This window comes from Leucopleurus acutus (assembly GCF_964270905.1).
Source record: "Leucopleurus acutus genome assembly, chromosome: 21".
In the NCBI taxonomy this organism is placed as follows: Eukaryota; Metazoa; Chordata; class Mammalia; order Artiodactyla; family Delphinidae; genus Leucopleurus; species Leucopleurus acutus.
In genome coordinates this window covers 6,279,110-6,340,057 of record NC_139163.1, presented here as the reverse complement: position 1 = coordinate 6,340,057, position 60,948 = coordinate 6,279,110, and the positions used below count along the sequence as shown (strand labels likewise).

At 48.9% G+C, this 60,948-nt stretch overlaps 1 protein-coding gene across 1 annotated transcript; it reads right to left on the bottom strand.

Annotated features, from left to right (window-relative positions):
* Positions 1–1,766: 1,766 nt before the first annotated feature.
* Positions 1,767–38,038, bottom strand: XKR5 (XK related 5; the record flags this gene model as incomplete). Its single annotated transcript, XM_082863621.1, has 10 exons — positions 1,767–1,909; positions 2,423–2,545; positions 2,763–2,889; positions 16,521–17,533; positions 21,047–21,158; positions 25,381–25,550; positions 27,754–27,963; positions 28,740–28,924; positions 35,933–36,116; positions 37,981–38,038. 10 exons carry the CDS (start codon positions 38,036–38,038, stop codon positions 1,767–1,769), a joined length of 2,325 nt encoding a protein of 774 aa, XP_082719747.1.
* Positions 38,039–60,948: the final 22,910 nt, after the last annotated feature.

Here is a 60,948-nt window from a genome sequence, read left to right as displayed (position 1 = left end):
TGGTGTGTACATTTTCAGATAAAAATAGAATCTTTCGGGGAGATGGCCAAAGCATGATGAGAAGTATCTTGAAAATTGCCAAGTGTTACAAAGAAGGTATTTTAAACAACCTCATTACACATTTCTGCACAAAGTGTTATTGTTTCTATTATTAGGGTGCAGTGGACAAGTCCTAGAATTCTTCTTTCTTTTTTTTTTCAGCAGGACTGTCTTGGGGATATGTGGGGAGGGAAAGAAAAAAAAAAAAAAACATTTCCCTGATTAGCTCTCTAAACAGAGGATGTCTAAGTCTTATGCAGCAGGTACAGTGGTACTGCATCCAGCATATCTTCTACTGGACAAACGTACGGTGGTGCTTTAACTCAGGACTTGAGACAGATGCGAAAAGAATTTGTTGAGGATGTAAATCTGCCCTCTGGAAAGGGAACTATGTTCTGTTTAAAGGAAATTATGAAAATATTCACACTTAACAAACTGATCATTGGATAGTAAATTATTTTAAAATGTCTTTTGCCTCAACCCTTTTCCCCACTGTCCAAGGAACACGGGCTCTGTCTGTGTACACTGTCTTCATCATTATTGCAGAAACGCAATGAGATGGGAGAGACACCCCACCTCAAGAGCAGAGCCTGGAGAAGGAAATGCAGAGAATTGGTTCCCTGTGTTAAATCACAGGAGGAGAGGAGTGCTGGCATCAGGATGAAGTGTAGGGTTGGAAGGGCTGGCTAAGGGGGAGCTAGGGGGTTAGGGAACAGTTAGTGTCCAGATGGCAGCATCTGTGGGCCAGTGGGGGAGGGGCAGGCGGGGGAGGGAACCAGCCCAAGCAGGAGCCTTCGGAGAGGCAGAAAGAGAAGCCGGTGAGCTGTGGAGTGGGAAGTCTGCTGTGCTGAAATGTGCGCGGTCCCGGGATGCCGAGCTGAGTGAGAGTGGAGAGCGCTCCGAACGGAAAAGGGGAGGTCAGGGTCCGGATCCTGAGTCCACCCTAACTCCTGCGACTCTGGGCCAGTAATGTCACCTCTGTTGTCTTTCAGCCTTGAAAGGAGAGGGTCAGGTTCGATGGCCCCTGAGGCTTCTTCGAGACCAAATACATTCTCTGTGTCAGCTGGAGGCCATGCATCGGGTTAGGGTTAGGGTTAGAGTTAGCCTCAGGGAGATCCCGAGGATGGGGGCTAGGGTTAGTGTTAGGGTTAGGGTTAGGTTTAGAGTTAGGGTTAGGGTTAGGGTTAGGTTTAGAGTTAGGGTTAGGGTTAGGGTTAGGGTTAGGGTTAGAGTTAGGGTTAGCCTCAGGGAGAGCCCGAGGATGGAGGCAGCCTCAGGGGCTGGGCTGGACTTGGAGACGCAGCAGGGAAGGGAGAGAATGTGGCCTGAGGAGGCGGCAGGGCCAGGGAAGGGTTAGAAGCAATATTTCTTTGTGTGGACACTCAGGTGTGTTTTGAGTCTTAGCAGAAGCATGTAGAGAGAGAGGTGGTGAGGATAACTCATGGAGGGAGGTCGGGGGAAGCAGGAAGGGATGGAGGTGGCAGGGTGGGAGACGGGATCCTATAAGGAAGAGGACAGGAGATAGAAGAGAGGGTGCGTGAAACTCCCAACCGCTTTCCAGGGGAAAATATGGGAAGTTAAGAGGCTCCCCTGATGGGGTCCATCTTCCCAGTTCGGTTAGATTGAGGCACAGGGGAGGGTGTCAGTGTCAGTGCCGTGGGTGACATCGCAGGGGAGAAGGGGAGGTGGGTCACGCATTTCCGAAGAAGAAGCACAAAGAGCCCCCCTCAGAGTGAAGAGGGGGGATTTACAGTGAAGCTGGTTTCCTGCTTTGCGGGTTTCCTCCCAGAGCCTGGGTAACGGCTATCAGTGTTGGAGGGTGAGTTAAAGTTGCCATCAAACCTCTCGAACTTCTGGGCGACGGTCTGGCCTGTGGGGACCAAGGGGAGGTGGGGAGGGGCTTGGGGCCCTCAGCAGCTGCACACGCATCCTCTGGAGAGGGGAGCACAGGGGCCCCTCAACAGCTGCTGATGAGGGCCTTGTCTCCTCAGGCTCTGGAGATGCCCCTCACTCCAGACTCACCACGCCAAAGGGTCTCCTTGCTATTTCACTGCACAAAGACATCGAAAAGTCATTTATTCAATAAATGCATATTGAGTACTTAAGGTATTAGAACCAGGCAGGGTCCTAAGCCCCGGGGTGCAGTGCGGGGCGAAGCCACCCCGGGCCCACGTCTGCTGGGAGCGATCAGAGGCCACGGTCACCACCTGTGCAGGGAAACAGCTCACAGGAAGGAGAAGCTCCAGCGGATCTCCTTCACCCGCCGCGCCCCCCAGCCCTGCACGGAGAGCTGGTTACCGTTCCGTGTGCAGGAGGAACAGATTCCAGGAGGCCAGCAGGTCCCTCGCTCCGCAGCTGGGCTCTGGCCAGGCTCTGCTCTCACCCCAGGCGAAGCTGTTTTCCGGCGGGTGGGGCTCCCGAACGTGCAGGTGCAGCGGCTTTGCCCTGCGTCCTGCTTTGAGCTCAGCCTTGTAGGTGAGGACGACAGGCAGGTGGTGGGTCACAGCTGTTGGAACAGACACGCCACCGGGGGTGTCCACGCCTTCCCTTGAAGAAAGGGGACCATTGCCCGGCCTCAGTGCCTTTGCTTCCGGCACAGAGCCTCTCCAAATGTTGGGGAACTCTCTGGAGGAGGAAAGAAAGGAAGACACCGGGCACCCTCATCACCCTAACCCCTGATGGGGCAATTGGTTAAAAGCAGGAGACAGTGGACAGGGGGTCACCTTCCCGCCCAGACTGGAGCAGGGCCTTGGGGACGGGCCGCAGAGAGAGCCCCAGTGGAAGCCGGTTTGGAATCTCAACTGTGATGCCCGAGACCCCTTTGTCTGGGCAGCAGCAGTACCATCCAAGCTGGGGGCGGGGACACGGGGTAGGCTGCCGCCCCAGCCGGGGCCACTTGGACTTATCTAGTTTTCCTCTAACCCCGCTGTGGTCCCCACCCCCGGAAGCCTCTAATCTGGAGGCTGTGCTCTCTGGAGCAGCTCCCAGGAGACCGAGCTTTCTCCCAGGGCTGGAAGACTTTCCTCTGTGTGTGATGCTGGAAACATCCCAACTGAGGCGGGAGGAGTCCCCCCCCCAGGGCCCGTTTGTCCTTCCTTGCAGACCCGTGGAGAGTGTGGTCCCTCGATACCTGCCACCCAGGCCCTCAGGCCTCTGAGGAAGGAGGGAGGAGAGACCATCTGCAGTGCTGGCTGAGAACAAAGCGTTTCCTGTGCACTTTGCTGGGCATGTTCTGTGAGACTGGTTTGTATTCAGTGGGTATTTTCCTTGGCTCGTCTCCAAAACACAGCTTGCCTGGAGGTGGAAGAAACCAATTTGTTAACAATTCTCAGAAAAAAAGAGGCCAGGGCAGATAGCAGAGGAATCTCGAGGCAAAATCCCAGGGCAAAGACCACAGCCAGATGAGCGAGAGGCCCTGGTCCAGGCCCGGCTCTTGCCTCCTATCCAGCCATGGGCCCTCACGCCCTGCAAGGCCTCCTCCACCAGGAAGGCTTCCTGCCTGTCTCCATCTTGTGACCAACACTCTGTGCCCTGCAGGATGCATCCTCCACAGCAATGAGCCGGATTGCTCATTTTGATGTACTTTGATGCTTGTTAAGATGGTGAAACCCTGCTTCAGGGTGCCTGCTCTCAGGCCACTGGGGTCACCGTTCCCTGAGTCCAGGGCACCTTTGATCATTTGTTTTCTTTTTCTTCATAGTCTTTATTTTTTGAGAGCAGTTTTAAGTTCACAGCAAAATTGAGTGGAAGGTGCAGAGATTCCCCCCAGATCCCCTGCCCCATCCACACACAGCCTTCCTCACCAGCTACACCCTGAGCCACGTGCTACCCTTGTTTCAATCAATGAGCCTCCACTGACGGATAGATCACCATGACCCAGAGTCCGTAGTTTACATTAGGCTTCACTCTTGGGGTTGTACATCCTATAGGTTCGGACAAATAGATTACGCTGCGTATCCACCACTATCGCATCCTACAGAGTATTTTCATCACCCTAAAAACCCTCTATGTTTCACCCCTTCATCCTTTCCAACCCCCAACCTGTGAGGATCTTTACCATCTCTGTAGTTTGGCCTTTTCCAGAATGTCATAGAGGTGGAACCAGACAGTATGAACCCTTTTCAGATTGGCTTCTTTCACTTTGTCCTGTGCACTTAAGGTTCCCCATGCCTTTTCATGGCTTGACAGCTCATTTCTTTTTATCACTAAATAACATCCCGTTGTCTGGGTGGACCACGGTTTATGTATCCATTCACCTACTGAGAGACATCTCGGTTGCTTCCAAGTTTGGGCAACTATGAATAAGCTGATATAAACGTCTACGTGCAGATTTTTGGGTGGATGTAAGTTTTCAACTCCTTTGGGTAGATACCAAGGAGTGTGACTGCTGGATCACAAGGTAAGAGTGTGTTTAATTTGTAAGAAAGAAATGTTGCATTCCCACCGGCAATGAATGAGAGTTCCTGCCGCTTCGCGTCCCCATCAGCATCCCCATCAGACACTTCGCATCCCCATCAGACACTGATGTCAGTGTCTGGATCCGGCCATTTTCATAGGTGTGTGGGGTCTCTCGCTGCTGTTTTAACTTGCACTTCCCATATGATGTGCAGAGCATGTTCTTTCATGTGCTTATTTGCCATCAGAGCTTCGTTTCTCCCACACAATGACAGCATCGTACTGGGCAGTCACTGGGATCTGAGCACTGGCCTTGGTCTCACGTTCCTTATTCCTGAAATTAGGAAGAGAGCTGACTGAGGGCAGAGTCTACGTCTCCTAGGTCGGAGCTTGGTCCCGAAGAGTCTGGGCACCTCAGGGCAAGTAAGAGCATGTCTGCTTGTGTGATCACGGAGAAGCCACTTCACCCACCTGAGCCTGGGAGAAGCCTAGGACCTTCTTTTTTTTTCCTTTTTTTTGCTGCGCGTGGGCTTTCTCTAGTTGCCCAGTAGTAGTGAGTAGTGAGCAGTGAGTAGTGAGTGGGGGCTACTCTTCGTTGCGGTGCGTGGGCTTCTCATTGCAGCGGCTTCTCTTGTTGCAGAGCATGGGCTCTGGGCACACGGGCTTCAGTAGTTGTGGCTCGCGCACTCTAGAGCGCAAGCTCAGTAGTTGTGGCGCATGGGCTTAGTTGCTCCACGTCGGATATTCCCAGACCAGGGCTCGAACCTGTGCCCCCTGCATTGGCAGGCGGATTCTTAACCACTGCGCCACCAGGGAAACCCCTAGCACCTTCTTTAGAGGGTTGTTTCCAGTGGTAAACCTGCTGATGTATATAGCGTAGCTCAGAGCCTGGCACATGGGCGACCCTAGGAAAGATTAGTGGACGGTGATGAGGATTGTTCAGTTTGCATTTTGGAGGAATGACCGGATTCCATTAGTCCAAATAATAGCTGAGCTGTGATAAGGGAGCTGAAATCATTTTCCAGGAAATCTGAAGCCAGAAACCAGGGTGTCTTCTTGTGTTGTTTCATTATGAATATTTTGTTCTAAAATGGGTGCCTAGGAGTTTGGAGGTGATGAGTAGATAGAAAAGGTTAAGACGAAGCATAGTTATGCCGTGGCCACAGCTCAGTAAACTCCAACTCCTGAAGCACATATTTGGATGGAAAAACACAGTTAGGACTTGAGAATGAAATCTAGAGATTAAGAGAAAATACCTATTGGGGACTTCACCCAGGAGTCAAGCTCAGATATCAGTAAAGGGGCTAATAGAAGGGGTTAATAGCTGGTTAATAGAAGACTAGTTCCCGCATCCCTCGCTCACTTTCTCGACTCCAGCCAAGGCCAGTCCTGGCCTGGCGTCTTTCCTCACACCATCAACACACAATTAATGAAATGCTGGAACAGGCCCAGACAAAAACTTGTTTAGAACACTTCCTCCCCACTTCACCAGTACAAACATCTATTCTGGGTATGGGCTATTTTCCAAGTTAGGTTACATGATAATAAACAAGTTTTTTTTTTTTTTTTTTTTTTTTTTTTTTGGTGAGTGAAACTTTAACTGGGTACTTTGCAAAACACAATTTAAAAAATTATTTGGAGAAACTATGAAGTGGAAAAGTTCGAGACGTAAAGAATTGCAAGCAGTTATAAAAATGTTTTTCTCTAAGCTCTGTTTATTTCTTGGCGTCTGGAAAGACCTGCTTGGACATACTTCTGACCAGGAATATGTGTTTCCCATAGATGCTGGGACTTTCTTATATAGGCTATCAATAATTACCTATCTCATTTTAAGGATAAAAATGGGAATTGAAAAGTTCAAGAAATCAACCAGCTGGCTGAAAGTCGCTGAAAAGTTCAGAATTCATGACTGAAATTTACAAAGTAAATCAACACACTGCAAAGAAGTAAATTAACCCAGAATGACAAAATGAAAGGATGGTTCCCATGTAACCTCATAAATTCCCTGCCTGATGCATTTCAAGTCTCTGATTTCTAATAAAATTCTCATGAGAACATAGTATCGCTCCATAAAAACTCCTGAACTCTCCCCATGAGAACCGGCTGGTTTATAAGGGCACATGGGTTCAAGCCTGTGGTTTATTTATTAAAAATTTCTCAGTAAATATATCATGGTCCACTGGAGAGCACACCACGGTTATGGGGTGGCCGTGTGTCATTTCTGCTGTCCCCAAGTATGAAGAAAAACAAGAAGAAGCACGTCAAAAACTCTGAACCAGGAAAAAATTGTAATCCTTCTTTTCCCCCTAAAGAAAGTTCTATGTGAGCTACTCCTGGCCTTTATCTTTGGCCCAAAAGACCTTGTAGGAGTTTCACCTTGGCCTTATGGGAGTCTGAATGGTTGACAGCGAGCCCGCAAGGCACAGGGTGGAGTCTTGGTGTCCTTTCCCTACCATGGGGCATCCCTCGTGGGCCACCCATCCTGGGGCCTCCCTCCTGGGTCACCTCTCCTGGGGCTTCCTTCCTGGGGCATCCCTCCAGAGCACCCCTCCTGGGAGCACACGGCAGACAAAGTCTGCCAAGTGGGTATTGCACATTTCTAGGGATTTCAAACGTCTCAGAGAAAAGATGTAGTTTTAAATGTAGGCAAGAAAATAATGAGTTCGTGGCTTACTCAGCTCTCCCCACATGCCTACCACCTGGGAAAGTAATCTTTAATAACCTTGTGTTTTTCATCTGTGCCAAATACTTGGCCAGAAGCTTGACGGGTCTTACCCCACCCGATTCTACACACGATCCTTTAACACGGGCTGTTACTATCACCCTTGTTTCAGAGCGAGGGAACGTCACACAGAAAGGTTACGTTGCAGGGATCACACGCTCTCTGGGATGGAGCAGAGACTAGAACCCAGCTAGGCTGACTGCAACGCTGACCGCTAACCACCAGACTGGACTTGGCGGGGAGGCCCACCAAGGAGATGGCATGACTCCTGGGACACTTTCCAGGTTTTATCCTGCTTGCCCCAAGGTCCTCTTTAAACAAACTGGCAGGTTTTCAGATCTAACATTTGCAAAGCATCTGTAATCGGTTAAAAATGTTGCTGACCTATCCACGGGTGGGCTGCGTCCGATGCTCACAGCCTGCAAAGGAGACAAGCCCTCCGCCTTTTTGGTGACCCTCTTCGCCTGACTCCAGTACTCGAGCACTTGGTGGAGGGCCTGGCACATACAGGTACTTGAGGAAACGTTCGGAGAGATAAAAATAGGTTCTGCTTCATGGCTGAGAAGAGAGAATAATTAAGAATTTTTAAAATATAGACTTGGAGAGATGGACTGGGAGTTTGGGGTCAGCAGATGTGAGCTTTTATATATGGAATGGATAAACGACAAGGTCCTACTGTAGAGCACAGGGCACTATATTCAATATCCTGTGATAAACCATCATGGAAAAGAATGTAAAGAAAGAATGTCTATGTATGTATAACTGAATCACTTTGCTGTACAGTACAAATTAATGCAACATTGTAAATCAACTTTTGTAGATAAAAAGTATTAAAACTGAAAAAGATAGACTTCTTTTAAAGAGCAGTTTTAGATTCACAACGAAACTGAGAAGAAGGTATAGAGAGTTTCTATTTAACTCCGGCCCCCACCCATGTACAGCCCCCCGTGTTATCAACATCCCCACCAGATGATACGTTTGTTACAACTGATGAACCTACGCGGGCACGTTATAATCAGTCAAAGTCTATAGTTTCCATTAGGGTTCACTCTTGGTCTTGCACATTCTATGGGTTTGGACAAATGTCTAGTGACGTGTATCCATCATCATGATATCATGCAGAATAGTTTCACTGCCCTAAAAATCCTCTGCGCTCCACCTATCCATCCCTCCCTCTGCCCCCCGCCCTTGGCAACCACTGATCTCCATAGTTTTACTGTCTCCGTAGTTTTGCCTTTTCAAGAATGTCACGTAGTTGGAATCACACAGTATGTACCCTTTTCAGGCTGGCTTCTTTCACTTAGTCATCCGCATTTAAGGTTCCTCCGTGTCTTTTCATGGCTTGATAGCTCATTTCTTTTTAGTGCTGAACAGTATTCCATTGCCTGTGAAAAGCATACTTTTCACTGCATAGAAATGAAAGGTCCTTTCTAGGTCCATGGGATTCAGCCTGAACCTGGGAGCTGGGGACACCACAGAACCGATGGCACGCCACAGAACTCACTGTCCCTGAAGAGACACAGAAATGACTTCTTTTTCCTTAATGACCGTAGCAATGGGAGCCTGACTCATGGGTCCCCATGATAAAAAAACCACCCCTTTGGCCCTGTTATACGAAATGCGGGTGAGGAATTGTGTACGTCTGTCCCATGAATGAACTCCGTGAATAAGTCATTTCGTAAGTGCTGACTTCTAAGTTAAGACCACTTGCTATTGACAATGGACATTTATTGTACTCCTTCTATGGGAAATGGCTCTGCCCTTAACACTCAATTATCTCAATAAACCCTCAAGCCTACAACTTACAAGGGCAGGGCCTCAGCCGGCTGGGAAATGCAAAGGTCCCGCATAGCCTTTCAGAGCTGCTGGTACCATCCAGGCGGGGCGTTTGTGTGCCTGACTGAAAGCAATGGATTAAAAAATCAACCAACTAAACTTATCCTTAAGGGATGAAAGGTGGAGCATTAAACAGAACAGGGTCTCCAGGCCAGGATGCGGGCTGATGGAGGGGCAAGGGCGCCACCTACTGAGCCCACGTTGCCCTGCAGGTGCGGGGAGCCAGCCTGCAGCTGCAGTTAACATGTCCTCTGTCCGCTGCCCCTTCTACCCAGCGTTGAGGACCATGTGAGATTACAAGAGCGTTCACTCTTAAAACAGAGCATGGATGTACAGTATGCTTAAATTCATAACATATACCTATTGAAACAGCCCGGCACAGCACGCGTTCATTGCGAAAGTCAGTAAGATCTATGGCCGCTTAATGCATTAACATGTCATGGGATGTTGATCTCTGCATAGAACGGGCTGCTTGCAACTTAGAATTATGGCTAAGCCTTGTCGTGAATTAAGTGAGAGAAGAAGGCAGTTGGCCATTTATTTCAAACCCAAATCAAAACTAAGCCAAATTAAGCCTTTTAGCTGATAGTTATTTAAAATAAATGACCCAAATCCTGAAAGTTTTTATAACCTTACAAAATGCAACTTGGACCTCTGTCCACCTCACTCCGTTACTCAGATTAATCACATTGCTTCCTGACTGCTGGGAAAAAAAATATCGACCTCCAAATTCTTCAGACGTTTGAGAAAGGAAGGTAGGGTCTGAATATCTAAGGAAAACTTTATCATTCACTTTGCCATGGCTGTGATTTAAAGCAAACACAGGATTGGAAGCCAGAATCAATCTCTTTCCCTCCAGTATCCCTAGAAGTTCTGGGGTTATAAGAGGGGAAGGCTGGGACCTAACATTTTGGGAATTCCTGTTTTGTTTGTTAGTCGTTTCCTAAGGGCCATTTTATCATTGGTCCTGACGATAACCCTATGAGCCTACAAGGCCTGAGAAGGGTCTCGGCCCCCAACCAGCAGGACTCTGTGGAGGAAATTTTTGCCCCTTGTGCCTTGCAAGGTCACAGAACCGTGGCAAGATGCCCCGAGATGAGTTTATGGCTTTGGGGCAAGTACTGCAAAACTTTTTAGTAAAAACAAGTTTAAGCCTCCATCAGGATCCAGGATGCATTGGCTCTGGGGTAACACAGTATCCCAGGGGTGGTGGTGTCTCCCTCCTTCCACGGTCTGAGGGACAGAGGACCTCCACCCACACAGGGTGACTCAGGCTCCACTCTCTCTGGAGGGTGGCTGGGACACTCGGCTTGGGAAATGGGACAAGCAAACAGAAGGACCCTGTCCCTTGGGTAAGAGAGTTCATCTCCCATTGGCTTTGAGGCCATCCACAAGAACTCTGTAAGTTAGCCAGACCAACAGACAGTATCCCCAATTTACAGAAGAGGAACCCAAGCCTCAGAATGATGAATTGATTTCCGTACAGTCAGAGAGTTAGCTGGAAAGAGAGCCAGGTCTCATGTCCCCACCACCATCTCCCCAGCTCAATGCTTCCCTCAAAGGCACAGTCGGCCAAAGCTTGTCTCTTCAGCGACTGACCAAACTTCAGGTATAAGAAAAAAAAAAAGCAAATCTCTATTCTCTTATCGAATGCTCCATCTTCTAAGGTGAACTAAAGACAAAATGTCACCTTGAAATCCAGAATTTTCAGATGACCTCCTCAGTTGACACTGGGTGGTTATTTTCTTGTTGGTCTCTGTTCTCCTAGTTTCAGCTGAAAGGACACACTAAAAACACAAATCCATGTTGCTTATTCTCTTCCTCTCTCTCCCTTCCCCCATCCCCAGCCAATTTGTAAACAAATCAGAAAAATCCCCAATGGGCTGGAAACCTGTCCACGGTTTGCTCCAGCTAGAATGCTTTGCGTTCCACCAAGATTTAGACCCCATTTATAATGGAAACCCCGATGGGCAGTGTCGTAAGTATAGTCTTGCCATAATGAAGTGGTCAAAGTCAATGGATTTTTCCATAGTATTTTTCCACTGGAGATTTCCTTCCTGAGAGATGTTAAATTAAAATCTGGATTAGAGCTTTGACTTCAGAGCAGGACGTCTCCTGGCATTGGTAGAGATTAAAGTTGACCATTATGTTGGCTTTGATACTCATGATGAGCAAGGGGGACAGTAGTCAAATTGATTTTTGCAAGATTGATGGGGGTGTGGGTTAGGGGTTTAGTGCTGGAGGACCTTATTTCGGCAAACTTGCATTGTCGCCCAGATTTTTCACCAGGGAATGTTTTCTCTGCTCTCTGAGTGGCTACATAAAATAGAAAAAGTGACTAGGGTGAACAGATATCAGGGTGACCAGCCATCCTGATCAGCCTGGGACTATCGGGTTTTAGCCCTAAAATCTCAGATCCCAGGAAACTCCCTGTCTTAGGGAAACAAGGATGGTTGGTCATCTTAAAAAGTATGGAAAATTGAATCAAACTCTGGAGGACAGAAAAGTTAACAGCCTGTTTTGTTTTTTAACTTTTTTATTCTTTAGCCACGCCGCGCAGCATGTGGGACCTTCGTCCTCCAACCAAGGAACGAGCCCGCACCCCTGCAGCGGAAGGGTGGAGTTTTAACCACGGGACAACCAGGGAAGTCCCTATAGTCTATTTTAAAGAGAACAACCAGACTGAGTTTTCAAGTAAAGTCCTTTCTTGGTGCTTAAAATAACTTAACCACCTAGAGGGGTGGGATTGGGAGGGTGGGAGGGAGATGCAAGAGGGAGGGGATATGGGGATATATGTATACGTATAGCTGATTCACTTTGTTATACAGCAGAAACTAACACACCATTGCAAAGCAATTAGACTCCAATCAAGATGTTTTAAAAAACAAAAGTATAAACCATAAAAAAAAGAAAAAACTTCAGTGTCATCAGCCTTTAGCTTGAGAACTGATTCAGGGCAGTCTCAGAAGGAATGTAGAAATCTCACGCTTGGCATAGCAGAATATAATATGAAAAACCAAAGACACTGCTGCTCTGCCTAGCAATGTCTTACGCTAGTCTATCCTCAGGTCTCTTGAGGCGTGAACAGAACAAGGTAGTTCCTGGTGTGCAGGCTTCCCCAGGAGCTGCTGCCGGGGCCCCACTCCTCCAAGCCTGTCCTGCAGGCCCTCGACTGCTAGGCAAACACCCTTCTCTCTGCTGGAAGACAAAAAGGATGCAGGAGAGGAGCACAGGGGCCGAGATGTGAGCTGGGGTGACAGTGCCCTGCCCCAGAGGGTGGCTTTCTAGGTCTTCTATTTGGTCACTCTGATGGCCATCAGAGTGGAAACCTCCGACTTTCAGGAACTGGTAGGCTGACTGCGGTAGGAAGAAAGGAATGAGTATGGAATCAAAACTAAGGCAAAAATGGCCAACACAAAACCCCCAAACTTTAGACACTTCTGCACAGGGGTGAGGGGAAATGTGCATCAAAGTTCTTTTTGGACTTGTAAAAACAGATGTCTCGGGGCACGAATATTAAATCCATCTTTGGAGTTATAAGTGCCGAGACTTCTATGAATAGAAGCTGTTTCTGGATTTATAATTTCAGAGCCTTTGGTAGGTGTGTGTTAACTCTTTCTGCTGTTACAGATTCTGTAGCTATGAGGTCCAGGATCGTGAGACGGAGAAACGGGACAGGAGTGTAGGGAGGATTTTGACCTACTGGGGAGATGGCTACTCAACGCTCGCCCCACAGAACTTGGGTTTGGCCGTGTGGCCTGTGGAGGCCCTGCCCCTCTGGGAGTTCCTGGCCGGTGTGCCCACTGCCCCTCAACCCCAGGATGTGGAGCACACGTGACCTTGACCTGCAGCCTGAAGGGGGGACCCATAGATGACCCACAGACCTGAGTGACAGATAAGTGCTTGTTGTTTTATGCCACTGAGATGTGATGCTGTTTGCTTTGCATCCAGAGCTGACGAATACACCTGCTTTTAAAGAAGGTGTTGCCTCATTACGTCACGTCTGATTCTCTTCCCCTCGGACCAGCCCGTGTGTGTCAGGTCTTCAAAGCTGTCTTCATTCTAGGGTCTCTTCTAATGTCAGAGGTGGCAGGAGATGTAAAGCTTCCATTCTTATTTATCTGCTTCTGTTTTTTTATTGAGGTATAACTGACATATAACGTTATATTAGTTTCAGGTGTACGACATCACGATTCGCTATTTGTACATATTGCCAGCTGACCACCACAGTGACAGCCCCCGTCACCACACACAGTTCCACATTTTTCTCTTGCTTTTCCTACTTATTAACAGAAGAACTTGCAATGAACTTTGTCACTGTGGCTGCAAAGGCCATAGAAAGATATTAACCAGCGATCCAGAGTCCAAGTAAACTAGACATAGAAAAATAAATTGTTTTATTTTCTTTTGCATGAGGAGTGAGGAAAACAGCGAAAAGCGGACGCACATTTAAAATGGCCACGTCACAGCTCGGGGGTGCTGGGTTTAGAGGCAGCTGCTCTACAGCTTGTGAAAGAAGCTGAGGGCATCGCTGTGGGCAACCGGGCGGTTATGGTCGGTCCCCCCCAAGGCTGGCCTCCCTCGCTGCCGGGCTAGGGGCGCCCACTTTTAGAGACTGCACGGAGAGTCCGAGTCCGCTGCCTGCCCGGTGGGGCCGGCTCTGGCAGTGCCAGTGGAGAGTGGGGACGGGGCCTTCGTCCCTTGGGCCTCCTCCTGCCCGGTCACTGCGCGTTGGCATCGGTCCTCACCCACAGCACAGCAGACCCAGGACCCCACTGCGGCTACAGGTCCCCCCTGGATCTGGTGGCAGCGACAGCAAGCTGGGGCGCCCTGCAACCCCTCCTTGGTTCCTGGACCTCCACCCACGATGCTGCCAACAGTCTCCTTGTCACTGTCAATCACCCTGTGAGCGGGACACAGAGGCGCGCAGGTGCTGGGATCTCAGAGACCTCTGCTGAAAAGGCGGGCATGCGCAATTGCCTCACAAAGACCCACTCCCCAAACGGTTATTAAGATGCTCTGCTCATGAGAGGTGAAACCCCTAGTCATTCAGAAACACCCAGAATTGCAATTCCACCCACGCGTCTCCACTGAGAGTCTGCTGTGAGCTGCCCGTCAGCCGGGCCTCGCCAGGCAAACAGCTGAAGAAAATGGGCTGCCGCAAGGGGCGAAAAATCATGATAGAAACGTTCATGGAAACCGACCCTAATGTCCTGCCGGCGCTGGCCAGGCGGCTTGCCCTCTTTTGTGTCAATGGTCTGGAGGTGACGTGCAGACAGTCTGTAGCACTGAAGGATACCAGGAGTCCTTTTGTTGCCTCCTATGTAGCTTCATGGGAGAAGAAGGGAGTGAGGTAGCCGTAAAAAAAAATGAAGAAAAGCAGGTGTGACAGCAAATATAAGATAAACGCCCTTAGAGTAAGTACCATGGGGGTAGCAGACACTTTTGAAGTTCTGGGTGAAGGCCACTTACTGAAGCAGTAACATCAATAGGATAGATCTGACATAATGACACTTAGCCTAACAGACAGCTATTCAGCTACTACTAATATCGAGGGAGGAAAGAGCAGCCCCTGACATCTGGGAACTCATCTGATGCTCGCAGCCAGGCCATGTGTTCTGTTGGACACAGAGGCTCTCGCAGAAGATCCTCAGAAGGGGCCACGTGGAGATGGTGACAAAGACAAAAGCAAGGTCGCCTCGCATCCCACCCCCGCTTCTACCCAAAGGGCAATGGCTGCTGTTAGCAAACGGGGCTTCCTTCTCGCTCTGGGCCGCCCTCTCTGCTGGTGAGAACGACTGTGAGGCTGAGGTCACAGAACTGCACCCAATCCAGAGCGAGCCCCGGCTGCCCGAGGTCCTCTCCAATTCCCCCCCCACTGTCTCCGTCCCCGGTCCTTCCTCACAGCCTCGTCCTGAGACGCCCCTGGGTGCATTCTCCCTCGCTGTGATGTCATAAACCCAACTGGTTCAAGTTCAGGGGGTTCCCCGTGGTCACTGGCACTGTCATCTCCAAATGTCACCCTTGTGCTCCGAGGGTCCCGGCCATGGGGATTCAGACAAGGAGTAATGTGGATGCTTCATCCCATAACCATTTTCTCAAGGTTGCAGTGAGCGTGCAGTTCCTGGTGAGCCTTTGGCGTGGAGGGGAAAGGCCAGACGTCCTGGTCAGACAAGGCTCTTCTCCTGTCCTGGTCAGAGCCACCGATGCCGTTCTCCACGTCCTCCTGACAGAGTCTCTCCTCGACCAAACCCTGCTCAGGCTCCCTTGAACTTTTCAACCAAGTCTACTTCCACGTTCCTCCCTGCATTGTCCAACTTTAGCAGGAATCCTGTTAAGTCAGTTTTAACCAGAAACCCTCACCCTCCACATCTGATTACCTTCCACATCTGATCAGGTTCCTCACCCCTTTCCAGCCCGCAGGTGATGTCTGACCTCCCTGGCCTGCCTTCAGAGAGAATCTGTTAGGTCAGTTTAGCCAGAATCCGCCTTTACCCCGATGCTTCTTCTTAGTAATTTCTATCCACTGAGCTCCACCAGCTCCTTGGCTATAAACCCCCACTTGTCCACGATGAGTTCAGAGTTGTGCTGGCTTTATACTGAGGTCTCTTTCTCTATTGCAATAGTTCCTGAATAAAATCTGTTTTCACCACTTTAACTCTGTCCAGCTCTGGTTTTTCTCTGGCTCTCCTTCCACTGGGCAGAGGCCTGAGATGTCCTGAAGTTTACCAAGGAATTTCATAAAATAATGCAGTTAAAATACATTTTAAAGAACTGGATTAATAACCAGTGTCAGGAGCTTGGTGTATCATGAAAACCCAGAACAAAATAGGACTCTGGGTTTTACCTTTGAGTTTCCTAGGAACCACAGTGGGAGACACAAAAGGATCATAGAGTTTGTAAATGGAAGCAGTCACATTTTTTTTTCCGTTTTTTTTTTTTTTTTTTTTGCCGTACGCAGGCCTCTCGCTGTTGTGGCCTCTCCCGTTGCGGAGCACAGGCTCCGGACGCGCAGGCTCAGCGGCCATGGCTCACGGGCCCAGCCGCTCCGCGGTATGTGGGATCTTCCCGGACCGGGACACGAACCCGTGTCCCCTGCATCGGCAGGCGAACTCTCAACCACTGCGCCACCAGGGAAGCCCAGCAGTCAATTTTGATTGGAAGCTTTATCTCTACCACCTTCTACACTGTGCTAGAGAATGACTCCTGTGTATATGTGTGGCATGTGGTGTTTGCAGGGGATCTTATCTAATCTAATCTGGTTCTCTCATTCTCTAGCTGTGTGGACAGAAGTCCAGAGGGGATGTGATGTATGCAAGGGTGTAGGTGTCAGAAGTGGGATTCCACCTATCCCGACGCCAATGACCAGCTTGATTAGCTGGTCTGTTGCTTTATCTCACAGTGACTGTGGTCAGATGAAGAAACTTGTCTCGGTCTTCAGCCTTTCCCTCCAGCTGCTGTCCCTGTGGGTGGACTCAGACTTGGGGGTGGATGTGAGGCAGGGCTCCACAGCGGGCCTTGGGCTCACCTTCGGCCATGGCATCTGTGTGCCAGCAGTGGCAGGATGGTTCTGGTCCCTCGTGGATTCCTGCTGACCCCCATGCCCTGAGCCACCCTGGGCTCTGCCACTAGGATGGAAGCTTCTACCTGGGCCGGTGCCTAAGATCGGGCTGATGTTGGCCATGGTGGCAGGAAAGGGCTTGGTGGCCGGCAGAGGTGAGGCAGGCCGGGCAGGGCTGCCCTCCCCCAATCTCCTCCCAGAGACGGACATCGTCAGAGTTGCCCTCCCACCGTCTTGGTGTGAGGACATGGCCCCTTCAGTGGTGGCACTGAAGTAGAGTGTGGAGCTCTCCTGTCCTTCCCCTCCACCCAGCCACCCCCCTGCACCCCTCCCCTGCACCCCAGAAGCAGCCCCGTCTCCTTCCTTCGGGCTGCCCTCCTGCTGCATAGCTGACGGCTTCTGGGCAGGAGTTTTGTCATGATCATCGCTGGCAAAAGAGACGTAATTTGAAGTTTCATCAGCCTCTGCTCTGGGGACAACTCGAAGCTCAGAGCCTTCCTCTGAGGTTAGGGGTTTGTGGGGTGACAATGGGGGCTCTTGCTGGGAGGATGGGGGCTTCCTCTCCTGGTTGCAGTGTTGGCTCAACCCCCATGGAGGGGAACAAAAGAAGCCAGGATTGTCTTCTCCAAAGAGTGTGTTGATCTTTGACACATTTCCCGTTTTCAGGGCAAGTTTCACCAATAGCCAGTGGTGATGGCTGAGGAAAGAGGCCTCCCCAGCCATCTGGCTTTCCACCCCAGCCTGTGGGGGACCCCACTGTGGGCTGGGGGGCTTCCCCAGGCTTGTTAGCACATCACTTTCCTCTTGGCAGGTCCCCAGGCTCTCCGGCCCCTCCCCAGCTGGCCCCGAGGCCCGGGGAGGAGAGTCTCCCTCTGCTTTATCACCCCCTGCAACGCCACAGGACTTCCTTACAAAGCCCTGCCAGATGTCTGTGGATTTAGGATGCAGCAGGCTGTAATAAATGACCAGCGCGACGCTGCCTGAAAAAGAAGAAAAAGAGCACAAGGTTATCTTCTTTGAAGTCCTGCGTCCTCGCTGTGGTTTGTAGAATTCCAGGTTCTGCAATTTTGAGTGGAGTCATACAACTTGGGATCCAAAACAGGACTCGTTGGAGCACCAGAACTGGATATTTGGGGGGAATTTAAGTCTTCTCCAGCTCCCATAAGCTGCAACTGCGTCTACACCTGAAAATCTAAGAACAAAGTCTAAGTCCTGTGGATTCTATAGCTTCGTCCTTGAGTCATGCTCCAACTGAGTCCTCTAGATGTGTGTGTGAGAGAGAGAGAGACAGAGAGAGGTTTGGTAGAAATGATCATTTTACTCTCAGAAAACTGGGTCAGATACTCAGAATTCGACCATCTACTCACCGGTTGATGGATTCCAAAGCGAGGGGAGGGGGAAGGTAAGGAATCATGTCAAAAACAAGACCCAAGCAGAGGTTAAACATACGCATCAAAAACCTCGTATCAAGGAATTTCCATGAACAGCAACAATACTTCCTTTGTGCATAAACATCTTAATCACATTGTTGTCAGGTTCATTTATTTTGATCAGAAGTGTTGGCTACGGCAATAATTCATTTAACAGAGCTTTCCAGTAATCCTCCCACGTTATTTCCAGCTTCCTGTTGTACTGGACCAGGCGCCTGGTTTCAGGGCGCTCGGTATAAACAGCGTGAAACCTGACATAGGCAGGGAAGGAGGGGGGAGAGCATCGGAGGGGCCAGGAAATCGCAGCAAGGTTGGAGCTAGAAGGAGCCTAAGAGACGCCCCCTTGCATCCTCTCAGGGTACCTTTGGGGGAATGGAGACAGAATTCCTATGGGATGTGACCGAGTGTTGTTTCTGCAGGGGACACGGCTCCGGCCGTTTCTATACGTTATTCCAAGTTCTCACAGCCAGCATGAGGGAGGTATTTTCACTCTCCTTCTACAGTGAGCCACCCGAGGCCAAGAAATGGGAGCTGACCCCCTTCCCCGCCATCCTGCAAGTCCCAGGCACATGTGTTCAGCGAAGGTAGACTCTCCCTGAGGCAGCGTGTTTCACCGGGTTCCTGGTTGCAGCCCCAGGCTGGCATGCAGTAGGTACTCAATAAATGCTTATCAAGGGAGCTCAAGATGGCAGCCAGAGTTGCTTCTTTATAGCCTGTGCTCCACTGACTATAATTCATGCCCCATGTTCCCACTGAAGACTCCCTCCAGCACCACAGGAGAATCAGTTCAGGCTGCCCCAGGAGCCCCACACATTTTAGGAATGGTGTCCGACGTCTCTTTTCCAACTGGAGCGTGAAGCAGATTGGGCGGGGGGGGGGGACCTTTTTACGTCCGCCCCCGCTGTGCTCACAGGACTCAGTGAGAACTGGAAAATCCGAATGAGTGGTTGGGTTGCCCAGCTTCACCGTCCCTTCATCCCAAGTGTCACGGTGCCCACGCCCCCAGGAAGGATGGCTCGAGCAGTGCTGGGAGCTGCCGTGTGAGAGAGCCCGGCCGCTTCATGCCTGGGCACCCCGGGCACTTCCCTGCACCCTGGTGCCTGGCATATATATTATTATTTTAAAAAGGACCAACCAGCTGTCCTACGATAGGCAGGTGGTTGGCACACTGAGCTTCATCCAAACCACGGACCAGTCCTCAGCAACAAAGGAAGGGATATTGATACACACGAGGGCTCAGAAGAACTGCCGGGGAATGGCGATCCATGAACCAAACCAATGCCCAAAGCCACACATTGTGCAATTCCAGCTGCATAACATCGTTGCAGTGACCAAATCATAGAAATGGAGGACAGGTTAGCGGTTGCCGGGGTTACAGAGCAGGTGGAGATAAGAGGAAGTGGATATGGTTTTAAAAGAGTCACAGAAGGGTCCTTATGGCCACAGAAGAGTTCTCTCTGCATCTTGAATGTGTCACGTCAACATCCTGGTTCTGATGTTCCGCTTGTAGTTTTGCGGGAAGCCACCACTGGGGTACGGGGGAGGGATGCAGGGATCTCTCTGTGTTCTATCTTTCCCCTCCCTCCCTCCCTCCCTCCCTGCTACCCTTCCTTTTTCCTTCTTTCCTTCCTTCCTTCTATTCTTTACTCTCTCTTTCAAACTCTCTCTTTCATGCACAATTTTGAAAATTTTCCCTGTTCCTTACCATAATACCTTCCATCCATCCTCCTAGATCCGACTCTCAAGTTATCTTCTCGGTGAATTATTTTCATGCATCTCCAGCCACATTAGCCGTCCTTGCGTCATTTCTCACTTTACACTCTTTAAAATGTTTTTAAAAAAACATTTATTGATGTGGAGATCTCTGTATTATTTCTGAAAACTTCAATCATCTCAAAGGTAAAACTTTAATTTGAAAACGAAGGGCTGACTTGGCCACCGGCATCTCTAACGAGCCTTGGTTCCTGACAACGGAGGGGGTCGAGCTTAAAGGCCACCGCTGGTTCGTGGCCCTCGAATACTTGTTTTATGGCCACGTTTATGAATCTGCTCCGTCCCTGGAAGAGTCATCTTCATGTCTCCAAATGCTGGAAGCTCCGGGGCGTTTCCTCTCCCTGGTCAGTGCTACCCCGACGGGCCAGTCCAAGCCCCGGCTGCTGGCCAGGTAAAAGGACCCTACTCCCCGCCACCCATCCTCCTGCGTCAGAGGTCAGGGCTGCCCGGCGGTGCCCCGACTCCCACGCGCTCCCCCCGGGATGTGGGTGGCCAGAGGCAAGGCCTTGGGGCGCGCGCGGGAGCTCGGGCCCCTAGTTGTTGCGAACAGCAGGAGAAGCCTCTGCCCTGGACCGTGTTTCAGAAGCGCAAGGACCCGCGTGGAACATTCGGGTGCTGTCCTGGAAGCTCTGGCAAAGGCTGCAGAATGACGGCGCCGCCATCGCCGGGCCAGCGCGTGCTGGGGCAGGAGTGCGGGGAGGAGGCCGACAGCAGGGGTGCGTCTTCTGTTATTTTCCAAGTGCAGGAGAGGAGCTCACACCCGATCTGCTAAGCCGGGTTAGCGTGGTGGGCACAGCGTGGACCTTGGAGCCGTTCCCTCATCACAAGAAGTAACCGATCATCTTAAACTGCCAGGCCCTGTGGCTCTGCCACTCCCAGACCGCCTGACCTCGCTCAGCCCCTCTCCCAGGGTTCTCGTCGAGACACCGCACATGTGTGGAGCCAGGAAGGCCCCTGCTCTGCCCCCTGCGCACCCACTGCCTCGATGCTGGGAAAAGAGCGGGAGCTTACGTCCTTGACCCCTGCCAGCGCGCCAGAGAGGGTCCCACCCCCGAGGCAGCCCCTGCCTCACCAGCAGTTCCTCTGAGCACAGCCAAGCAAGGCAGACGGAGGCTGATCCGGTTTCTCGTGCCCCTGTGGGAGCGGCCTTGCTGCCCGCAGGGCAGGGAGCTTCCCTGGTCTCCATCCAGCTGCTTCTGAGCACCGTTTCCTACCCTTGGAGGGAGCTTATTGTAAAGAAGCAAGTTGGGGTAGGGAGGGAGGGGCTAGGAAGGAGACGTGGGGTCTTACCGATCAGAAATCCAGACAAGACTCCGGCTACCGTCCACAGGCTGGTCCGCGACGCTCCCTGGAGAAAATCCGTGGCCAGCAGCACGAGGATGGTGTTCTCAAGCAGCATGACCTAGGGCACCAGAAGGAGAGTCAGCACGCTTGGTCGGTGCAGGCGGCCTCGGGACGCTCCCGTCCTGCGATCCGCCGCAGCTCCCTTCAGGGTTGGGGGCTCTGTCCTCGTGCCCACGGGGCCCTCCTGGAAGCAGGGTCAGGGTCGAGTGAGCCTCTCTAGCAACGGGGTGTTCTCCCTGCTCTCAGTGCAGCTCATTAAAATGTCTGCAGAATCATAAACGCACAGGAAATGTAAAGGCACAGCTCACGAGGCTCGGGGGATTCCCTCCGGTGGGTCAGGTGGGGCTGATAGCGACTTTTATTTCCTACTTTATATGCTCCACATTCTCATGTTACATTAACTGTATGCACCTGTTGGCTTTACCATGCAATAATTAAAAGTATCTGCAGAGCTCACAGTGACACTGAATTCCAGTAAGCCATACTCAACACACTTTCGTAACAACCTCAGAATATTTGTTTCGAATATTTACCTCTTTAAAGGTAAATCTGGCCCCTGGCCACCAGGTGGCAGCAGGGGAGGTACTCTTGCTGGCTGAACAGGGAACCTTCCTCCTGGAACTGAAATAAGGGCAGCTCTTAGAGAAGGCTCTCCGTACCTCCCGTCCAGGCGGGCTTATTAGCTAAGGTTTCCAAAGCTAATAATTTTAAATATAAATTAATATAAAATATTTTAATATAAAATATATCAATATAATACAAAATATATTTCTTAAAATAAGTAAATAAACGGGATGTAATTCAAAGATGATGTATTTGAACACTGTGTAGGAGACATTTTTTAAAACCCTGAATTGTCATACTATTATGCTAAAAGTCTTCCAAGGTTCGGCATAGCCATTCACTGGCATCATTTTAACTCTAGAAAGGTCAGATAAGGAGAGAATAAAAAATGATATTAGGGGCTGCTTAAAAATCCTAAGAATACCCACCTCCCCGTGCCTTAGGCTCTGGGCAGCTGTGTTTCGAGGGTCCAGCAGGTGTTATTTCGGTTCTAAACGGCACTGCCCAGCAGCCCAGCCTGCAGAACTTGGAGGTACTCTCCTTAAATCAACCACATCTCATCAGCTGTCTGGCCCTCTTGACATATACAAACTCTAAGTTTGTATATGTCAAAACAAAACAAAACAAAAAAACTGGTAGTGCAGACTGTGGGAAAAAAAAATCCATCTCCTTTTTCCCGTCCTTATTGCCATTTCACAGTTCTTAACTTGCTACTTCCTGTCAGGGTTCTACTGCAGTCTCTCTTCCCCACCATTGTCGGGGTGACCCGTTTCACCTGCACATCAGGCCTTGTCATCCTCCCTAACACACCTGGAAACAGCCCCACCTCCACCCAGTGTCGAGCGTCCACTCCTTGACAATGCAGCGGTCCTCTCGACAGTGCGTCCTGACTCTCCGGTCCAGGGTCACCTTCCTACAGGCTGCCCCTAAAGGACTGTGACTGTTGATGTTATGTGTCTACTTGACGGGGTCAAGGGATGCTCAGATGCTGGTAACACATTACTTCTGGGTGTGTCCGTGAGGATGGGAAGAGATTAGCATTTGAATCAGTAGTCTGAGTAAACATCACCTTCACCCATGCAGGTGGGCTCCGTCCAATCTGTTGAGGGTCTGAATAGAACAAAAGAGAGGAAGAGGGAATTCTCCTTCTCTTCTTGAGCTGAGACATCCACCTTCTCCTGTCCTTGGACACCGACCTCCTGGTTCTTGGTCTTCTGGACTTGGACTAAATTACCACGGGCTTCCCTGGTTCTCCAGCTTGTGGATGGCAGACCGTGGGACTTCTCAGCTTCCATAATTGCATGAGCGAATTCCTATGACAAATCTGCTCTTACGTATCCACACACATCCCATTGGTTCTGTTTGTCTGGAGGACGCTGACAAACGCAATGACTTTCCACTGACAAAGACCCTCTTCTTGACCAAACGACTCAGACAGGCTCCCCTAAGCCCTCTTCTGGACGAGGCCTCAGCCTTGGCCTATAAAAACTGCAGACTCGTGGCGGAAACGATTTTGCCCACCTCTGCACATTAAGAGACCCGAAGCAACACTACCACAGCTTCTAACAGCTCAAGGCTGCCCCCCTAGCATGATGACCCCAGCTGCAGTTAAGTCCCCGCTTAAGAAAGCTCACGGCCGCCAGGAGAACTTACCGTTCGTTCCAGCCAACATCTGGTCACAGGCAGATGGGCCCTGAACCTCCTCTTAGGGGGCGTTACCTCAGAAAGTCTGCGAGTATAAATCCTTTCTCTGTCCCTTTGAAATGTACATCTTTTACCACCCAGAGCTGTCTTCTCCAGGACCTGAGGACCATCTCTCTGAAACCCACACATCCCAGGAGACGACTCTCCCAGCCTGTGAGCTCCCTGCTCTAAGGTGTGCGAACACTCTTCACGACAGAGACGGGAAGTGTGTTTCTCATCCCGAAAGTGCCAACTAACACCCCAGATGGTGAGGTCGCACTGACCACACCCCTTCACTCCCCGACTCTGCTGGAGCCCACGCTGTCCCACGCCATTCTCCCTTTAAAACATGCAGTCGCCTCTGCACAAATTGAGCTCGGGGTCAGTCCACGCTGGACCGCTTTCCTTGTTGCGACTGACTTAATAGAATCTGTTTTCGTCGCCGTCAACTGGCGTCCGGGTGTGTTTAACTCGGTACCGTCCACACTGGCCTTCCTATGGCCTCCCCGCACCCCGTGGCCTTCATCTTGCTTCTGCATCTTTGCCACTCCACACTTGAAACTTCCATAGCATCTAAGTTCTGTCTTTTCCTATTCAATCACTCTGAACTCAGTGGTCCGGTGACTAGGACAGCTGCAAAGAATTAAGCATTTGTTTCCCTGCCTTATGTAACAGCCCCAGAACTCCTGGCACAAGGGTGTGAACGTGACAAAAACAAAGAAAGAAAAGCAGCAACTGTGAAACGTCTCCTTACGTAGTACTGCTGCTCAGGGCGCCCATGGGCATCGGCACGTGAACACGCTGCTCCGGTGAACGGACGATGGAAAAGTGACCCTCAGGTTTATTCACGGTGCATGGGGGCGGGGCCCTGCCACACACTCAGCCCTCACCCCCCGCAGTGAGATGGGCCTTGTTACTCCCGGTTTCCAGATGTGGAAACTGAGGCTTGGTGGGGCTCTGTGACTCGTTCAACATCACAGGTCCCCTTTGGTCTGTGGGCCCCGTGGTCTATGGGGTCACCAAGCTCTACGGCGCTCTCCTAAAACCAGGAGGTGACCAACGCCGCCCACCTGCTGCTAGACAGGAGCTGCACCTCCAGGCTCTTCTCTTTGTTCCCCCCTCCATCCTGGAGCGCCTGCACCCCTGAAAGTCTGTTCAACTTTTTGTATTAGTAACAGCCACTCTTTGCTGGTTATTTCAGCCCAAGTTGTTTATTATTTAATCTTCCCAGGGACCCTGAAAAGCAGGTAGGTCTTACATCACTGTCACAGGGACACCGAGAGGTGGGTGGCTATGTCCTGATGTGCTGATGAAAAGATAGGTCCAGAGAGTTTAAATTCTTGGCCACGTCATTTGGTGACAATTAATGGTACAGCCAGGGCCCCACGTAAGCCCGTCTGATTCCAGAGCCTGTGCTCCGAAGCCCTGGCTGGTCCTCTCTCCTTTGCCGTTTGCAATGCAGTTCAACGTCCCCCTTCTCATCAAAAGTGTCCCCGGTCATCCCAGTGGGAAGTGACACTCCTGTGAGATTCAGACGCTGCTTTCTCTGCCAGCATTTGTCCACATTCTGCCTCTTTTTAAAACTTGTTTGGGTAGAAGCTTATCTCCTCCATGGGACCAGAAGCGGCCTGCAGGCAGGCATTACGTCATCTTTGTGCTTTTCACACTCTCTAGGACCACAGCTGTAACTCAGTGATTGAGCTGATTAACAAGGGCATCGCGTATATGACACAGAATAGAACTGTGATTGTATTTATCAGATGGGCTGACGTAGAGAGCGGCTGAAAAACATCGCCAAAGGCGCCACAATCCTTGCCGCAGTAACTACGTGGAAACGACTGGAGGTCAGGTTGCTATTTTCAGAGCCCATCGTCTCTGTTCAAGACTATAATTCCCTTTAGATTTTTTCCTAAAATTAAGCTATTCCTTCTTAATAGATACGTGTGCTCAAGCACACACACACACGCATGCACGCACACGTTCTACGTATACAGTAAAAGCTGGGATTAAACAAAACCGTCATCACCACTTGCCGTGTAGAACGTGGCCATCCGGCTTCGGGAAGGGCTGTCCCAGAAGTTGAGGTAGCAGAGGATGTACACGGCACCCGTGAGCAGGTTGAACAGCCTCCAGCGGCAGGTGCTGTCCACGATGTCACTCTGCTGAGCCACGAGCCAGAACGTCATCACCAGCCAGTGGGCACCTGCAGAGAGCGGCCTCGGAAGTCAGGGTCCTCGGGGTGGGGGGGGCGCTGAGGGGGGAGACGGGGCGGGGGTAGGGCAGGAACTCGGAAACCAGCGCCTGTAGCCCTCCTCTCTGTTCTGACTGCATCTGACTCGGCACCCAAGAAAACAAATGAAAACCCAGAAGAGATTCAAGGGCCACAGAAAACCCACACTTTTTATTTTGATCCTCATGAAGGGTAGCTGACCTAATTTGGGGATGAGCAAACAAAAACTAGCTTCCGTAACACTCACTAAATATTGCGTACTTAGGCCTTTTTAGTTCCAGAAAGTGTTTAAAGAGGCAGTGACAAAACTGCTCACTGTTTTTTAATCCCTCCTCGAAGGGCTAAAAACCTCCACATCCAAAGGAAAGATCTCTATGCAGTCCAGCCGTGATATTTGTTCCTATAGTTTAGGAGGAATAATGTCATACTGGCGTTTGAACTGAAATTTTTTAAAAAAACAAATTAAAAAAAAGCTAATGTCTCTTTAGCAACACAATTTCTTTCATAGATTTCTGCTTTCTGCCAATAAATGTATCCGTGCTTGTTCTAGGCTCAAGTCTAAGTATCTCTCAGTGCTTCTTGTTCCTTCTTGTAGAGGGTGTTCCCTGATGACCGGAAGAGATTCCTCTCTGGGCAGGGACACACAGGCCCCCTGCAGGCATCCTGCATCATCAGGCAGACTCCCTGTCATCACTGGTCAAACCAGGTGCGGCTAGACTGAGGGCTGAGGGGGGCTTTGGATTCAGCGGAAATGTCCTGTTTGAAACAGAGAAGACGGCTAAAACTCAGCATTTGAATAACATGGAGGGCTTTGGGAGGCTATGAGTGACAGCACAGTACGTACTGCATGTTTCTGTATTGCGTCAGGGCACGTGGGACCCTGTGCCTCCCTCCTGTTTAAGTGTCAGTTTTACTGAGGATTTTCAGCCCATGATACAGAATGTGGAGCCCTCACAGCAGCTAAGGCTGCGCTCTGGGGCTGGCTGGTCCTGTGAGCGCTGGGCTCTCTGAGCTGCGGGCGCGTTTCTCCAAAGAGACCCTGCATGCATTCCTCCTCTCCCTGGACACTCGTGGGCTGAATCTATTCCTCCACATTCTTGAACTTGGGCTGGCCGAGACCGCTTTGCCAGGCAGAATACAGCAGAAGCCATGCTGATCCAGTTCCGGGCCATTCCGCCCCCTTTCTCTTGGAATGCTCAGCTGACATGTCCGAATCCAGATGACTTTGCCGAAGAGAAAGGGTGGAGGAGCCCTGGGTGCCAGACGTCTGTACAGCCAGCCCAGTGGCCCCGGGCAAGAACCCCCGGCGGAGCCCAGTCAGCCCTCAGAACCGGGGCTGTTGATCATGAATGGTTCTTTTTTTTTTTTGCGGTACGCGGGCCTCTCACTGTTGTGGCCTCTTCCATTGCGGAGCACAGGCTCCGGACGCGCAGGCTCAGCGGCCATGGCTCATGGGCCCAGCCGCTCCGCGGCATGTGGGATCTTCCCGGACTGGGGCACTAACCTGTGTCCCCTGCATCGGCAGGCGGACTCTCAACCACTGCGCCACCAGGGAAGCCCTATTGATTTGTTTTTATAGACACAGGCAAAGTACGATTAAGTAAAAGGTTGAATAAGAAAGTCAAGTCTACTTTGGTTTTAGGTGAAAACTACATGGTGGTCTGCTACATTATCATCTGTAATTTTAGCAAATATTTTATAATTTAAAAACATTTAATAATTATAATATATGAGTTATATTGTGCTCAATATAAGCGCGCAATGAATACAAGGAACTATCACATTCTTATGTTAGAAAACCCATCTTTAGACTGGTAACAAAAAATGCACAACAATTTCTAAACAAACGTGATGGTTATATATATATATATATATATATATATATTTTTTTTTTTTTTTTTTTGCGGTATGCGGGCCTCTCACCGCTGTGGCCTCTCCCATCACGGAGCACAGGCTCCGGACGCGCAGGCTCAGCGGCCATGGCTCACGGGCCCAGCCGCTCCGCGGCATGTGGGATCTTCCCGGACCGGGGCACGAACCTGTGTCCCCTGCATCGGCAGGCGGACTCCCAACCACTGCGCCACCAGGGAAGCCCCATGAATGGTTCTTGTAAGGCATTAAGTTCGGGGTGGTTTGTCAGGCCCCAATAGATAGTCGGAACGTACGCTCAGCTCACCTGCAACAACCAGAACCCAGACGCGGTAAACTTGGAAGAACAGAACCAGACTCAGAACGCGGGCTCCCACCATGCCCATCCTCCAGAGCAGCTGGCAGCCGAGGGCTGTCCACGGCATGGAAAGGTGACCCGGCTTCATGGCGCCCATGGCACGAGCATAGCACACCAGGGCCCAGGACAGCACAGACCAGGAGCACAGCGCACTCATCCCTGGAAGCGAAGCGTACAGGACAACCTAGTATTTACAGGACGTTAACCCTTAACAAAATCTGACTTCTCAGAGGGCATCATCCCCTCCGTGCAAACACGCACGTCTTTCTCTGAAGAAATGAGGGCGTGCAGGAGAGCTTTCCTCTGCTTAACACATGGGCGCTTGTCCCCTCAGGTGGGCTGGGCTTTCTGTGTTCACCCTTTAAGGAAAGCATCCCAGTCACTGCTCCTCAAGCACCTCTGGTTTATGACGAAGCAGATCCTAACGGCTCTGAACGTGCTATTTCATCCCAAACGCACGTTGCCATTCAATCCATATAAAGGAGGTTTAATCAGAGAAATGAGACCAGGACATCCAATGGTTCCAGCCCACAGGAGAGAGCCTGCACCCTGGAGTGAGAGCCAGCAGAGGATGTACGTTTGCTGGGGCCCGAGTTGCTCTGTTTCCATGGCTCTCGAGGTGTGAGGCTCAGACTGCAGAGTTAGTCTCGGGGGAAACAGACACCCTGATTTCGCAAGAGGCAGCACGCGGCACCTTCCCAACGTGCTTTCAGGGTCATCTGACTATTTCTGTCCCATGGACTGAGCCCCATGAAGGAAGCCGACCCCCGGGAACTCATCGCCCCAAACAAAAGCCAGTATTAACCATTCCCTTGGGCTGCCCTAATTCTCCCAAACAGGAAATCTTAGGTTGCCAGGTTTTGCTAAATAAGGGGTTTCCTTCTGTCCGCCTTGAGAAGTCGGACAGTCTGAGGTCAGTGGTAGGAGACACTCACCCGGCACGATACCAGTGAAGTCCGAGGCGAGAAAGATGTATGTTTGAAGCAGCAGGTGGGGCCCGACCTGCAGCAGGGCTTCCAGGAGGCGCAGGGCCGACAGGTCGGCCTCCTGCATCCGCAGCTGGCCCCAGGCGGGGGCCTCCCCTTCCTTCCGGAGAACAGGGGCCACGGCGTCCCAGTGCCTGAGGAAGAGGAGAGCCCAGGACTCAGAACCACATCGTGATAGCTTAAACAGGAACCCCCTTCTCTGGCTTATCGCGTAGAGACCGATAGCTTTCCAGGGGTTAACTGATCGCATCTACACCCCAAGTCCCTGAGCTCTGACTCCAGAGTGAAGGTGGCACGTCTGACCCAAGTGCGGCAGCAGGTGACCTTGCCCAGCAAGGCCCGGCCAGCGGAACACACTCTGGCCACACGTGGAAGGGGTGCTAGCCCAGGAGCCTGGACCACACAGGTTTGCTGCGGGCTCTCGCTGAGTCCTGCAAAGTTTAGAGCTAACCCTGAACTACCTCCCCGGCCCCAGGGCCTCTCGGGATGGGAATTAATCCACTCCCTCTGGACAGCGGGAAGGGCAGGGCACCATCGTGGGGTGTGCAAGGATGGGCTGCCCTGGCTGCAGGGACACACGTCCAGGAAAGGGAGTCAGTGCAAGAGAAGAAAAAGGAGGAAGTGCGCCTGTTTCATTCTACTTCCCCAAAAACCCACCCTAGAAACTTTTCTGATGCTTCCATCTTACGAAAGCCGTCTGGAGGTACCATGGGTCGCTGTCCCGTGCCCCCAGGAGGGTCGCGCACGTACAAAAACGACACCGTTCCCCAGGCACGTGTGGGCTCTGGGGACTTGGGGTTTTCACAGCAGTTTCCCACTCACGCGCCCAGAAGCAGGAACACGGTGATCCCTACACCTGCCTGCAGCAGGGGCTGGCGTGCCTGCCAAGTCCATGTGCAATTGCGAACTTCTGTCCTGTCCAAGTTCAGAAAAACTGGGAATCGTTTTAATTTACCGACTCCTGAAAGAGAGCTGAGTGCGCCTTTCAAGTTACCCCGAACGCCCCCACCTCTGATCTCCGGCCAACATTTCTATGGCCAGAGCAGAAGGGGGTCCTCTTTGAAATGGCTTTGTTCAGGGTACACAGGGCCCAGGAAAGACACTTAAGAAAGACAGCTTTCCTCTTTCATGATTTGGATCCTGGAGTGAACTGATTTCTTACTGAGTCTTTGAAGCCATGATCTCTGACCCAAATATAATGTTAAGAAAAAGCATATGGGGTTTCCCTGGTGGCGCAGTGGTCAAGAATCCGCCTGCCAAGGCAGGGGACACGGGTTCGAGCCCTGGTCCTGGAGGATCCCATATGCCGCGGAGCAGCTAAGCCCGTGCGTCACAACTACTGAGCCTGAGCTCTAGAGCCCACGAGCCACAACTACTGAGCCCATGCACCACAACTACTGAGCCTGAGCTCTAGAGCCCGTGAGCCACAACTACTGAGCCCGCGTGCCTAGAGCCCGTGCTCTGCAACAAGAGAAGCCACCGCAATGAAAAGACAGCGCACCGCAACGAAGAGTAGCCCCCGCTCGCCACAACTAGAGAAAGCCTGCGTGCAGCAACGAAGACCCAACGCAGCCAAAAATAAATAAATTTATTTAAAAAAAAAAAGCATATGAAGCTGAATACGGTAGCTTCCCTTTCAGTCCTGAATCCTCCATTCTGGGGACGTGCCAATCTCCCTTCCTACCCTCCCAGCCGCCTCCATTCATTCCATGTCCATCCTTATTGGGCTGCTCCCACCTGCTGGAGACTGCAGAGGGTGCAAACGAAATTGAAGACCTTCTCCGGAAGCCCACGATTCAGTTGTGGAAAGCAAGCCATACACACGCGAAAAGTTTTAAGCAGGAAGAAAGACGTGTGAAAACGAGAGGGGCGGAAGGGGCCCCGGGGAGAGAGGAAAACATATTCAGGGAAAGGAGGGACGGGCATACTCAGGACAGGGACAAAGCCTGAGGGAGCACGGTGGCGCCGGGGGCGGGGCAGGAGAAGGGCCACTGAAACCGCGGTCCATCCTGGGGCAGCAGAGACCTCTTCTGGCCCAGCTGAGAAGTTGGGTGTCCCTCCCGGACCAGTGGGAAATGGAGAACCAGTGGGAATGTGATTCACCTGGTCTTCGGAATCGCGTTTCTGGAACCTGCTGCAAGGGGAGGGACTCAGGCTGAGATCACTGGTTAGGGGGCTTCAGGGGGCCCAGGTGAAAGCGGAGGTTCAGGGCGGTGAGTGGGAGGAGGAGGGCGGAGGTGGGAACGGATGCTCTCCTTCCAGGTACTCACCAGCTCCTGCCCGGATTTCTGGCCGCCTGCCTGGCCCTTAGACTTTCCCTTCTCAGTTCCTTTCCTGTGCCGTCTCTAAGGGCCTTATCTGACCAGGTTACTCCTTTACTTAAACCCTTCCAGTGGTTCTCAAACCCCTTACCTGGTGGACAAGCTCCTTCATGGTCCAGCCCAGTCTGTCTCCGTCCACATTGCTCTCGTCCAGAAAATCCTTACCCCGCACTCACAGCACAACAGACTTCTAGTTTTCCAAAACCACCACTTCCAGCACTTCCTTCTGCAGCAGCTTTGCTGTTGCCTGGGTCCGAAGTGCCTCCCCTTCCCACGTGCTTCCAAGTCCACCTCATTCTTCAGCCCTCCCACGACGGCTCCTGTGTCCGGACGGCGGTTCCAGACGTGAGCACCATCAGAGTCACCAGGTGGGCTGTTGAAAGACAGGTTGCCCGCCCCCAGGCCTAGAATTTCTGATTAAACAGACGCGTTTGGAGAATTATGAGGAGTTTGCCGTTATGCCAAGTGGGTCCCGGTGAAGCTCGAGAATTTGCGTTTTTAACGAGTTTCAGGTGATGAAGACGTCTCTGGTCCAGAGATGCACCGTGGCAAACCCTGGGGCTCCCAGCATCCTGTGAACATCTCTCTCTTCTTCTAATTCACTGTTCCAGCTCTGTTCACAATTTGGCCTCAGACTGTGCCTTAATCACGTGTCTCCAGTCCCTTTGGTCACACAAGGTTAGTAAACATGAACGAATAAATACCGAGCATATTGAGCTGTGTTGATGGTGGTCTAAGATTTCTCGTTGCACTAAGGACAACATGCACTAAAAACTGACGTTTGTTAACACGTTTAATTAAACTAACTTGGTCTTTGGAATGATGTCTCTCAGCACGCTCCACTGAACAGCTTAAATAAAAAACCAAACGTATCCGCTTCCCCCGGCATAGTCTATCGTAGCCCCACAAGGTGAAGAATTAGCGATGCTCCTCTCCATCTTAACACTTTATGGTGACGTGAAAGCTGAGGCAGTGAACGGTGGAGGTTTCTGCTAGGACTGTACATTTTTTTCAACTTTTTAAAATTGCGGTAAAAGGCACATAACATAAAACATACCATCTTTACCGTTTTATGAGTACAGTTCAGTGATGTTAATAATTTAAACTTCATAATTGAATAGATTATTGACAATTTGCAATAATTCATAACGGTGTGCAACCATCACCACCATCGTCCTCTGTAACTCTTTTCATCTTGTACAACTGAAACTCTGTCCCCATTAAACAATAAGTCCCCGTTCCCTCCTCCCCCGGCCCCTGGCACCCCCCCCATCCTACTTTCTGTCTCTATGAACTTGACTCTATGAACCTGACTACTCTAGGTGCCGCATGTAAGTGGAATTATGTATTTGTCTTTTGCGTGGCTTACTGCATCATGTCCTCCAGAGTCATCCACGTTGTAGCATATTACAGAATTTCATTCCTTTTTTCCGTTGTATGTACAGACCACATTTTGCTTATCCATCATCTGTTAATAGACATGTGGTTTGTTTCATGTTTTGGCTACTGGGAATAATGCTGCCAGGAACATGGGTGTACAAAGATCTCTTCCAGACCCTGCTTTCAGCTTGTTTGGATATATATCCAGAAGAGGAATTGCTGGATTATCTGGTACTTCTATGTTTAATTTTGTGAGGAACTACCATTCTGTTTTCCACAGTGGCTGCACCATTTTACATTTCCACCGTCAGTGTGCAAGGGCTCCAATTTCTCCACATCTTTGCCAACACTTGTTTCCTGGGTTTTTTTTTTAAACAGATTGATGTTGAATAGAACTTTTTTTGTTGTTGTTATCTGGAACTTAGATTATGCAATCATTCCAGTACCTAATTAATTAATTTATTTATTTTTGCTGTGTTGGGTCTTCGTTTCTGCGCAAGGTCTTTCTCCAGTTGTGGCAAGCGGGGGGGCCACTCCTAATCGCGGTGCGCGGGCCTCTCACCATCGCGGCCTCTCCCGTTGCGGAGCACAGGCTCCAGACGCACAGGCTCAGCAGTTGTGGCTCACGGGCCTAGTTGCTCCGCGGCACGTGGGATCCTCCCAGACCAGGGTTCGAACCCGTGTCCCCTGCATTAGCAGGCAGATTCTCAACCACTGCGCCACCAGGGAAGCCCTGTGTTTTTTTTGTTTTTTTGTTTTTAAATTTATTTATTTCTGGCTGTGTTGGGTCTTCGTTGCTGCCCAGGGGCTTTCTCTAGTTGCTGCGAGCGGGGGCTGCTCTTCCTTGCGGTGCACAGGCTTCTCATTGCAGTGGCTTCTCTTGTTGCGGAGCACGGGCTCTAGGCATGTGGGCTCAGTAGTTGTGGCTCGCGGGCTTGGTTGCACCACAGCATGTGGGATATTCCCGGACCAGGGCTCAAACCCCTGTCCCCCGCATTGGCAGGCGGATTCTCAACCACTGCGCCACCAGGGAAGCCCTACGTTTATGTTTTAAATCCTTGCCTTTCTTACAAGCCACTTCATGAGGTTTGCGTTTAATTGGTTTTTTGTTGTCAGTAGATTCTTCTGCATTGCGTTACGACCCCTTTCTAAATGCTGTTTGTATAGGGCTGTGCAAACAGAACTGTTTTGGCTCCTCCTACAGGTGCTTTCGCTGAACTGCAGTTTTCTGAGCGGCTTCTTTGCGGGCCCTGACTGGGAATCGGTCTTGCGAAGTTCCGTGTGGATGTGCTGAAAGACACTCCATTACCCAGTGTCTTCTTTGTGAAAGCCCAATAAGCTGGTTGCAGGATAGGGAATAGATTTCTTGTTTTCTACTTTAACTTTCAAAGTTTTCTTCTAAGGAAGTAGATTTCCATTTGTTTGGTTTATTTTCTATCGCAGAAGCATTGCAAAACCATGTAGCTTCTTACGCTTGTTACAAAACTGAGAGACAAATCTGCGGTTCACCGTGAGCACGGGTAATTGTGCACATTCTGGCGTTACCTTCTTTTCCAACATCCCCTTCCGTTCCCTGACTCTTCTCACTTCTTTTCTTTTTTCATGCCTTTTTTTTTTTTTGTCCTTTTAAATTATACGTATATATTTTTAGTCACCTTAACTTTCTTTTTTCTTTTTTGGCCGCACAGAGCAGCGTATGGAATCTTAGTTCCCTGACCAGGGATCGAACCTGTGTCCCCTGCAGTGGGAGCGCAGTCTTAAACACTGGACTGCCAGGGAAGTCCCACTAACTTCTTTTTTTAAATAAGAAGAGATATAGATGACTAGTTGTTTTTCATAATTTCTAATTTTCCTGTCTCTCTTCATTTATCCATTTTAGTTTTTTAAAAAAAGATATTTAGTATTCATGGCATCATCTGAGAAACTTGGGGAAGAGGAGCGGGGGTCAGTATTGGACACCAGCATGGAAGTGGATACATGTGAGCCTGACGCTGCCCCATCTCTGAAGAAGGCACTGGATCAAATGGGACCAAGGGTCCCCCCGGAGCCCCAGAAGACAGATCTATCTGACAGTTATTCAGGAGGCTTCTCTCAAGTGACTGGCCCTGACTTCAATCTTCTTTTGAGCTATGACATGTTTGCTTAGGGGAGAGTTGATTCATTTTCTTTAAATAGGTGCTCTGTCCTTGAGGTCGCAAACTTGATGACTATAACGTACCACGTGATCCCTGGAAGGACCGGAGCCCTTAATGGTTTTCATACCAAGTTGGGCAGACAGAAGGGTCAAAACATGCGGGTAGCGCCCAGTACAGGCTCCAATCCTCCCTGAGTCCAACAGGAAAGCCAGCTCTGCTCTCTTGCCACTGGTCAGAGTCCTATCGTTTCAGAGGAACCACATGGCTTGAACACAAAGGCTCAGCTTTAGGCAAAACTGCTGTAGCTGAAAATGCTTCTGCTGCCTTTAGAGATGTAGGGTTCCAGCTCTGAGGGGCCCAGAGAAATTCGGGTGGTTGGGTGATGTCTTTATCAGAAGTACCCTCTGCCTCCAAGCTGAGATTCATTCCCTCCTCAGACGCAGCTGGGAAATCAGAAAACTCACTTCAGCGCCTCCAAAGAAAGCCTTGGGCATGGCTTGAAGGCATAAACCACCCAGGACAGCCAGCAGCGCAGCCCGAGATCTGAGATTTGGCCGTGACTCCTGATAGCCTTTCTATCCTCAGCGTCTACAAGTTCATGTGCTCTTGAGCCGGAGGCCGTCACCGATCTGATCTCCCAATTTTCTCCCTTTTAAAATTCCTGGCAACTCTATGGGATTACGAGGCTGCTGAGAGCTGAAATTTGCCCCAGTGTAAGCTCACTGCCGCATCTCCCCTGACCCTCCAGGAATCCAGGTATCCCAGGGAAAATAACACCTTACCTGCTGCACTGGTGGGCCACAGCCGAGCCTGCAGAGCGCTAGGCCTGCCCAGGATGCCTTTTTACGGAAAAATGTGGCCCTGGCACCCAGATGGCTTCTTCTCGCAATAAAAGCTTAATGCAAATGTTACCAGGCCGACCCCACTGCTGAGTCTGCTTAAATCTGTGTCACCCTCCTGGAGTGAGGGAGTAGGTGTTTACATGGACCGGCCCTAACTGAGTCACTTTCCATGGCTCTAAAGGCGAGACCAACTGAATTAAACACGAGCACATAGGATTTGGCCCAAGTCAAGAAAAAGCTTTTGAAGGGTCATGGCTCCTTCTGGCAGGAGCCCCTTGAGGATGCTCAAGGAAGTTCAGGCTCGGTGAGGTGACCAATATCAGAGCAAACGTTCAAAGAGGTGGCTTCCAACGTTCTCCCAAGCCTGCACTTTTGTGACCCTAAGGATGGAACACGTATGCGCAGAAGAACCCTCCTATCACACGTGTGAAATCAAGCTTCAGGGTTGAAAGGGGCTGCCTTACCGCTTCCACACGCCAAGCTGGAGGAGGTGTAGCACCACCAACGAGCAGCGACTTTGATGTCCATCTTCTCGGAACCAAAGGTAGCTCAGGCCCTGGACCAAGAAGCCAGGTAGTAGCACAGAGAGGGCCAGCCACCCCCAGAGGAGCCGGTCTGTGGTGAAGTAGTAAACCACGGTGCAGAGGCCTGGGGACCAGAGGAAGGACCAGAGGGTTAGTGGAAGGCAGGAGGGAGGGACCAGCAAACGCTGTGTCCCTACAGCCAGCAGTGCTGCCTGCTACACCTAGCCTGGAGTGGGCAGAGCCCGCGGGCAGTCTAGACCGGAATGAGGTCGAATGAAAGCGCCAGAGCTTCCCAAAGGATCCCAAAGGCCAGACACCATAGCTGTACAAAGGGACTGTTGGATCGCATAGGACAGCGTGAAAAAAAAACCCGCAAACACCTGGAACTTAGTATGGGCTCAAAAATGTAAAACGTCCTCTCTGGGGGCGGCTTCATTTATTTTATTTTCGAGGGTTGTAGGATAGGGTCAGGGAATGGAAAGAGCTTGATAAATCTAGGTTAGGATCCGCCCTTCCTGATGAATGACAATAGACGCGGGTACTTACCTCTGTCCAGTACTAGCAGGTGCTCGGGACTCACAGTAATTGTTTTACAGCACTATTGCTTGGGCTCCCCAGTGTTAAATTTTAACATGGATTTATGGGCACGTAAAGCTGTGAACTGCAGCGGTAAGAGAGCGCTGCCCCAGGTACAGACGGGAACCCTGCAGGTTCCCCGAGAAGCCATTCCTTGGTGCCCAGGGTCTGTCTCTTGCGCTAACCACCCGGCACACAAGGCAAACCAGGAGCCCCAGGCACCAGAAGCCTCTGGGGGAGTCACCGCCCTGCCCAGTCTGAGGAACGCTGAGGCCCAGGCGTTCCTAGCTGGGAGGGAAGGAGGGCCCCACGTCCGCGGGGCCACCTGGGGTGGGTGCTGAGACCCGGGGTCCTGTCTCATCTTAGCCCTGCTCAGTGGCGGCGCTGGAACCCGGAGCTCTGGAGCCGATCTCAACGTGGGACCTCCTCTGGGCGCCTCTGAAATCTCATGGCGGGGACGACCCCGGGGGGCCTTCGTGGACCGCGGTTCAAACAAGGGACCCGCCGACGCGGCGCGGGGGCAACTCCCTCCCAGGAAAAAGTGCAGAGCCAGAGCCCGCCGGGGTCCCCAAGTGCCTGCGAGCTGGGGAGTGGCGAGGAACGCTGGGGGGTCTGAATGCTGAAGCCCCGTTAATTCCACTCCCCCCACCCCTCCCCCCATCTGCGGGGGCCCCGCGAGGAACAAGCGGCTGCAGGGAGCCGGGCGGCAGCGGGCGGAGGCCTCCGCTCCGGCACCGAAGGAGTTACAAGTTCAAACTGGAAAGGCGCTGAACCGCCCCGCCCTCCGGCCCCGCCTCGCCCGGCGGACCGCGCTCCCGACGCGGCCACCGCGTCCCGCGCCCGCCGCCTCCGGTCCAGCTGTAGACGGTCCTCCCTCCAGAGCTCCGCGGAAGCCGAGCCCAGTCCCACCACAACCTGGCCCCAAGCGGCTTCCCCCGCCGCCCAGACCCCCAGGCCGGCCGGATAGTGGGGAGAGCAGGGCGCCCCCAGGCCCGCGTGCAGCGCCTCGGGCACCTGCGGCACTTTGCCGAGTCCTGGAGGCCTTTCTGGAGGGAAGGGGGGGCCACGTGTGCCGCGACTCCTGCAGAGGATCATGCACCCGCTGGAGGGGAAGGGGGGAGGATCGTGCACCCGCCGCGGAGGGGCCTCAGATACACGGGGACCACGCATGCAAGGGGGAGGGGGCGGAGGGGGTGCGGCATTCATCCTCGGGGGCAATCACGCATCCCCGGGAGGGTCGTGCATTCGCGGGGATCTACCAGGGACTGGGCGGGTGGGGTGCCACCGTGCGTGCACTGGCGCGCAGTGCTGGGCGCAGGCGGGGAGAGGCCGCCGCCGTGGCCGGGGTGGCGTGTGGGTCCCCGGGCGTCAGGATGGGTCGGAGGGGTGAGCGTGGCCTGCCCGGCACTCACGCGCGCTCTGCTCGGCCGCCAGCAGCAGGGCGGAGAGGCCCAGGACCCCCGCGTGCATCCTCTGCGCCCGCCGCGCCGCTGGCCTGCCTCCCGGGCCCCCGCCCCTTCCCCTCCGGCCGCCCCGAGACGGGGAGGGTTCCGGCCGGAGACCCGACTGCAGGATGCATTTCGGCTGAGCTTTTAGGCGTAGAGTGTCTCGTCCTGGGTTTTCCCGAGTAGCTAGACGGGTCGGAGGGAGGCAGGGAGGGGGGCAGAGTTGTCTGCTTCCTAAGCAGGGAAAGTACCGATTACACCCGGCCTCTAGATGTGCGCAAAAGCTGTTCCTCTGCCGTTCCCCAACCTTATAACGGGCCCTGGAAAAGTACTACATGAACCTTAGGACCGCAGGTCGGTGGTCAGCAGGAAGTTAAATTGGCCACCGCCTCCGGAGCCGCTGAAAGGCAGTCTGGTCAACCACTAGGCAGAGAGCACATGTAGGTCTATGGAAGGAGTTGAGTTAGAACCGTTCATTAGTCTTTTCAAAATCTTAGAGAGCATGTAAACTGATATCTTCTCCTGTATCTCACTCTCAACTCCATCCCAATCTCTGTCCTCACAAAAGGTTTTTTTTCCACCTGGGCTTCAGGGTTAATCAAGATTCCCATGCACAAGAAGTAAACCTGCCCACTGGAAAACCTTCTTCCAGAACATACATCTATCTATCTATCCATCCATCCATCCATCTATCTAACTGTGGTGTAAAGGAGAAGTGGTATTTAGTCATGGTGATGCTGAGATGAAGTTGGGATCTTTAACTTTTAAAGCGGACAATTATCCAAACTATTCCTCCTTTTGATTTGGGGGGAGTTTTCCACCTCCATCAAGGATTTGCCACGTCCAAACCATCTTGCTGCGCTGATCCCACTAGTTTAATGAGATGGAGTACCCCCTCCTTCCCTACAAAAGCCCTGCAGGAGAAAGAGCCACAGCTGAAGAACTTACATCTTGAAGGAAAATATATAGAGTTGGGTGACCCTATAAATCAAGTGAAGCTACAAAACTCATGATTATTTTCCATTTACCAAAGTAAAACCTCAAAGTCAGACATCTTTGGCTCTTCCCTGCATTTTCGATGTGATTCTTACAAAATGCTTTATTTCATTGAAGGTAATGTTGATTTATCCTAAGAGGCTTCCTTCCCTCCCTTCCCCACGATCAATTTTCCACTCACTTTTCAACGCATTTCTGGTTTTCTGGTCAGAACTTTGAATTCTGATCTTCTACGTCTCTCCCCATTTCAGAGTCTCAGTTCTGTGATACAGATGATCAAACCCCCTGTAAACATTTTGAGTCTCTTCCCTCTACATCAATACAAGGGAGCAGGTTTAAGGTCTGGGTTTCCATACCTTCAGGTTCATACCTCATTGTTAAGGGGCCCACTCCCTCTGGTGTACTACAGCCTCCATTTTTACTGACTTCCAGTCCCCAGACCCTCTTCTCCTGGTTGTCCTGCAAAGGGAGTGCGTCATAATGTGGACCCACTGGGAGAAGGACCCTCCTCCTCTAGTAAAGGAACAGAAAATTGAAGTCACGTACAGAAATTGCGATTGAGAGTAAAGGGGGAATCGTTGTGGTATTCCATACTTTGCTCAAAGTTTCAAGTTTTAGAAAAAATTGTTTCCTGAATTCCTAGGTTTTTGGGGTTTTTTTTTTTTTTTTTTTTGGTACGCAGGCCACTCACTGTTGTGGCCTCTCTCGTTGCGGAGCACAGGCTCCGGACGCGCAGGCTCAGCGGCCATGGCTCACGGGCCCAGCCGCTCCGCGGCATGTGGGATCTTCCCGGACCGGGGCACGAACCCGTGTCCCCTGCATCGGCAGGCGGACTCTCAACCACTGCGCCACCAGGGAAGCCCCCTAGGTATCTTTGAAGAATAAACATGTATCCCATTTTCATATGTTAAAAAAGAACCCAGTGATTTAAAGGTTAGGAGGAGGGTCTTTCTCCTGGGACAGCAGCAGTTTGAATAGGAGCTACAGTCGATGTCTTCTGCCTCGAACCTATGGGAGGGTTTTTGGAAGGAAAGGTAGAAAATAGAAAACTTCATGGAGAAAGGGGTTTATACTGTCCCAGGAGAATAGCCTCAGCTCAGAAAATAGTGGTTCCCACTCTGCATCAGAGCCATGGGATGAAAGAGATCGTGATGTGGTGTGAGGGGGAGGAATCTGCAGAAATCTTAGAAACTAGAGAATCATGTATCACTAAAGTGTAAGCACCTGACCCCATATCTAAGCCTTTTGAGTTCGATTGAAACAAATCCCCACAGATTCCTTCCACCTTCTCGGGCCCACGGCTCTGCCGTGTGACTTTGCCACTTCTCTCATTAAGGGCTGGACCTTTCTCTTCACCCCCAGAATGTGGCCAGCCTGCCATTTGCTCTGAGCAGCAGAATGTGGGAGAACTTATGTGGTAGGAGTTCTAAGCCGAGCCCAGTGGCCCTGCAGCTGCTTCTCTGTCTCTGTCTCTGTCTCTCTCTCTGGGAGTTTCTCTGCCTCTGCCTCTCACTTTGTCTCTGTGGGCCTGTCACTCTTAGCACCCGAGCCTGTGAAGAAGCCTGGGTCAGCCCGACCAAGAGAGCCCTGAGTTCCCCCCAGTGACTAAGCTTCAGAGAGGTTTCTTCCCGACTCCAGGCCCCTCTGCCACTCAGACAAGCGGCCAAGGTGCCCCCAAACACACCTCCTTGTGAGATGCTGCCCCCCTGTGGTCACCATTGTAGGGGAACAGCTCTGAAATCCCTTGTCCAGCTAGGAATGCCGAGCACAGGCACATGTATAGGTCAGCGTAGATAAATCCCAGTGGGACGTGCACTTCTCTGGGAAGGGAGTGTGCACATCTCCATTCCTGGGGGTCCCAGCACCTGCACAGGCCTCACCCCTTAACATCCTCACCCTCAGGCCTGTGGTTTGGGAATTGTGCTACTTTGTGCCACGAGAACACAAGTCATCCCAGTGGATATCCTGGAAGAATTTCCCTCGAGATTTAGGTTCGATATTGATGTGTGTCAAAGGATAACACTCCAAGTCCTGCAGACAAAGTAGGGAGATCCGCTTTGTGAGAACATTCATTTTTTCTTAGCGAAAAGTATATTGCACTAATTATTTTAAAAACTGTAATGTGTTGTCGCTGATAGTTTCATTCCTGGAGATTTATTCCATGAGCTTATGCAGGGGTATGTGTTCCTCTTCAGTGAGACTGCTGGGTGTATAATTCAGGAATCAGCTGAAAAAGATAGTATGATTATGGAAGGAACTCTTCATCCACTTAGCTCAATTCAGAGGTTTTGGGAAAAAATAACAAAGAGATTTCTGAGGTCTGGGAGGGCAGAGATGCCTGTCTCTTTAGCCCCCGGTTGTTTCCATCTGCAGAAATATGTTGAGGGAACTCAAAAAGTGTAGGACTAGGTGTCTTTGAGACTCTCCCATAACCTTGCCTGACCAGGGTCGTGACATTCTGGGAAACATGACCAGTGGAGCTGATGATCAGAGCTGTGTCACCACCAGGGCCTGAAAGGGTAGATGGGGTTAGGGGGACGTTGGAATGAGTGGAGCTGAGTTGTGTGGAAAGACCTATGGAGAAAGGGGACACTCAGAGAGTGGGGCTGAGTCTCCGCCCACTTTCCGAGGGTGCAAACCTGAATCCCTGTGTTTACAGGGGCACAAAGAAAACCAGACACCAATACTTAGCTCCTTTAGCCACAGACTTTATTGTTTGAATATTTGCAACTATTATTCTATACACAAATTTTAATTTCTTCCGAACTCTACATTCTATATTGCTAGATCACTTCACTCTCCATTTTATGCCACATTTTCATGAAGAGGTATTTCCACAAATCACAATTTGCCTGAATGTGTGTTAAAGGATTCTGTTAGAGGCTCCCCCTCCCACTCAGAGGGTCAGTTTTTTCTGATACGAAATCTAGCTGTAGTTCCACTTTGATGTTTAGGATTGCTACATCCTCAGTGTGAGAATTTAATGTTGACTAAGAAATAAGTGATCACTGAAGACTTCCCTACCTTCACGACACTGAGGGTGTGTTGTACAGTCTGAGCACACGTGGTCCAGAGAGGTTGCTCTATGAAGAATTTCTCATGACTTTACATTGATTCACTTCTCCAGGATGAATTATTTATAAGTATGCTTTGGTGTTGCTCAACATAATTGGTATTTCTCAAGAGTTCACATCTTTGTTCTTGTTTTAGTGTTTATTTTTTTCGCTGAGTTTCTCATGCACATCAAGCCTGGTGATCAGCTGAATGTTTGTTAACAGTCATTACAGTCTTAGTGGTTCTCTACCTGAAGATGGCTCGTGTTGAACAATAATTATCAAAGAAGAACTAGGGGTTGGTTATCCCCTGCTCAAGTCCTCTAGGGTCTTTAGAGTTGGGAGCTGTTGCTAAAAATACCCATATTGTATTTACAGAGTGAGTTCTGCTAAGTTACCTGAGGTCAGGCCAATGACTAAAGGCTTTGCCACAGTGACAGGGAACATATGGATCCACGTCCACAGGTGATGCCTTTCGGGACTGAGGAGTGTGATGCCTGAACAAGTGTCCATATTGATTACAGACAGAGTGTCTTTACTGGGTGTGAACCTTGGTGTGGTTAAATGCTAAAACTATGCTGGTGTTCCATCCACATTCCTCACATGTATGACGCCATGTCATCTCAGGTCAGGACGTATACTGAGGGCCCTCTTGACTTTCTCTCCAGTGCTGAGTTCCCTCATGTCGTCTCAGGGAAGAGCCTCGACTGAAGCATTTCCCACACCACTGACATTCATAGGGCCTCTCTCCAGTGTGGGTTCTCTCATGTTCTCTCAGTTTAGCATGTTCACTGAAGGCCTTCCCACACAGAAGGCATACATGTGGTTTCTCTCCAGTGTGGATTCTCTTGTGCGAACTAAGCCCTGAACTGTGACTGAAGGCCTTCCCACACTCAAGACATACGTGTGGTTTCTCTCCAGTGTGGATTTTCTTGTGCGAACTAAGGCCAGAGCTTTGAAGAAAGGCTTTACCACACTGATGACATTCATAGCACTTCTCTCCTGTGTGAGTTTTCTCATGTTGTTTCAAGGAGGAACTTTGATTGAAGACTTTCCCACACAGATTGCATTTGAATGGTTTCTCTCCAGTGTGAATCATCTTGTGTCTTATGAGTGTAGAGCATCTACTAAAGATTTTCCCACATAGAGGACATTCATACAATTTAGCTCTAGTGTGAATGTGATCCTGTTTGTCAAGGAATGACCCTTGACTAAGTGATTTTCCATGCTGTTTGCTGACATTACTTTTCCTTCCTAAGGGAATTGGTGAAAGTTGAGGTGAAGATCTAGGAGTAAATTCATCACTCAAATCAGTCCATCCAACAGGATCCCCTTGTGTGTGAGAAACCTGCTTTGGGAAAAAGATAGGAGGCTGTTTCTGGTTTGCCCACGGCTACGCAGACACTCATTCCTCTACATTTACACCCTATAGGATCAGTCAGTTATAGTCTCTTGTTAAAATGTTTCCTGTGTCAGTTGCATACACATGTTGTGTTACTCCCTTGCAGGCACAAACGTTCTCTTTTATAGTTTCCCAACCCAGGTATCAGATTAATTTTGAAGACTTCAGTTTGTTCTAAAGACTAGGAGATGAGCAATATTTGTGCAACTGCCTTTTTCTTAGGTCTCATGTTGTGGTTTTGTGCTCATATTAATTTTTCAACTGACTTCAGCCTATCCAAAAATATTCCCAGAAAGAGCTCAATCTCCACTTAATTACATACAGGCAATCTTGCTCAATTACCAACTTATCTCACTGCCAGGTCTTTCATTTGGATGACTGGTGTTCCACCCATGAAACTTACCATTGGCATGGTGTGAGATATGTGCTTCCTGTACACTTGTTGAATGAATATCATTTCTTGTTGTATAAGCAGACATTCACTGCCTAAAGAAATGGAAAAAATATAAATTTTAAAATGAAATTAGGGAAATAAAAATGTAAACAAACACCAAGGTCCATGTGAGTATCTTTCAAAAATTGGCACTCTGATGTATAATAAAGAAATACTCAAGGTAGTAGAAATACTTTAAAAGTCATTGTCTATTAGAGAAAAACAGGATTAAAATATAAAAATGTAATGTGGTGGAGAGACATTGGGTCAAGCAAATGATGGAAAACACATTAAATGGGGCGATCAGGACAAGAATCACTATGTGAAAGTTTAACTGCAGTGAGTCCACAAGCACCATTTCCTTAAAGAATAGAAATGGCAGGAAGTAATATGAATTTTCATTGCTAGATGCAAAGAGTGATAACAACATGAAGAATTTCAGCCCAGTGTCCTCACTTCCAGTTTAGAATATATCGCTCACATCATAAAACTTTCATTTGGTGTTTCCAAGGACTTAACACACTGACTGAAACTTTCTTGCAGGGAAGCACAGGCCCCTGATTCTTACCTGGACTCTGGCCTTGGAGGCATCCTGTTGCTTCACTCCACAGCTCTTTTCCTTGTTCGAGCTGGGAAATCACATCTGATTTGCTGATCTGATACCCTGTTTGATTTGAAAAAGAAAAAAAAGTGTTGGATTTTGAGTCTGGGCTATTTACCCTTTGCTGTGCTCAAGTCCAGGGTAAGGGAACAAGGAAAATACAGAGATAATTGAAGGTCAGTGCAGGCAACAACATCTTCAACAGAGAGAACAGTGGAGGTCCTTCAGCAGACCAGGAGGAAATCCAGAGCAGCAGCAAACACAGTGAGGCCCCCTAGCGGCTGATGCCTGTGCACGAGTTCAAAGAGAGATTACAGAATCCTCAGTGTTTTCCAAATGGGAAAGATTGAAAGACTCTACAGTGGGCTGAATATTACTTTCAAACAGGAGCCAGTAAGGATACGCCTTACAGGAATCATCAAAATTATGTCATATACACGACTCTGGTCTCAAGCCTTCATGGAGTGACTAGAACAGAAGAATCATTTTAAAAATATTTGATCCATTTACTTATGCATTAAAATATCCATTGAATCCCCAGTTCTGTTCTGAGTGTAAACACTGAGTACCCACAGAGATATGAAATGTGGCCAAGATTACTTTCCAGTGTAGTAATGAAAAGTGCCATGAAAAGAAGCGTCTTCGTTTTAAGTAGTTATGAGGACTATCAAAGAAGCAGGAAGGACTTGGAGTGGGACACGGGGAAGCTGATCTAAATGCCTGTTCAGTGAGTGAATGAATGCAGTGAACACACGTGCACGTACATCCGTGTTGACAGACTCACCTACGGAGACCAGGTGGGTGATATTATCCAGCATCACGTTTCTGAACAGGGTTTTCTGGGATGTGTCCAGCAGGGCCCACTCTTCCTGGGTGAAGTTGATCGCTACATCTTCAAACGTCACTGATTCCTAAAACATCAGGGATGTTCTGGTTTAGACAGAGCAGTCCCTACCACTGTCCAGGGTGGGAGGGTTGAGATGAGGAGGTGATGGGGTCTGGGTGGATAAAGGATCACGCTCTGTGTGGGGTTCCCCTCGGTTCTCTGCCAGCGCTGAGCTGGTGTCTGCCTTTCAGGTACATTCACGGACACCTAAACACTCTGACGTCATGAAGCTTTATTTTACAGAAATATCACTTGAAGTGTGTTATAATACATTGTAGAAGTTTTTCAATAACCTGGAAATTAGGACTTCCAGACAGTTGATAATAAAAGATTCACTTGCATATTCATAACTCAATCTCTCTTCCTTATTAATTTCAAGGAATTCTACAGATTCATGACAAGACAAACAATAACCATGATGGGCTACTTTGAAAACATGACTATTGGTTTAAATTATGTCCCTAGAGGAATCTTTGATTCTCCAAAAAGAAACTGCTTTCATTACTTGTTATGAGTGTTGAAATCATCAAATATATAACTGTATGAAGTGTTTCCGTTCTAGCAAACCTATGCTAAATACAAAACACTATTCTACTAATCATGCAATTGTCAGAGGATCATGAAGAAATGCCTAACATTCCTCAGAACTGAGCAAGGTTCATACAGAACTTGGTACCAGGAGGTGTTCTCTCTCTTAACACTACAGGACTCAGGTGTTCATAACAAACTTTGAGGTCAGATGGTTCAGCAGAATAAGCCGGGGACCCGGGTGGCTGGAGTGAAGGACAGATCTAGCCTGACCATCGCTGAGGCGTGAGGACTCCCACTCAAGATTTTCAGGGACCTTGACCTTAGTTATCACTGTTTCTCTTGTAATCTAATCTCATCTCCATGCTGAGGGATGAAAGAAGCCTAGTGATTGGTTTTGTTTTCTCCAATTTTTTCAAAAATCTATGAGAGAACCTAATTTTATTCTACCTACTGTACTGTTTCTCCTTTCTGTGCAGCACAGTTAAGAAAATACTCCTCCCTACACATTCCTCCCAGTTATCGAATATGAATAAAAGCTTAATTACTAAGAGGTGGAAGGTGTGAATGAGGGAACGATTGCTAATGGCACTTGGGGTGTAGCTTCAGGAGAAGGAGGCGTCGCTACTCACCAGAGGCTCCATTGTCAACAACTCAGTCGCCAGGAGTCTTTCTCGGGATTTCACTCACAGCCAATCCAAGCACTGAGCACGCAAATCTGAGGATGGAGAAGAAGCCATGAGACTCCCGTCCTGTGCACAACTTCCAGACCCACCTGAAATGGAGCCCCGCACCTCCACCTGGCTGTGACCCCAGCCCAGCAAACGGAAACCAGTGGTGCATCCTAAGAACATGGTGCAGTCTCTTCTCTCCCAGATCCCATGTATGAAGCTAGAGAAGTGGTTGCTAAGACAGAAAGTCAAAGTTCAGAGAGCTTGCAAATAAGAATGTGCTAAGCATTGACTTTGTGTGTTCAGCAGCCTAGGGCATCCAGAAGCATTCAGTGTCCTCCTTGATTCAAACCCTCGGGAACCCTGACTCATGCCGGAGTACAGTTTGGTTTCCTCCTGTAGGAAACACTGGAAATCCCCAGATCATTCTCTTCCCTTATGCACCCACAGTGGTCCTCCAACACCCCTGGCAGCCCGCTGGAACCTCACTGCCTTCCAGCTCTCCCTCAACCCTGACTTTTAGTTCTGTCCCCCATCTACGTGGATATTAATCAGCTGAGGACCTATTTCAGGATGCAGTTAAACCAAGGACTTATTCCACTTGGAGGAACCGTGGCACCCACCTTTCCGGTCTCGTCCTTAACATCCGCTGCTCCAGAAGGAAGCAGGGGTACACGAGTCATAGTGTTCCTGTCGTGGACTCTCTCAACCCTCTGTGTCAAGGATGCTCAGAAATATGGAATGGCTAAGGTTTAGCAGAAATTTGGTTTATTTACCAATGACATGCAGAGGTTCCAAAAACTTTAATATATGACAGAGTTACACATCTAAAAGAAGGATCAGCTGTCATTTAATTTTGTTCAGTCTGTGTCCTGTGTTCAAATTCCTTTAGGGTAACACAGATCACCTAGGTTTTACCTGTAATATGACTGCTAACATTAACCATCAGAAGAAGCTCCCTGTTATTTATGTCTTCATTTTTATCGCCCAGTTTTGGGGGAAACCTCCCTGTATGATGCACACTCAATCCCCTCATTACATCCTGTCTATCTTGAAACAGAAATCTCTTCTAAAGGTATTTGCTCTCAAGTTCCTTCTCTCCTGAACTCCCGCCACAATCAAAGTGAAAGTGCAGTGATCATTTTCTATCAGAAATAAAGAGAAGCCTTGGGTTAATGCCGGCATCTGTTTGTTGTGGATTGGAATCAAGTGTCCAGGACAATTCTCAATGCCCAAAACACACTCAAGAAAAAGTTTAGTGTTTGGATTCTCCAGGGCACCTGGGAAATCCAAGGTGGGAGGGGCTTCCTAGGAAAACCAATCAAGATTTGGCCATGGATTACCTTTGGTTTTGCCTTCAAGGCAAATTTGAAGGTGAAATGAAATGTCTTTTTTTACAGTTAGAAATTTTCTTCTCTTGATAATAGGAATATGTAAATCCCTATATCCAGGGAAACCCCAGGCATATGCAAGAGAGCCGCCTTACAAGTAGAAAGAAGACGGAACCTAGGCAACCCTGGCCATGTCCAGATTACAAGTCAGAGGAATCAAAGTGGGTTAATATGTATTAATTTGGGGGAAGAATTAAAATAAATATCTCAAGAGATTTATTTTACCTTGAGATAATTATTTCAACATAAAAATCTATCTCAAGACATGTAAGAAATGAAGAAAATCACTTGATGAAACCCATAAAAGAAAAATAATTCACAGAGGCAGAAAATGAGGTATTTAGAAACAAATTAATAAAAACAGCAGATGTGGGGCTTCCCTGGTGGCGCAGTGGTTGAGAGTCCACCTGCCGATGCAGGGGACACGGGTTCGTGCCCCGGTCCGGGAAGATCCCGCATGCCGCGGAGCGGCTGGGCCCGTGAGCCATGGCCGCTGAGCCTGCGCGTCCGGAGCCTGTGCTCCGCAACGGGAGAGGCCACAACAGTGAGAGGCCCGCGTACCACAAAAAAAAAAAAAAAAAAAAATCAAATGTAGATCAACAGTCAATAGAACTTTCCAAGACGAAGAACATGCTCTACATATGCAATGTATGATACAGAAACTACCACACACACGTGGTAACAGAACACTTGAAATCTGACTGGCGTTAGCAAGGATGTGAAGTTTAGCTATTTAATTTCATTAATTTGAATGTTCTAGCCACATGCAGCTGGTCGTCACTGTATTGGGAGAGCACAAGGCTACAATCTTAGGTTAGGCAGATAAAATAACTAAATAAATTCAAGACAACAGTGTTAGAGTTGAAAAAGGGACATGTACAGTCAAGAGTAGGAAATGATGGTGGCAAAGTACATGTTGACACAATATGATTCAGAGACCATGAGAGGCTGCTTTGATAGGGCAAAAGTGTAAAGACAGATAGGACTTACAACATCTTCATGGAGTGAAGCCAAGGCACATCTCACAGTCTGGAGGACTCACCAAAACCCCAAATTGGAGGAGCTGGTGAAGCCAAATGGATTCTGAGGTAAGTACCACAGCAAGCAGCCAATTTCTCTTCCTCCAAAGCCCCAAACTGTCCAGCTGCTTCTTCTCTGGACAAATGCATCCCTTTGCCTGTCTGACTTTCCTTTAAACCTGGATAACAGTTTATAACCCAATCTGGGCTACATTCCAGGATCCACCCTCTCAGAAGTTTACCGACCCTAATAGGGTTTCAGTCTGTGAGCCACACCCTGTTCAATTTGATTGGATTTTCCAGACTAATAGGAACTTGTAATCCTCACACAGTGCTGGAGAGCAAAGATGTAAGGTCATGTCCAGGGATAGTGAGAAGATCCGTTCATTCCCTTCTTCAACCGTAAACACTGTCGAGTGCATTCTCTATACTGGGAACCATTATGTATCTTCAGAATAACAGGGCATCAGACACACTGGGAATCTGTGGAAATGAAGCTGGGATTCCCTGGGAGAAATCTGGAATTAAAAATAAAATGCAAGATGAGGAACTATGAAAATGTGAAATATAAATAATGAGGCGACAAAATAAGATATATTGCTGGGGGCTTCCCTGTTGGCGCAGTGGTTGAGAGTCCGCCTGCCGATGCAGGGGACGCGGGTTCGTGCCCCGGTCCGGGAAGATCCCACGTGCCGCGGAGCGGCTGGGCCCGTGAGCCACGGCCGCTGAGCCTGCGCGTCCAGAGCCGTGCTCCATAGCGGGAGAGGCCACAGCGGCGAGAGGCCCGCGTACTGCCAAAAAAACCAAAAAAAAAAAAAAAAAAAAAAAAAAAGATATATTGCTGGGATGCAGGACATGACTCTCAAGGCACTGGCCACGTAGTATTTTCAAGAACATGTTAAGAATCTATTAACTATGCAAAGAAAATGGGAAGACAATTTTATACTTTAGTTCTTGGTTAGTGGGGAAATCCATACAAAAGTTCCTACATAGTAAACTATTGTAGATAATTTTTCTTCCATGTCATTCACAATTGATTTATACATTTGAGTGGCAATCTGACGGGTGTGGAGACGGCTGTTTAAGTTTAAAATTCCTGGTTCCCAAATGGAAAAAATTAAACCAGGGCACATGGTGAGTACTTCATTGTATCTGAGGACATTTTGCTTGTATCTCATACAATGCCTGGCAATCCTATTATCTCGTGCGTTTCAATTCCGTCTCCCGTACACATTAAAGAATATTTCACCTGAAGCTAGTATATTAAGGTAAATCAACTATACTTCAATTTTTTTTTTTTTAAAAGAGTAATTCAGGGCTTCCCTGGTGGTGCGGTGGTTGAGAGTCCGCCTGCCGATGCGCGGGACACGGGTTCGTGCCCCGGTCTGGGGGGATCCCCCATGCCGCGGAGCGGCTGGGCCCATGAGCCATGGCCGCTGAACCTGCGCGTCCGGAGCCTGTGCTCCGCAATGGGAGAGGCCGCAACAGTGAGAGACCCGCGTACCGCAAAAAAAAAAAAAAAGAGTATTTCAAACCTTCTCCATTACCCCTCAGTCTCCAAGCACTCATCCTTTTCTCCTACATCCCTCAGATTATATATAACCTATTTCCTAAATGAAATAGATGCTTTTGGATGTAGGTACTTTCCACCATAAGATTTAAAGAACTCTCTACTGTCATTCATTACTCATGCCATCTCCTGTATAAAAGGAAAGAAATAAAGATGTTAATAAAATAAAATAAAATAATAGTAAATACATTTAAAAAAAAAAAAAGGAAAGGAATTGCCTTTCCTCTCAGCTCAGGAATTTATTTCTAGATTTGTGCTCTTTCCTATTCTTTCCTGCCACGTCAGAATGTATGTTATAATTTAAATCAAATACACTTTATTTTATTTTCATTTAACTTTTAAAGTATAGTTAATGTACAATATTATATTCGTTTCAGATATACAACATAGTGATACAGTATTTTTTATAGATTATACTCCACTTAAAGTTATTATAAAATATAATTTGGATTCCCTGTGTTGTACCATATATCCTTGTAGCTTATTTACTTATTTTATACATGGCAGTTTGTATCAATACCTCTTTTCTTTTAAATTTATTTATTTTTGGCTGCACTGGGTCTTTTTGCTGTGTGCGGGCTTCCTCTAGTTCTGGTGAGCGGGGGCTACTCTTCATTGCAGTGCGTGGACTTCTTAGAAATAGGAGAAGAGACCAGGGGTCTGAGCAAGAGGAAAGGCCATGTGAGGACAGCAAGTCAGCTCCCCTCGGCTCGACATGGACGGAGGCCTTGGGGAGAAACAAACCCATCTATACCTGGATCTGGGAAATTCTGGTTCCAGGACTGTGCTGCTTCCAGCAATTAGAGACCTTTGTTTAGATGGAAACTAATGGGAAACTCCTTCTCGGCCTGGAAGGAATGCACTGTTTCACACTAAAGACTTCAGAACGTATTTTCCATGTCTTTTGTCCATTCCCTCAGGAGGCAGAGACTCCACACAGGGCTCAGCTCCGGGGACCTCACGGGGCCAGGACATGGTCAGTGAGACTGGAGGGCTTAGGAATTCCTTGAAAAGAACACATGCTACTGTGCATATCTAATATCTATACAATATCACCTGTATACATTCTTTATCATTCTTTATTTGTCAAGTGTTCTATTTCACAGATCTTGAGATAAGTTATAAATTCAAATACCTTTTTAAAAATCTGGATGTATCTCATACTTTTTCACTTTTTCTAAATATATTGTCATTTCACATTTTTCATTATCTTTCTTCCCTGGACTATTTGAAAGATTATTTTTATTTTGAAAGTAGGAGACTGTTGAACCTCTTTTTGCTTACTCTGTCTGAATATTTGGGGTCAAGTATGGTTAATGAACTGTGTGGCATCACCTGGGTAGATGGAAGGTACGCCACCACCTCAAAAGTGACAGCACGTGTTTCTATTGAGCCCCAGATCAATGCTGTCTCACTAAACCCATCCTGTGTCCTGAAACCCTGTCCCCTGTATTTGCAGGTCCAAGAAAACCGAGCCTATCCCTAACAATTCCAATCCCAGATGGCTACGATGACAGACTCCTCTTCTTTAATCCTGTGATGTTCAGAGGATTCCATAAAATAGAACATGTGTCAGGGCCTATTCAGACGCTTTGAAATGCCAGAAGTAAGGATCAGTGGTGTTTTGTTTTGTGAGAATCTGTAAGGAAGTGCTGGGACAGGACTGAGGTCATGAGATAAGGGAATATAAGGAATAAGGTCAGACCCGGGTCACAAAGAGAAAGGTCATTCCAGAAGTTCCCGTAGGTGTGGGCACGCCCCGAGTGTGCCGGCTCTGCTTTCCCGATATTTTAACAACCTTGTGCCTTCAACCAGCAGCTGCCCTTGGCGTACAGGCTTCTGCGGAGTGAAGATGCTCTCCCCAAACAGTTGTTCTGTGTGGAACATGGTGTGCTCTTCCCGGGAAGCCCTCTCTACACAGCTCGGTGAATTTTCTTGGACCTGCTCAGGTCTCTTCCTGTTAGAGAACAGAGGCAGCATGTGACATAGGTGATATCACTGCCACCACCTCCAGTGGTTCTCAAACCAGATGATATAATCAACTCCAGAGCAGCTGTAATCCAATGCCCGGGCCTCAAAACAGACAACATGAACTCGTACCTTTTGAAGTAGGATTCAGGCTTATGCACCTATTAAGATTCACCAACTGAGTCCAGTGTGGCCCAGTGTGAGAATAAGGCAGCCTACACGTTATCACATCGTCCACGCAGGGGATTGACACGGTGCATTGTTAATGTGCATATGTAGACCCGTGGATCTGGGAGGGCCGGAGATCCTGTATTTTTAAGCCTTAGGTCCTCCCAAGCTCCCTTTTTCCTCAGTTACAAAATCCATCTTACTTTTTCTTTTCTGTTGTTTTTTGGCGCATGGCATGTGGGATCTTACTTCCCTGACCAGGGCTCGAACCCGCGCCCCGTGCATTGGAAGCAGGGAGTCTTAACCACTGGCTTACCAGGGAAGTCTCCACAAAATCTATCTTGAGTAAAAACAGACGTTAAGATGATCTTCAAGGCTTAGAGATAAAAACCACGTACAGCATGTCTTATACGGTAGAACTTTATTAAAATTGAAAGAAAATTTGAAAACAAAGCTTTATAGTAACATTTAATGAAACATAAGAAGCAGAGCTGTGGGAGTGTCCCCACCGTGATTTACAGTGAACGACTCCACAGAGTCCACGAGTCTCATCTCAGGACAGGGCACTGCTGACCTTCTGCAAAGCACAGCGTTGGGCCCTTTAGCCAGGTTCCAAAAGTTCAGACATTTGCACCAAATGCAGATTACTTCCATAGCTTCCTATTTACACAATAGTTAAAAGTTACTCCTGGAATTTGCCTCAGGTACTTAAAATAGACTCAGACTGACAAACAACTTGCCATTCCAGCATGATAAGCACCATTTGACAGACGGCTCTAGTTCCATCAGGAGAAGGTGCAGTGCGTGCACGTGTGTGTCGCTGGGGCTTGTCTGGGTTTCCAGCACTGTTCGCCCAGCAGGGGTGCGGAATCGCTGCTTCTCCAGGAGCAGCTGCTCTTCGTGACTCCCCCTCGTCAGGTGCACAGTCACCTCCAGGGCACCTGGGGCTGGAGGACAAGCCTTAGCTGCCGTTGGCGTGTCCCTCCCAGTCGCTGTCTTCAGAGGAAGAAGACACCTGAAGGTCATCGTAGAGGACACTCCGGGGGCCAGGGGCCCAGTGTCGCTCAGGCTTCCTGCCAGTGGGAGGAGGGGCTGACTGCTCGGGACGAGGCAAGGGGGGAGGCGTCACGTACCTGCAGCTCCACCGGCCTTCGTCTACTCTCACGAAGAGCATCCTGAGAGGCTGGTCTGGAACATGGCTGACGGGTGGAGGATGGTGTCTGGTGCAGGCTTGGACACTACTGGGGCGAGATCTGTCCAGTGGAAGTTTGAGGGCAAGGCTTTGCCCCTGGGCAGGTGTCTTCCTGCTGACTTGGGGGGTCCCTGTGGGTCCGGTTGTACTGGGTGGAGGAGGGAGATTCTGGGAAGCCCCCAGATCTGCTGTCAGAGTGCTCTTCTGGGGAGGCTGGACGGGGCTGAGTCTCGGTTTCTTTGGGGGGTTCAGACATGTCTGGATGGGGATCTGGGCAGACCTCTTGCCTGGGGCCTTGATGCTGCTTTTGGAGTCCTGGACCAAACTTCTGCTGGTGAGAGACACTGCAGGGTGGGTGCTTTTCCTGTCACCTTTCCTGACAGGGGACCTACTGGGGAGATCTGGGTCCTGGAGGGGTTTCCTCTTCGATGCCTGGGTGAGTGTGGGCATGTTTGGATGCTGTAGGAGTAGACCAAACAGAAAGGTCAGACATGAGCATCTTCTCTCCATCCAGGAAAAATGAAAATTAACCAAAAACCATCTCATAGGAATTAATTGTATGTGATGAGATACTCAACCTCAGTGGTGCTCATGAAAAAGAAAGTTACAATATCACCTTGAGACATTTTTACATCAGATAGGCAAATAGAAAGAGTTTAACAATGTCTCTTGTTAAGTAAGTGGGAACAAGCTTTTTGTGTACCCCCTTCCGAGGGCTGCGCACAGCTTGGTGTTTTGCGGGCACTTTGATGGCAAAATAAGTTTTGATGGCCAGTTTGGGAGGATGAATCACGATTTACAGATTCGTGTTCTAACTTAAAGGATTCTGCTTACGGAATGCTGCTGATAAAATCACTTCCATTTACCAAGCAGCATATTCTTGCCAGCCACGCAAGTAAGAATGCAAAATCAAAGAAACCGAGGAAAATGGCATCTGAAAAGTACTCCAAGTGATCACATTGGTTGGAAAAGAATGGGACCCGCTCCCTCCCACAGAAGGGGATAGAGGCCAATTGTGTTACCCCAGAAGAAGAAAGAGCGCGAACCAGGAGACTGACCCTCAGGTAGTGGCAGGATTCTGTCCCCTCCTTCCAGTACTGCTGCCGCCACCCTTGGGGTTTCCTGGGAAATCTCTGGAGTAGCTTCCTCTGCTGCTCTTCTTTCCTGCAAAACAAACCACGTTAAGGGGCAGAAACCCAATTTCCTTGTCACAATTGGGACCAACGGTGCTGTGGCCCAGCCCCTTTCCGAGTCTGGGGGTGACACCGGACCTGAATCCCTGTGCTCTGTGAAGACTCCTCCCCCGCTCATATCCTTCCCCCGACTCCAGGGTTCCCTCCTGGGTTTCCCAGGAAGTCCTGTCTATTTGTCCCTATGGCCTTGGGGCCTGTCAGGTGCAAAATTGCGTGTGTTCTCCGCACCCCTCAGTGACTGCAAGGCATATTCTGAGCTCCTGAGTGTGGCCCCCTCGGGACATGGCCCCTGTTCCCCCATTTTCCCTGTCATTTCTAGAGATGGCTCGGCACCCAGGGTAGAGAAGGAGACGAACCGTCTCCAGCGATTTCAGCCCGAAGCTCGGGTACCACCCACCCCACTGCTCACCTTTGCCTTTCACCCTTCTCTCTCTCGGCCGTGTTAGGGGTCCCGGGGGTCTGCAGGTCCTGCAGCTTCCGTGGTTCCAGGTTCTCCTTGCCGAGTTTGGAGCCCAAGGGCTGGGGGGCCAGGGCCCCATGCCAGCGCTTCATGGGGCACCTGAGGCTCCTCGCTTTGTGCCCAAAGGCTCCGCAGTCCCTACACTTCACCTGTGGGTGGAGGGGAACAAGGTCAGTGAGTCAGCGGAACCCACAGGTGCATGTGCAAAGCGAACACCAGGACAGATGTAGAGGGATGAACACTGGTTCTGGAGAAAGGACAGAAGCACGCGGCCCCTTAGCTGCCAGGATATTTATGATACTGCGCTGCTTCCCAAAGCCTTTGCCAGGGAGCATCAGAGGAGGAAGGGCTGGTACTCTAAGTGTGCACAGCAAGACCCGGATTGAAGGACTTGCATAAAAGCAGGCCAGACATCACACTAAGGAGGGGTCAGGTGGCCCCCGTCTCTGAACAGCCCGGTCTCCCTGGGGATGAGGTCCCAAGGCAGCTGTCTTTGGATGGGGCTGGGCAAGGGAGTTATGCACCCAGGTATTCCAGGCCCAAACCCTGTTTCCGGAGTCCACGCCTCCACTCACCCTGGGGTCTTCGTCCCTCGGCGGGGGAGCCACCTGCCTCCCTGCACCCGGGTTCTGCTTCCTCACTTGCTGGGCTTGAGAGAGTTTGCAGGGACCCAGCTGTCTGCAGCGACCGGCCATGTTCCCCCTCCGCGGGGCTTCTCGCCAATCTTACTTTTTGGATTTCCTCTGTATAAAGAAAGAGAAAACTGTCATTTCCTAGAAGTCACCCCTGCCCCCTCCACACAAATGGGGTCATGAAAGCTCACGACCACTAAGGAAATCCAGGTTCCTGATACTTTGACTTCCCTGCCCAGACATTTCTCCATTCTCTCCAGATACCTACCCACAGATGAGGACCCTGACTTGTTAGAAGTTTTAGGCAGAACTGTGAATTTGGATTTGCATCCTTGAAAGACTAAAGTTAGAGACTTTGGTTACATGTATCACAGTCTAATAGAAAAGAGTGAGAAAAGATTTCCCCACACGTACAGAAATACTTATGCTATGGAAAGGCCACATTTAATATTGACGCCCAGGCATTTGAAAACCAAACATAAATTTGATAACTCCCTGAGAATTGGGCTCTCCCATCTGACATCAGAGAAGGCAGTTCTCAAATACAAACTCACGTAACACAATTATTTTCTCCTCTGCTAGCTTAGACGGGGCACGACTCAGGGTCTGAACTGTTTTCTGAATCCTTCACCCTCAGTGTCTCACTTTTACCTAGTTAATAAAATGTGAAATACATGTTTCAACTGAGGATGAATGAAAATTTTTTAGGCTTTCAATGCCTACAGACAATGCCACCAAGTTTTCATAACTGCTCATCCAGTGCCCCACATCAATCAGAATGCTAGGATGCTAGATTCCTCAGAATTGGAATCTTCACGTAATAAGAGCATTCAGAAGGATAAATTTTTTCAGCCTCTGTTCTCAAAACTGCTACTGATGTTAAATGATCTAGATCATTATGTGACACCATACTTAAAACTCAACTCAAAATCGATGAAAGATTTGAAGATAAGACCTGAAATTTTAAAACTCCTAGAAGAACACAAAAGATATATGCTCCTTGACATAGTTCCCAATCAACGGAAAAAGGGATAAGGAAACAATAATATGTATACTCTGTGGAAATCTATTCAGCCATAAAAAATGTTGAAATCTTGTTATTTTCCAGAACATGGATAGAACTTATTGTTATGATGCTAAAGAAGAAAGTCAGAGGCTGAAGGTGAATACCAAAGGACTTCACTCATGCGTAGGATAGTAAGAACAAACAAAAAGGAAATAGACCAACAAATTGGTGAACAAACCAAATGACAAAAACAAACATATAGATTCACAGAACAGAGCAGTGGATACCAGGGAGGAAACGTCAGGGGCCAAGGCACAATGGTAAAGGTGGTCAAATGTGTAGTGACAGTGGGAGAGGAAAATTTTGGTGGTGAGCCTGTGTTAAGGTTTACAAAATTTGAAATGTAATGCTGTACAAATGAAACATCTAATATTAACACCCACTGTTAATGCAATTTAAAAAATAAAATTATGAAAATAAAGACACTTTGGGACTTCCCTGGTTGCGCAGTGGTTAAGAATCCACCTACCAGTGCAGGGGACATGGGTTTGAGCCCTGGCCTGGGAAGATCCCACATGCTGCAGAGCAAGTAAGCCTGTGAGCCACAACTACTGAGCCTGCGCTCTAGAGCCCACGAGCCACAACTACTGAAGCCCATGTGCCACAACTACTGAAACCCGCATGCCTAGAGCCGGTGTTCCGCAACAAGAGAAGCCACCGCAATGAGAAGCCCTCGCACCGCAATGAAGAGTAGCCCCCGCTCGCCGCAGCTAGAGAAAAGTCCGCATGCAGCAACAAAGATCCAACACAGCCAAAAGTAAATAAATAAATTAAAAGAAAGAAAAAGACACCTTACCCTATTGCCAGGCCAAATCACTACATATCTTCACTATGGACTTCTTGTTCTGAGGGAACACAAATTTAAAGCAAACTATCCTAAAGTCCAGCTGTGCTCCTCCTCTCTGTCAGGAGAGTATCAGGGAGGTGGGTGGAGGAATGCAGCTTTGAAGGGGGCTGAGGACGGGTCAAGGGGGAATTTCCTCTCCTGGCTGGCCTGATACTGCTCCAAGGTCGCATGACCTTGTTAAGGGTTGCTTAACCAATCAACATCGTCGGTCACCTTTGGTCTGACCACGTCTGAAGACATGTTAAGAGAAAGAAATAATTCGTGATTTCACTCATGTGTGGAACACAAAAAACTAACAAACACAAAGGAAATAAGTAAAAACAACTTTAAGGAAGAAAAAAATTGACACGATAACAAATACAAAGATACACAGACCCGAGTGGTGGAAATCAGAGGAGAAGCCACGGGCAGAGGCAAAATGGACAGAATGGGGCAGCTAGATGCTGACAGAGGAAAACCGCATTTTTGGTGCTGAGAAGGTGTATGGTACACAGAAACTGAAATGTACTGCTGTGTACATAAAACTCACTAAAATTATAATGGAATGATACCTAAGTTAAAAAAAAAGTTTAATTAAATTAAAAAGAAATTAAAGAATCGATACTCAACTGCCTAAAGCCACATCACTACGTAATTTTATTCTTGTCCTGTTTCCTTGAGGGACTCGCTGAACACCAAATTTAAGTCACACAACATGAACCTCAGCTGGATACCTCTTCTCTCAGTAGGTGCTCAGAATGGTGGGTGCTGGACACTCTCCACCTGAGGAGATGCAGCTTTGTGGGTGGCTGAGGAAGGAATTTCCCTTTCATGCTGACTTTATACTGCTCTAAGGTCACAAGACCTTGATGAGGTTTATTTTTAACCAATCAACATTATATGTCACCTTGTATTTATCAGTGTCTTGAAGACACATTTTGAAAAGAGAAATAGCTTATGAATTCACTTATATGTGGAACACAAATACAAAAAGCAAATAAGTAAAAAACGATTAAAGAGGAAAACAAATGACACAAAAACAAACACATATATTCACAGAACAGAGCAGTGGATATCAGAGGGTAGGATCAGGGGGGTGGCCAATGAGTAACATGGGTCCACAGGATGGCAACAAAAAAACTCAAATTTTTGGTGTAAGCAATTTAATGGTATACTGGGGTTGAAATATATTTCTGTGCACATAAAACTTATCTAACATTTTGACCAAATGATACCCTACAAAAATAATTAAATTAAAAGATTAAAGCGTCTGCGCCCCATTGCTTAAACCACATCAGTACATATTTTGTCTGCTGTCGGATTTCTCTGACAGACAAGCTGAGCGCCACATTTAAATCAAACAACCTGAATCTTAGCTGTGTACCTCTTACCTGTCAGTAGGTGCTCAGAATGGTGGGTGCTGGATACCCTGTGCACCTTTGAAGGGGGCTGAGGACAGGTCAGTGGGGGAATTTCACTTTCACAATGCCTTTGATTCTGCTCCCAGGTCACATGACCTTGATGAGGTTTTTCTTAACCAATCAAGGTTACGTATCACCTTCACTCTAATAATGTCTTGAAGACACACTTAGAAAAGACAAATACCTTACGACTTCACTCATATGTGGAACACTGTATACAAAGAAAAAGCAAATAAGTAAAAAAATTTAAAGAAGAAAGCAAATGACACAAAAACAAACACATATATTCATACAACAGAGTAGAGGATATCAGAGGGTAGCAGCAGGGGGGTGGCCAATGAGCAAGATGGGTCTACAGGATGGCAAAAGAAAAAAACTAAGTTTTTGGTGCTGATCAGTTGTATGGCATACTGGAGTTGAAATATATTTTTATACATATAAAACATGTAATATCATAACCCAATGATACCATCGAAAAATAAATAATTACATTAAAAATTAAATTATCCATGACTCATTGCATAAAGCCACATCTATACATATTTTGTCTACAGTCCTGTTTCTCTAGGGGATACACTGAACACCGAATAAAATCAAACAAGCTGAAATCCAGCTGGTACTGGAGTTGAAATATATTTTCATACACAAAAAACTTATCTAATATTATAACCAAAAAATACCTCATTAAAAAAGTCTACTGCACAATAAATTGAAAAGAAATTAAAGAATCCGTATCCTTTGCTCATAGCCACATCATTGTTTTTACCACTGCCCTGTTACCTGAGGAACAAGATGAACACCAAATATACAGCAAATCAACCTGAAATCCAGCTGGGTACTTCCTGTTGGTAGATCATCAGAAATATGTGTGCTGGACAAACCCCACTGGACACAGTGTGGGTTCCAAGGTGCCTGAGGAAACGTCCATGGGAGAAGGGTCCTTTTCTTGCTTGCTGTTATACTACTCCAGGTCACGTGACGCTGTTAAGACATTTGTAGCCAAGGAAAGATATCCCTTTTTTTTCTTACCTTGTCTCTCAGGAAGGTTTATACACTGAGATTTATTGTTATCATGCATTTTAAAACTAGAGGGACACCTGTACAAACTTTTAAGAATAATCATGATCTGAAAGAAAATTAAACATTTTTGCATATGCTTATTTTTTCTGAGAATCACAATTTTTACTGTGGTGAAACATGCATGGCATAAAATTTACTGTTTAATCACAGTGAGGTGTCAAGTCTTATGGCATCCGTTGCGCTCATGTTATCCTGCAGCCACCAGCACCATCCATGTCCTGATAAAAAATAGACGGAAAAAGAAAGACAGCATTTCCCCACATGGAACAAATAATCATGCGATGAGACAGCTGCATTTAATATTGTGGTACATGCAACTGAAAATCAAAGGAAACGATGCTTACTTCTTGAAAATTCGACTTTCCCATCGGACATCAGA